Here is a 72,089-nt window from a genome sequence, read left to right on the forward strand (position 1 = left end):
AAGGCAATATATGACAAAATGGGTACGGAATATATTGTGAGACCATGAAGCAACTTCGCAGAGCCATCCAAAACATGTTGGGACGCTGACAGCAGGAGTCTGTCCCCTTCATGACAATGGAACGAGCACCCAGTGACTCATCTGTTTACTCAATTGAAGGAACACCTGGGTAGAAAACACTTTTCCAACAACAATGAGGTGAAAATCGAAATGACGAACTGGCTGAAAAAGGCGGAGGGAAACTTCTTTGACACAGACATCAAAAACTCGTCCCACGGATGACAAAATATATTCAACTGAATGGTATCTGGAAAAATAATGTAATACTTATGCTACAATCCATGTAAGTCAGTTCTTGTGGGTTTTTTCGGGCTATATGGCCATGTTCTAGAGGCATATAGCCCGAAAAAACCCACAAGAACTGAGTGATTCCAGCCATGAAAGCCTTCGACAATACATTAAATCCATGTAAGTTTTATTAAAACAGATTCAGTCTTTGTATTTTTAAAAATTCTTGTAACCTTACTTTCTGGATAACCCTTGTAAGTAGTTCTCTGATCACAATGAAGAACCAAACTGGACTCTGTTCTTAAATGTGTCAATTCTTTTTTAATGTCTTTGAAAAATAAAAAGGTTTGTTTTGAGCAACTGCAGTTAGGAAGGGGATGCCATTTGGGATATTTTTTTTCTTTGCACTCCATGAAGTGTGAGCATATTGACAGGTTAAGACTCATGCATGAAAAAAATTAAAAAAGGAAAAAGAGGGTTAAGGAGGGAACATTCGCCTTTTCGGAACAGGAGTGGGGTTCTTGTTACAAACGCGACAAAAACTGGGGCAGCCCAGTTTAATCCAAGGCACCACCCACCCCACTCCCCCCCTTTCAATCGCAGCCAACATGGAATAATATAACAGCAACATCAATTTCATACGTTTGGTTTGTTTGCTTTTTTTTACAGGATGGTTTCACTGGAGTTTTGTACAAGGTTCTAGGCATCACTTTGGGTTTTGCTGTTTCTCAGAAAGGGATAGTTTCAAGAAAAGAGGGGCAGAAAATGGAAAATGGCCATGCGTTTCTTCCCACTGACTCCAAGATATAAAAGCGTGGATGGATGCCAATATTTTCACAATCCAAGCTCAGGGGTCAATTTCCTAACTTACCCTGTTTCGCGGAAAATAAGACAGTACCTTATATTAATTTTTGCTCCCAAAGATGCGCTAGCTCTTACTTTTCCATGAAGAATTCACATTTATTGTTGAACCAAAAAAATGAACATTTATTATTTACTGTACAGTTGTCAGTATATAATAAATATACTGGCCCTCACACACAGGGCCACCAAAAATAAGGAGTGTAAAGTACCTGGCTCCCAAACACTGTCAGGAGACTATAACAATAGCACATTTGTACAGCAGGGACGGTATTGCAGCTTCCAGCCACCAGGAAGAAGCATGCTTCCAAACAAAAACTTTGCAAGATCTTACTTTCAGGGGAGGCCTTATATTTAGCAATTCAGCAAAACCTCTACTAGGTCTTATTTTCAGGGGATGTCTTATTTTGGGGGGAACAGGGTAACAGATAGCATTTCCTAATGATTCTCTTACTCTTCAGTGACGCCAAAGGGGAGAAACTGCCATCCCTACTTCCAAACTTTAAGTTATTTAACTTTTTTAATTTGCTCAAGCTATAATTGCTGCTTAGGAATGAACCTGGCCCCTTAAAAAGAGGAAAAGCAATTCAACATGACTGCAATCAAACCTGAAATACATAGCTATACAGTAAAGAGGCTAGAAAGAGAAAGAATGTTCTTCAGCTATTTCTGCATCTGCTTCTGAACGATTCGTCGTAAGCATTGAGAAGGGAGAAAGAAAAAATTAAAAAATAATATTCCGCCTTTAGAGGTGATGGCCTTCAGTAAAGACAGACAGATCGAACACAACAACAGCGACACCAAGCCACTGGGTTTGGACGGGTATTTCCCCTCACGACGGGGATAATAAAGCGAGTCACAATAAGGCAACGCTGACTCGAAAGAGGGACAGAGTGGGAGAGAAGCCAGATCACGTTAGGCCCAGCAAAAATGCTCCTAAAACTCAAGAGGCAAGGCAAGACTGGACCGACAACCGGTTTGGAAACACACTTTAAATGAATTCTAGCTCATAACTAAATCACAAAGCTTCATTTTTCTGATCTGCAAAAGTTGGGAGAATTGGGGCCGACACAACGTCCAGGACGTCGTCTCATTTCACGAATAAGATGACTTTTTGCAGTGGTCATTTGGAGAGGACTAGAAAGAATAGGGGGGGGGGGGGTTGGGAACCTTACTCAAATTCAAAGCCCCTTCCCCCAATTTATTCCCCCTTTATTTTGATGATTTTGCAAGGAAGTTCAAACAAAGGATTTCTTTTTGTGGAATTAAAGGTTCTCTCTTTTTTATTATTTATTCATCATCATCATTATTTCTTTTTTCCCACTTAAAGGCCATGGATGAAGCATTTTACAGTTCTCCTAGTGCAAAGGAACAGAAATTAAAAAGAAAATAGAGCAAGAACCCAAAACAAATTAAAAGGATGGGGAGGAAAAAAATTTGCTGCCTTTCTTCTCACAGGCAACAACAAAAATATGAACAGAACTTTAGGTGGGTTTTTTTTTTACTGCAACATATACACATTTAATATAGTATACAGTCCATGCAGCGGCACAGCCATGGCGAAGGGGGCTAGGCCCCCACTTTCTTCAGTGCACTACAGTCCGTGTCCCGCATCCACCGTGTTCCTCATCCACCACTGTCATCCGCCTCCTAGCCTGACTTAAAGAGCAGGATCGCAACCTGGCCCAAATAGAAATAGATGAAGTGCTTCGTCTCGTGCGTTACATAGCTGCCGAAATTCCTGCCCACAATGCAGTGCCAGGTGGGGTTGTATTTCTTGTCAAATTCCTGAAGAACAAGCAAGAAGAAAGTGGGAAAACATTAATGTTGACAGCCGTCATCAATGGAGAGACCCTACAGAATGGGCAGAAGTACAAGGCACTCTTGTTGAGTCTTGGGACTACAACCCCAAACCAGACACAAGATATGCTTGTTGGGACATTTAGCCAGATGTGGTTAAATACCACTCCCAGCCTTTCATTACTCTCAGTGTTTGTTGCTAGGAGTGATATTAAAAATTAACTAGATATTTTTAATTATAAAAATGTGAGTGAAGCACTGAAAGGGTTAAATGGACGCCATGACTAAGCAAAAGCTGCAATTCATATAAGCAGTGGCTTAAACCCTTGTGCTGAAGACCGACAGGTCTCAGGTTCATAGAATCATAGAATCATAGAATCATAGAGTTGGAAGAGACCTCATGGGCCATCCAGTCCAACCCCCTGCCAAGAAGCAGGAACACTGCATTCAAATCACCCCCGACAAATGGCCATCCAGCCTCTGCTTAAAAGCTTCCAAAGAAGGAGCCTCCACCACACTCCGGGGCAGAGAGTTCCACTGCTGAACGGCTCTCACAGTCAGGAAGTTCTTCCTAATGTTCAGATGGAATCTCCTCTCTTGTAGTTTGAAGCCATTGTTCCGTGTCCTAGTCTCCAAGGAAGCAGAAAACAAGCTTGCTCCCTCCTCCCTGTGGCTTCCTCTCACATATTTATACATGGCTATCATATCTCCTCTCAGCCTTCTCTTCTTCAGGCTAAACATGCCCAGTTCCCTAAGCCGCTCCTCATAGGGCTTGTTCTCCAGACCCTTGATCATTTTAGTCGCCCTCCTCTGGACACTTTCCAGCTTGTCAACATCTCTCTTGAATTGTGGTGCCCAGAATTGGACACAATATTCCAGATGTGGTCTAACCAAAGCAGAATAGAGGGGTAGCATTACTTCCTTAGATCTAGACACTATGCTCCTCTTGATGCAGGCCAAAATCCCATTGGCTTTTTTTGCCGCCACATCACATTGTTGGCTCATGTTTAACTTGTTGTCCACGAGGACTCCAAGATCTTTTTCACACGTACTACTCTCGAGCCAGGCGGCCCCCATTCTGTATCTTTGCATTTCATTTTTTCTGCCAAAGTGGAGTATCTTGCATTTGTCACTGTTGAACTTCATTTTGTTAGTTTTGGCCCATCTCTCTAATCTGTCAAGATCGTTTTGAATTCTGCTCCTGTCCTCTGGACTATTGGCTATCCCTCCCAATTTGGTGTCGTCTGCAAACTTGATGATCATGCCTTCTAGCCCTTCATCTAAGTCATTAATAAAGATGTTGAACAGGACCGGGCCCAGGACGGAACCCTGCGGCACTCCGCTCGTCACTTCTTTCCAAGATGAAGAGGAAGCATTAGTGAGCACTCTCTGTGTTCGTCCACTTAACCAATTACAGATCCACCTCACCGTAGTTTTGCCTAGCCCACATTGGACTAGTTTCCTTGCCAGAAGGTCATGGGGCACCTTGTCGAAGGCCTTACTGAAATCCAGGTACGCTACATCCACGGCATTCCCCGCATCTACCCAGCTTGTAGCTCTATCGAAGAAAGAGATCAGATTAGTCTGGCATGACTTGTTTTTGATAAATCCATGTTGACTATTAGCGATGACTGCATTTGTTTCTAAGTGTTTGCAGACCACTTCCTTAACAATCTTTTCCAGAATCTTGCCCGGTATCGACGTGAGGCTGACCGGACGGTAGTTGTTTGGGTCATCCTTTTTTCCCTTCTTGAAGATTGGGACCACATTGGCCCTCCTCCAATCTGCTGGAACTTCTCCCGTTCTCCAAGAACTCTCAAAGATGGTTGCCAATGGTTCCGAAATGACTTCCGCTAGTTCCTTCAGTACTCTTGGGTGTAGTTGATCTGGCCCTGGGGACTTGAACTCATTAAGAGCGGCCAGGTATTCCTGGACGACTTCTTTCCCAATTTGGGGTTGGATGTCCTCCAATCCCTCATCCACTCCATCTTGCTGAGGTTGAAGACTCTCTTTTTGTGAGAAGACCGAGGCAAAGAAGGCATTAAGTAGTTCTGCCTTTTCCCTATCCCCTGTCAGCATTGCCCCATCTTCTCCTCGAAGAGGTCCTATCGCCTCCTTGTTTTTCCTTTTTCTACTGACATAAGAATAGAAGCCCTTTTTATTGTTTTTAATGTCCCTGGCAAGTCTGAGCTCGTTTTTTGCTTTAGCCTTGCGGACCTTTTCCCTACAGGTGTTGGCTATTTGTTTGAATTCTTCTTTGGTGATTTCTCCCTTTTTCCACTTCTTGTGCATGTCTCTTTTGTGTCTTAGCACAGTTAGAAGTTCTTTGGACATCCATTCTGGCTTCTTTGCACTTGTCCTATTTTTTCTCTTTGTTGGCACGGTTTGCAATTGCGCCTTGAGTATTTCACTCTTGAGAAATTCCCATCCATCCGTAGCTCCCTTGTCTTTTAGTATCTGTGTCCACTGAATGCTGCTCAGCGTTTCCTTCATTTTTTGGAAATCAGCTCTCCTAAAGTCCAAAATGCGGGTTTGACTTGTCTTAGTTTCGGCCTTCCTTTGTACCTCAAATTGCAGGAGCACATGGTCACTTGCCCCTAAGGATCCTACCACTTCGACCGCATCGATCAGGTCCTCCGCATTTGTTAGGATGAGATCAAGAGTAGCCAATCCCCTTGTTGCCTCTTCTACCTTCTGGACCATGAAATTGTCTGCAAGGCAAGCGAGGAATTTGTTGGACCTTGTACTCTTGGCCGAGTTTGTTTTCCAGCAAATATCGGGATAGTTGAAATCGCCTATGACTACTACATCTCTTTTCTGTGCCTGTTTGGTCAACTGTTGGCAGAAGACTTCATCAAGATCTTCCTCCTGGCTTGGGGGTTTGTAGTAGACGCCTACAACGACATCTTTTTGAGTCCCAGTTCCCTTGATTCTTATCCAGATGATTTCAAGCTGGTTTCCCAGATTGCTGTCTTGAATTTCTTGTGCAGCATAAGAGTTTTTGACATATAAGGCTACTCCGCCTCCTCTCCCCTTTGTTCGGTTTCTGTGAAAGAGGTTATACCCCTCGATATCTACATTCCAGCGATAGGAGTCATCCCACCAGGTTTCAGTGATGGCTATGATATCATATTTGTGGTGTTGTGCTAGAAGTTGGAGTTCGTCTTGTTTATTTCCCATGCTCTGTGCATTAGTGTAAAGACATGTGAGCCCCTGGGATCTTCCCTTGAGCTGTTTAATTGGTATTATTGTATTCGAATCCAGGGAGAACGTGGATGAGCTCCCTCTAACAGCTCCAGCTCTTCATGCGGGGATATGAGGGAAGCCTCCCACAAGGATGGTAAAAACATCAAAATATCCAGGCGTCCCCTGGGCAACGTCCTTGCAGACAGCCAATTGTCTCACACCAGAAGCGACTAAGCAGGTGTGTCTGTAGCATAGTGCACCTCAATGTTAGTTGCCCTCGGTATGAAGAGGCTTGAGTCTGAGAGAGTATGAAGTAAACCTCAGTGTTAATAGGCCTCAGTGTGTGAGAGGCCTCATGTGAGAAGCTTTGGTGAGAGAAGCCCAAGTTGAAGACCTCGTGTGTGAAGCTCCAGTGTGAAGGCTGTCTTGTGTAAAAAGCTACTGTATGAAGCTCCTGTGTAAAATCAGTGTGAGAAGAGGCTCTGTGAGAGCAAAGCTTTTTATCTGCATGACAAAGAAGCTCAGTGTGGAAGCAAAGAAGGAAGTATAAAGAACTTTATTTGTGTTATGGAAACCTTGTTCTTGTAAATAGTACAACCATTAAAGGTAAGGGTTTTCGGTGTCCGACTCTGGGGTGTGGTGCTCACCTCCATTTCTAAGCCATATTATTTTGCTATTAAGAAAAGCCTCCTATGGAAGAGAGCATTGGTCTCTGTGTGTTTTTTGTTCTTTTTATCACTTTGGGCTACTGGTGCTGGGTCATGCTGCTACTAATAAATTTCTCTGCTGTACATTTATGAGTAAATTCTTTTGTTAATAAGCCTACTTGTCCAGGATCCGAAAGACGTTTTAAGTTCAGGAACAACAGCTTTCTGTGCCAACTCTTGGAGACCGAGCACCAAGAGCGGACATTGCTGGGTTTCTCTTCCCTAAATGTTTGGGGCCCAAAGGGAGAATGCCAAGTGAACAAATGGCAAGCCCATACAGTTAAAATATCGGGACAAGCAGTGTACAGTGTGCCAATCATACAAGGGGCAAAGCTCTATCCCAGTCTGTGTGTATGTGTTGGAAGAGGAAGACTATTTATTTATTTCTCGCATTTCTATCCCATCCTTCTCAACCCCGAAGGGGGACTCAGAACGGCTTACAATGGGCCCCATTCTGAAGCCATTACATAACAAATTACAAAATTAAAACCACAATTAGACATAAAAGCATAATTAACAATACGTAAGCCATTGTTAAAACAGTAAAACAGACTAAGCAATCAAACAGATTTTTCCAACACTCTCCCACAATCACTCCAATACCTTTTTGATATATGCTGCAATGTCCTTCTCTATGTTGTACTTTTCCATCGCCTGCGTGGCACAATCGACAGCATCCTGCTGCATATCTTCAGACATGTCCGCATTTTTGATCACAGCCTTCCTGTCAGACATGGTGGACCTGGAGAAGAAGCAAAAAGAGAAGACAAGGGAGAAAGGTTAAATATGAAGGCTGCTCCAACGCCATTTCCAAAGATGTCTGTTACAACACAGCTTGAAGTGAACCTACACTTCTCGACACCACTCTCTCCATATCTTGCCTCCTGGCTAGGACCAATGCCAGCTATGGGGCAAAACATCTGGAAGACATTACATTAGGGAAGGCCGATATGGACTTTTTAAAGTGGACAAAATGCAGTCCCCCAGATGTGGTGGTACTCCAACTCCCATCAGCCCCCATTCACATAGCTAAAGAAGAGGAACCTGGAAGGGTGGACTTGCTCAACTCCATTTCAAATGCAGGTGATATGAGCCCATTGCCTACCTATCACAAAACTTAGGAAATTATTTATCAGGTGGAATGTACTGGACCAGGACTTTGAGATAAACAGGTTTTGGAATCCAACGGACCATGAAATTCATTCTGTGACCTTGAGGCTGTCACTCTTTTGCAGCTGATCTACGGCACAGGGCTCTTTTGGTGAGGGATAAAACAAAGATGAAGAGCCATTTATGCCACTGGGATCAAAATGGAAATAACAGAGGCAAAGTTGGGTCATGATCATGCTAAAACAACTCAATTCTTGTTTTGCTATAATCTCATGTGTGGGTGTTAGGTTTGAGTGAGCCCAAGACTTTTGTCTCAAACACACAGGCCTCTATTTGTGTCAGCAACTAGCTCATTCAAGTCACCAGCGCACATTATTCCTCGGGCAACATCTCTGCTATTTGTAGCCCTAGCAGACGGACAATCCATCCCTGAAGCTCCATCCCTGACCTACAAACATATTCCATATTTGACTGTCTTAACAAGAGATGCGTTTATTTGAAACTACACAACTTCAGGAAGCCATTGCCCGGGGACTGAGTCTTGTGAGTCAATCACAGCATTTAAAAAAGAAAAATTAGAGAAAGGACTTTATAACTTTAGTACCTTTGAGATATTTTTCACATATGGTCTTTCACGCAGATATAGATAAAGCTCATATTGAAATAAATGTGTCTCTAAAATGCTACTTCATACATGCAGCACAGGAAAGTGGCCAATTTGGTATGCAATACAAGTTGCCCCATGTCTGTGGTCCTCAATATTTTTGGAATCGCACCAGATGTTATGTTTAATCCAAATATAGACCATACACACAAACCCAAAAAATAGCTCCCTTTGCTGCTCTCAGACCATTTCTAGTTCTATGGAATCTTGGGATTTGTAGTTTAGAAACAAATACGAAATCTCCTGCCAGAGAGCACTAGGCCATTCTCCCAAATTACATATCCTAGAATCATAGAGTTGGAAGAGACCTCATGGGCCATCCAGTCCAACCCCCTACCAAGAAGCAGGAAAATTGCATTCAAATCACCCCCAACAGATGGCCATCCAGCCTCTGTTTAAAAGCCTCCATAGAAGGAGCCTCCAACACATTTCAAGACAGAGAGTTCCACTGCTGAACAACTATCACAGTTAGGAAGTTCTTAATGTTCAGATGGAATCTCCTTTCCTGTAGTTTGAAGCCACTGCTCTCCAGGGCAGCAGAAAACAAGTTTGCTCCCCCCTCTGTATGACTTCCCCTCGCCTCTTGATCCATGGCCCTCATCATGTCTCCTCTTCTCAGCCTTATCTTCTGCAGGCTAAACATGCCTTGCTTTTGCAGCCACTCCTCATAAGGCTTGTTCTCCAGACCCTTGATCATTTTAGTTGTCCTCCTTTGGACACATTCCAGCTTGTCAATATCTCCCATCAATTGTAGTGCTCAGAATTGGACACAATACTCCAGGTGTGGTTTAACCAAGGCAAAATAGAAGGAGCTCATCCCATCCACGGAATCAAACGCCGACCTTCCGGTCAGCAAGTTCTGTAATTTCATGGTTTAACCCGCTGTGCCACCATTTATAATATTAAATATATACTGTATATTTATAATATTATTTATTTCTAACATTAAACACATATTACGTTTGCTTTCCTACATGCACAGAAGAAAAAGTGGAACCTATTGATCTACTCACATTTACATGTTTTCAAACTCCTAGGTTGGCAATAGCTGGGGCTAATAATGGGAACTAACCCCACCTGTGGATTCGAACCACCGACCTTCTGGTCAGCAAGCTCTACAGCTTAGTGGTTTAACCCGCTTCGCCACTGCAGCCCCTTTGTATTATGCTTAACACAATTTCTTTCTCCTGCAGCAGAAACCTCGCTTCTTGCGTTCTGGGGCGTCCTTTGATCCATAATAAATGCATTGAACTGGACTCAAAAGCCAACTCCCACGCGTAAGGATTTAACGCCAGCATTTGGGTGCAGGCTTTCACCGACAGCTGCCAAATCTACCCACTGAAATAACTCAATCGCACCTACCTTTGTTCATAAATGGCAGCGTATGAGCATGAATAGCCCCTCTGCCCACCCACGTTTGGGAACACAGGCCTCCTTCTCCCCAGCTGCCTGAATGACAAAACACCAAAGGGCTACAAAAGCATTTAACTCAGTGTTGGAGCTACTGCACAGAAGCTGGGAGAGAAGCCCTGGCTGCAAATATAAAACTCTTCTCAAACCACTTCAGTTGCATGGCAGGCAGTGATGTGAATTTTTAAAATAAAATTGGTAATTTTTCTAAAACCTTTTTCTGATTCAACATACCATATATGCTCAAGTTTTTCGGCTCTTTTTTTGAGCTGAAAAAGCCTCCCCAACTTATAATGGGGTAAAGGCTGGGCAGCAGAGCCTGGAGGCCATTGCTTGCAATACAGGATATATTTCTCTCTCCTCTTATGTCCATTAACAATGTGCTTTCTTTTTCAGTCAAAAGGGAGGGAAGGAGGTACTGGAAATATCTTTCATGTCCTCCTTGTTTGTATGGCTCTCTTTCAAACACATCCAATTTCCTGGCTTTTTGTGTATCTAAATGTAAGTCAAGTTTATTGGATGCTTAGTCTATTACATATAGTCTTTACATATAAGGCAAACAAATGAATACATGAAAAACAATTTCTGTATGTATACATTATTTTTATATATAAAATTTCCCCTTCCATGTTTGCAAGTCTCTGCAAATCCAATTATATATATATATATATATATATATATATCTGTGTATATGTATAAATAATTTTATATATGAATTTTCCCCTCACATGTTTGCAAGTCTTTGCAAATCCTGTATAGATATTATTATCCATATACAGGGAGATGTCTAGATATATATGAATACAGATAAATAGGGCTTGCAAATATGGTAGGGGAAATGTGCACACGCGTACACACACAGCGAGATGTCTAGATAGATCTAAACTTAGATATATAGGGCCAGCAAATACTGCAGGAGGGAAATGCACAAATATGCATTTGTGAAATTAGTATATATAATGATAGATTTATATCTAGTTCTGCATTGTTCATATAGGCATTGAATGTTTGCTTGTTACTATATTGGAAGCCAGCCTGAGTCCCCATGGGGAGATAAGGCGGAATACAAATGAAGTTTTATTATTATTATTATTATTATTATTATTAAGTTATTGTTGATACCATGTTGTTTTGGTATACCCTACTTTTCAACTTGCAAAGCTAGTTTACTGTTTTTCTTCAAAATATGGTAAATATTCAAACACATTTAGCCTAAAATGATCTTCCCACAGCTTGGGGCTTTATAGGGGGATCGCAGGGCACCTGAGACACGTTTCCAGAAGTTTTTAGCATTATTGTCCAATGAGGCATTGATCAGTAGTGCCCAAATGTTTTGGTTGTGTTGCCGTTTCTTCTGCCTTACAGGGAAGGGGGTGGGTATCTCCAGTCAGAGTTTCTGTAGCCAATATAGGTATCTCTTAAGGCTTTTTTTTTTTTTTTCATCATCTGGCATTCTTTGTCAAACCAGATGGGCCTGGTTGGCCTGGTGTCAATCTGTTGAAGGTGGCCAGGCTTGGGGACAAAATTTAGGTCTTCTTGTAGTAAATGATCAGCTCGTCGTAGGCTCTCAGAGTAGATTCCATTGGTCGATCCGAGAGAATTACTGACCTTAGCCTTGATGCTGGTTTTGATTTAAGTCTGGCCGTAAGTCAAGCCTGGGCGTCATCTGACCATTTCACACTAAGCTTAGATGGGCTCCCTGTGGTGGTTGTCCTTGGTACAGGGATTTGGATCAGGCGAACTTTATGACCAGAGACAATTATGTCCAGAATCAAGGGCTGATGGTCGCTATTAGTTCTGGTACTAATCCTAAAGTTCTGGACTCTATAAAAGGCATTTCTCAAGACTAGGACATAATCCACTGTACTGGAGCAGAGTGGGTTTGAGAAAGTGAGTTCGCCACAGCTATCCTCTGAAGCTGACCCGTTTAGGATCAGTAGATCCAAGTTGAACTGGAGTTGTGCCAGGCAATAACTGGCAAAGTTTGATTTTGAGACTTTTGATTTTCTAAAGGGGAAGTACCTGTTGTCCCTTAATCCTCTTAATTCTAGGTATTTGTCTTCTAACTCATTGTTATTAGGGCCGATCTTTGCGTTTAGGTCACCCAATATATATAGATATGAACTAGGAAATTTAGTTAGTATTGAGAGGAGGTACTTCTCTAGTTTACTCCAGGTTTCTTTGATCTGATTTTTGGATTTGAGCGGAGGAATGTAAATGCTCACAAATAAAAAGCTGGTGATGTTATAGCTTAAATGGATTCCACAAGCTAGTTGTTCACAAATGTCCAAGGTTGGCCAACAATGAGGTAGACACTAGAATAGCAATGCCTCCCATAGCTCGGCCTTTTGAACTGAGCCCGTTTTCCATAGCCCATGTTTCCTGCAGAAGGATCAGACCAAAGGTAGAGATATCATTACTAAAGTGGCTATCAACCCATTTATTTGCCCAGCCCGCAATATTCCAGGAGATAACCCTTAATAGAGAGTACTCCTGGGGCCACTCGCATCAATTATCATAGCTGATTTGGTCAAAGAGACCCTCTAGGTCAGTGGTTGTCAACCTTCCTAATGCCGCGACCCCTTGATACAGTTCCTCATGTTGTGGTGACCCCCAGCCATTGAATTATTTTCGTTACTACTTTCATAACTGTAATTTTGCTACTGTTATGAATTCTAATGTAAATATCTGATATTTTCATTCACTGGACAATATTTGGTACAAATACCCGTTGTGCTCAAATTTGAATACTGGTGGGGACTGATTTTGTCATTTGGGAATTGTAGTTGCTGGGATTTATAGTTACCCTACAATCAAAGAGCATTTTGAACTCCACCAATGATGGAACTGAATGAATCTTGGCACACAGAACTCCCATAACCAACCAAAATAATGGAAGGGTTTGGTGAGCATTGACTTTCATGTTTGGGAGTTGTAGTTCACCTACATCCAGAGAACACTAGTGGAGTTTAGCAAAAATAGACCTTGACCTTTGGGAGTGGTAGTTGCTGGGATCAAAGAGCATTCTGAATGCCACCAACGATGGAATTGAACCAAACTTGGCACGAATACCCGATACGCCCAAATTTGAATACTGGTGGGGTTGGGAGGGGATTGATTTTGTCATTCAGGAGTTGTAGTTGCTGGAATTTATAGTCCACCTACAAAGTGCATTCCGAACTTTACCAATGATGGAATTTAACCAAACTTAGCACACGGGATTCCCATGAGCAACAGAAAATACTGGAAAGGTCTGGTGGGCATTGACTTTCATGTTTGGGAGTTGTAGTTCACCTACATCCAGAGAGCACTGTGGATGAATCTGGACCAAATTGGGCACAAATATTCAATCTGCCCAAATGTGAAGAGTGGTGGAGTTTGGGGAAAACAGACCTTGACATTTGGGAGTTATGGTTGCTGGGATTTATAGTTCGCCTACAAGCAAAGAGCATTCTGAACCCCACCAACGATAGGTATATTGGCACTGGCAGGATGGGGTTTAGGAGGGGATACTATTTGCACTGTTGTGAGGATTCTGGAAGATGGTTTGGGGTCAGCACAGGGTTCTGAGGCCACTGCTTCCTGATGCTGAACTTCAGAAGGACGCAAATTTTGTGGAACAGTTGTTTCCTGCTGAGAGGAGCTCCCATGAGTTTGTAAGAATTGTTCCCGAGTTGTGCAGAATCTTCTCCTTTTCTTCCTATTTTGTTCTTAATTCTCATTGCCTGTATACCTTGAGGCTGAAACACGCTGGCACTTCTTAAAGCTTTTTATCCTTGTTTTTTAACCAACATGTATTTTAAGCAGCTTTTACTATTTCCAATTTTATCCACTGGATGTTCTTAATCTCATTACCTGTATAACTTGTATGCTACAGTGTAATAAGGGTCTCTGGACCAAAATAAAATTTATCTATCTATCTATCTATCTATCTAACAACAACAATCCTATCTCATCAGCCAAAAGAAGGCCCACACTTCAAATTTAACCTACTGATGCCTCAATTAATGTACTTTTATTGGTATTTATTTTTATTTCAAAATTTACCAGTAACTGCTGCATTTCCCACCCTCAGCTTATACTCAAGTCAATACATTTTTTGCGACTTATATTTGGATTGAATTACTGTATATTTGGATTGGATTACTGTATATACTTATACTCAAGTATATACAGTAATTGGGTTTTAAGCATCGCAATGACAGGTCACTGTAGTTGTGTCCTTATCTGGCAGTTACAAAATAAATACAATCTTAGCAGATTGTTCACTTGCTTCTCGTTTTCTGAGCACAACCATTGGTCAACATTGGTCTCCTTAGAACAGTATTTCTCAACCTGGGGGTCGGGACCCCGGGGGGGGGGGGGGGTCACCAAAGACCATCAGAAAACACAGTATTTTCTGTTGGTCATGGGGGTTCTGTGTGGGAAGTTTGGCCCAATTCTATCATTGGTGGGGTTCAGAACGCTCCTTGATTGTAGGTGAACTATAAATCCCACAAGTGCAACTCCCAAATGTCAAAGTCTATTTTCCCCAAACCTCATCAGGGTTCACATTTGGGCATATTGAGTATCCGTGCCAAGTTTGGTCCAGATCCATCATTGTTTGAGCCCCGGTGATCTCTGGATGTAGGCGAACTACAACTCCCAAACTCAAGGTAAATGCCCACCAAAACCTTCCAGTATTTTTTGTTGGTCATGGGAGTTCTGTGTGCCAATTTTGGTTCAATTTCATTTTGGTGGGGTTCAGAATGCTCTTTGTTTGCAGGTTAACTGTAAATCCCAGCAACTACATCTCCCAAATGACAAAATCAATCCCCCTGCCAACCCCACCAGTATTCAAATTTGGGCATTTGTGCCAAATTTGCTCCAGTGAATGAAAATACATCTTGCAGATCATTATTTACATGGCAATTCATAATGTTAGGGTTATGGTTGGGGGTCACCACAACATGAGGAACTGTATTAAGGGGTCGCGGCATTAGGAAGGTTGAGAACCACTGCCTTAGAACAACAACTAGAACTTCATATTCTATATTTAGACCATGTAACATAATTGGCTGCAGTACAACTATGGATAACTTTACACATCTCTCTCTCTCACACACACACACACATACATATGTGGAGTGTGAAAATTTTCCACAAAGAAATATAATCTCTCTGATAACAGCTCCCACCCAAAGCAGCCTTACAAAATCCCACGTTTCGTCAGAGGATTAACGGATGCCCAGCAGTGAACTCAGCATGTATTTGCCAAGCTACACTTCCCTGGGTTTTAGGAAATGGAATGCATGACTTGTAGAATCAGGTTACTAATCCACAAAATTGACACGGATTGTGCCAGAGCCAATTAATGCAACCTATTTGTGGTACGGCCACACATGGATCGCATGGAAGGATTTAGCAAAGAGAAGAGAGTTCTCAAGATGGAATGTAATAGATAACAGTTTGGCATTGGCAAGTTCCATATCACACACTGAACATGCAAAGAAGAATAAAAAAGCCTTAACGTTTAGGTAAAGGTTTCCCCTGACATTAAGTCTAGTTGTGTATGACTCTGGGGAGTGATGCTCTTCTCCATTTCTAAGCCAAAGAGCTGGCATTGTCTACAGTAGATGTATCCACACAGCTAGAAGGCGGTGTTATACACAATATTATTTAATAATGCTGTGTGTGAAAGAAAGTCAGTGAACACTCAACCCTCGGAAAACAAAGGCGGCACTATCTCAAAGGCGGCACTATCTCAACCATCCTATCTTTGGATTCTGGTTTCGAGTTCCAAAGACTGGATGATGGACCTGTAATTAATTATGTTATACCTGGGGGTTCTGTGTGGGAAGTTTGGTCCAATTCTATTGTTGGGGGGGGGGGGTTCAGAATGCTTTTTGATTGTAGGTGAACTATAAATCCCAGCAACTACCACTCCCAAATTTCAAGGTCTATTTCCCCACAAACTCCACCAGCATTCACATTTGGGCACATTGAGTATTTGTGCCAAGCTTGGTCCGGGTCCATCATGGTTTGAGTCCATGCCCTTTCCAGTATTTTCTGTTGGTCATAGGAGTTCTCTGTGCCAACTCCATCATTGGTGGAGTTCAGAGCACTCTTTGAGTGTAGGTGAATTATAAATCCCAGCATCTATAACTCCCAAATGACAAAATCAATCCCCCACAACCAGGGCCGTAGCCAGAAATTTTTTTTGGGGAGGGTTGAAAATTTGGGGGGGGGGGGGGGTTAGGGTCACGTTGAAGCAAAGAGCACAGCAGGGGGCAGAGCAGACTTCAATCGCCTGCAGCTCCACCCCTGTCAACCACCTCCACCAAGTCTGGCCTCCTTAATGAGAACATTCAACACCCCCCCCCCCAAACTTGGTTGCTTCGCTATATCATCTATTGCTGCAAGTAATGACAGTGTGAAAAAAATTATCAATATCTGTAGGGACTCTTTAATTTTTTGCGTCTCATAGACTTAGCATGGGGATTTGGTTAACCAGTTAAAATTCATGAGTAAACCGGGTTTTTTTTTTAACCTGAAAAATTTGGGGGGGGGGGGTTGAACCCCTAACCCCCCCCCCCTCCCCTGGCTACAGGCCTGCCCACAACCACACCAGTATTGAAATTTAGGTGTAATGGGTATCTGTCAAATTTCGTCCAGTGAATGAAAATACATCCTGCCTATCAGAAATTTATATTACAATTCATAACAGTAGCAAAATTACAGTTATGAAGTAGCAACGAAAATAATGTTTTGGTTGGAGGTCACCACAACATGAGAAATTGTATTAAGGGGTTGCGTCATTAAGGAAGGTTGAGAAACTCAGGTCTACATTCTGGCTATAATGGTAAGAAGAGGCTTGAAATGATGGCTGAACCTCATTGGTCTTTGCAAAAGCAACTTCCGAAGCTCAAAGAAACACATCAGCAGCAGCTGTGTTTGGAAAAGGAGGTCAGGCGGGAGATAGGAATTCAGAAACATAGAATCATAGAATAATGGAAGGGAACTCGTAGAATCATAGAATCATAGAGTTGGAAGAGACCTCATGGGCCATCCAGTCCAACCCCCTGCCAAGAAGCAGGAATATTGCATTCAAAGCACCCCTGACAGATGGGCATCTAGCCTCTGTTTAAAAGCCTCCAAAGGAGCCTCCACCACACTCTGGGGCAGAGAGTTCCACTGCTGAATAGCTCTCACAGTCAGGAAATTCTTCCTCATGTTCAGGTGGAATCTCCTTTACTTTGGTCTGAAGCCATTGTTTTACATTAGAGATATGAAACCTAGTTCTATAACTGAAAAGGTGCTGAATACAATTATGAGAATATCATAATTGATACTAACCGGTGCTTCTTACAGGGAGCGGTCAACCCTTCTATTTAGGGAGCTCCACTGGCTGCCATTTATTTTCCGGTCCCAATTCAAGGCGCAGGTTCTGACCTACACCTTGGGACCCGCCTACCTGCGTGACCACATTTCTGTGTACAAACCCACACGATCTCTTTGATCATCTGGAGAGGCCCTGCTCACGCTCCCACCTCCTTCGCAGGCGCGATTGGTGGGGATGAGGGTAAGGGCCTTCTCGGTGGTGGCCCCTCGACTCTGAAACTCACTTCCCAGGGACATCAGACATGCCCCAATGTTGGCAGTCTTTAGGAGGAGGATGTTCCAGTGTGCCTTCCCAGAATAAGAACTCTCAGCAATATGAGCTCATAATGCACTTTAATATTAAATTAGGATAGACTGCGTTCCCTCATTTCTTTCTCAAAAATCCTATCCCAGTTATATGTTACCTTGTTCATGTCAGCATATTTTCAATTTTAATCTATTACATTCGGTCAGGCCATTTTAAAATTGTTTATATGTCACTATTGATTGTTTTTGTTTTTGTGATTTATATGATTTGTTTTTATTGATTGTTTATTGAAGTTGTGTTTTATTGATGTCCTTTGGGCTTGGCCTCATGTAAGCCACACTGAGTCCCTAATATTATATTATTATCATGACGCACATCCCCTCCCAAATGAAGGGAGGGATTATTGTAATTTTGAGAATCCTCTACCCATTGTCCAATGAGACAGTGAAAGGCTAGGTTAAATTTGGAGCAGGAGAGTTGGGTTGATTGGCATGATAACCTTTGTGACTTGGCAATTCCAGAGCTATCAGAAGGATCTCTTTCCATCCGATGCCGATCCAACTCTTTCTGTATCTTCATGAATCAAGCCGTGATTGAGATCGAGCGACCCAGCTTGACCTCAAAGTCCGCAAGGTGGAGCGAGAGAGTAGCTAGCTGTGTACACACATTCCCCTTTCTTGGCCTGGTTCCAGAATGGAACCGAAGCCCCGTTACAGCAATTAAAGACGGCTATTCTAGAGGAAAAGAAGGAGTTACATAATAGGCCCGTCCAAGGTTACAATCCTCCAAAGCCTTCGCTTTCCATCTGCAATTCAAGACTTGACCCTGGAAGAATTAAATACTAATAACCACACCAAACAACCAAAAGGTTCAATTAACTACCGATGGCACATGGAAAAGTCAGAAGCGCGACAATTTGGAAAAGTGAAGCAGGGAATCCTTCTTATTCGGGGATAATGTTTTTTTAAAGATAGGCCACAAGGGCCTACACACAGTAACAGTTCCCAAACTAAACATCCCCAGCTCCCTAAGTCATACCTCACGGGACTTTGTTTCCACATCTTTTATCCTTTTGGTCTCCCTTCTCTGAACATGTTCCAGTTCTGTCCATTTCCTTCTTGATATGTAGAACTGGACACAGGATAAATTCCAGGTGTGGTCTGACCAATAACAACAATACTTCATTTGTATCTTACCCTCTCCCCCAACGTGGACTCAGGCCGGCTTCCAACATAGTAACAGGCAAACATTCAATGCCTATTTAAACAATGCAGAGCTAGATATAGATGTATAATTATATATACTAAGTAGGTTGTTGTATGTTTTTCGGGCTATATGGCCATGTTCTAGAAGTACTCTCTTCTGACATTTCGCCCACATCTATGGCAGGCATCCTCAGATGTTGTGAGGTCTGTTGGAAACTAGGCAAGGGTTGTGAGTCTGTTGGAAACTAGGTAACTGAATGGCCTTGCAGCTTCAAAGGCTGGCTAGTCGCTGCCTGGGGTTGTCCTTTGTTTGGAGGTGTTAGCTGCCCCTGATTGTTTCTTGTTTGGAATTCCTCCATTTTTAAAGTGTTGCTCTTTATTTGCTATTCTGACTTTAGGTTTTTAAATACTGCTAGCCAGATTTTGTTCCTTTTCATGGTTTCCTCCTTTCTGTTGAAATTGTCCACATGCTTGTGGATTTCAATGGCTTCTCTGTGTAGTCTGATATGGTGGTTCTGAGAGCGGCCCAGCATTTCTGTGTTTCTCAAATAATATGCTGTGTCCAGGTTGGTTCATCAGGTGCTCTGCTATAATAAATAATAATAATAATAATAAAGCTTTATTTATACCCCGCTCCATCTCCCCCAGGGGGTCTCGGTGCGGCTTACATGAGGCCATGCCCATCAATACAATACAAGCTATAACACAAACACAATAAAACAAGCAAAATACATAAATGCAAAATTGAAATAATATACAACACAACAATATAAAATCAAGCATTAAAAACATAGGAAATTTCACTAGGCAGGGCCAGATGCATGGATAAAATTATAGAAAATATTAAAAACACTGGGAAATAGGGCACAGTAACTTATAAGGAGGAGGCGCCAGGAATGAGGAAAGATTTCATTGCACAACCCATAAAGTAAAGTGCTATGGCTGACTTCTCAGGTTGGATTAGTCTGCAGTGCCTTCCATGTTCCTTGATTCATGTTTGGGCAATGCTGCGTTTGGTGGTAGACTTGTCCACAGCTCCACAACTGGAATTCCCCTGTTTTTTTTAGAAACCATCAGGGCCAGCTAGCTAACATATCCCAATAAAGGATTCCCCCAGGCAGGAAACAACCAGGCTTTGAAGCTGCAAGGCCAATTGCAACATTCATGCTTGCCTCAAGCAGACAAGCGTTCTTTCTCCTACCCTGGATATTCTACAGATATATAAACCTCACTTGCCTAGTTTCCAACAGACCTCACAACCTCTCAGGATGCCTGCCACCGATGTGGGCAAAATATCACGAGATAATTTTTCTGAAACATGGCCAGACAGCTCGGAAAACTCACAGCAATCCAGCCATGAAAGCCTTTGACAACACATTGTGGTTTTATTTTGCACACCTCTTCGGAAGCCCTGGTGAGATTGAGTAAAGGAATCAAGAGGAAAGATTATTTATTTATTTATTTTAGAAGGCTGTGGAACCTAAATGGTCTTGCTAGATCTTGGAAACTAAGCAGGGTCAGCTCTGGTTAGGACTTGCATGGGAAATTCCCAACAAAACCCATTGATGTAGGGTGCATTTCAGGAGACGGGCCTGCAAAACCAACTCTGAGGATTTTCCTTGCCTAAGAAAATACCATGAAATGTATGGGACTGCCATAAATTAACTGTGTGTAACACACAACCTGTATATACTCAAACATATGTCAAGTTTTTCAGAATTTTTTTTGGCTGAAAAGCCCCCCTCCCCCCCCCCCCCTCAGCTTATACTCAAGTCAAAATTGTTTATTCTTTTACTCAATTTATTATTACATTTACATTATTTCACTGTTTTTACATTTATTCTTTTTCTCAATTTATTATTTATTTTACTTTATTACTTTTATTATTACATTTATTCTTTTATGCTATTACTACATTTATTCTTTTACTCTATTATTGTTATTATATGTATTATTTAGCTCTATTATTACTGTTATTATTACTTTTCCATTACTTTATTAGTAATATTACATTTAATTATTTTACTCTATTATTATTGGAAGGATACGTTAAGCACATTGAAGGAGGTTAGAATAATGGTTTCATCGGAGATGGACAGTCTTATCTTAAATTACAGTAAGGGGAATATAAAGAAAGTGAGGAAATAATAAAACGCATAACAGAGGCAATCAAAGCCTCAATGGCCCTGGACTGGAAGGACCACAAGAAATGGGATATAAAAACTTGGTATAAATATCAAGTTGATTACCTTCTCCAAGATTATATTAACGAAAGGAAAAGTTACTCTACGACGGGTCAAAGCAGAAGGACGTGGGAAGCAAAATGGGTCTCATAAACAGAATAAAGGGGAAAGATAAATATACGATGTTAAATAAGACTGTTAATTTCAAAGATGGTATGTTTCTATGTATTATACAATAAAAAAGGTTTAAAAAAATCTTAAACTACAGTTTTATGTAAATACTAGCCGTCCCCTGCCACGTGTTGCTGTGGCCCACATGGGGGTTCTGTGTAGGAGGTTTGGCTCAATTCTATCGTTGGTGAGGTTCAGAATGCTCTGTGATTGTAGGTGAACTATAAATCCCAGCAACTACAAGTCCCGAATGTCAAGATTCTATTTTCCCTAAACTCTACCAGTGTTCACATTGGGCATATTCAGTATTCGTGTAGAGTTTGGTCCAGATCCATCATTGTCCACAATGATCTCTGGATGTAGGTGAACTACAACTCCAAAACCAAAGGACACTCCCCATCAAATCCTTCCAGTATTTTCTGTTGGTCAGGGGAGTCCTGTGTGCCAAGTTTGGTGGGGTTCAGAATGCTCTTTGATTGTAGGTGAACTATAAATCCCAGCAACTACAACTCCCAAATGACAAAATCAATTTTTTTGAGTGAAGGACATACATTGGGTTGTTAAGTGTCTTGTGTCCAATTTTGATGTCAATTCATCCAGTGGTTTTTGAGTTGTGTTAATCCCACAAACAAACATTACATTTTTATTTATATAGAAGATTCAAAAACATTTAACCTACTGACGCCTCCATTAATGTAATTTTATTGGCATCTATTCTCCTTTTGAAATTTACCCATAGCTGTTGCATTTCCCACTCTCTGCTTATACATGAGTCAATACGTTTTCCCAGTTTTTTGTAGTAAAATTAGTGCCTTGTCTTCTATTCGGGTCAGCTTATACACAAGTATATATGGTGTATGTATGCTTATGTGTGCGTGTTCCCAACTGGTTCTGACAGCTAATGTGAACAAGACTATACCTTTCTGCACGACATTAAAAATTGTGATACTATTGCTTAGGTATAAAGCATAAGGGTTCCTAAGTAGTTTCCTTACTTGTGGGGTTGCGTCATTAAACATAGAAGTGTTGACTATTTAAAATTTCTTACAGGGAGCAGATGAGTTAGAGGGATGTGGACTAGTCTTACTTTAGCATCTAAGTTAAGTATTGTATATACTCGAGTATAAGCCTGGTTTTTCAGTCCTTTTTTTAGGCTGAAAAGGTCTCCTCTGGTTTATACTCGAGTCAATATTATTTATTATTTTACTTTGTTATTATTATTATTACATTTATTATTGTATTGTTGTTGTTATTACATTTATTATTTTACTGTATTATTGTTACGTTTATTATTTTACTCTATTGATTATTATTGGAAGACATATAAGCATATTTACATTGAAGAAGGTTAGAATAATGGTTTAATCAGAGTTGGACAGTCTTATCTTGAATTACAGTTTTACGTAAATATTCAAAAACATTTAACCTATTGATGTAATATAAATTTTTGGTACTTATTTTTATTTTGAAATTTACCAGTAGCTGCTGCATTTCCCACCCTCGGCTCAATACATTTTCCCAGTTTTTTGTGGTAAAATTAGGTGCCTCGGCTTATATTCGGGTCGGCTTATACTCGGGTATATGCGGTATGTATATTGCTATCACACCTGGGTTGACGGTCCCACAAGAGACATTCTGGCAAAGGTCAGAAAAGGGGTCCCCTGGAAGGAGTTTAGGGGAAGCACCTTCTAGGAATCTCTTCTGGGAAAGGTGGCATTTGTGATAATTTGTGGGGAAGTTAAGCAAACTGAACCGTCAATGTGAAGGAGATCATGGAGCCTTAGTAGACCACCAGCTGAACGTGAGTCAACACTGTAATGCAGCAGCCAAAAAGGCCAACGTGATTCTAGGCTCCATCACCAGGAGTGTAGTGTCTAGATCTGGGAAAGGAAGAGTCCCATTCTGTTCTGCTTTGGTCAGACCTCACCTGGAATACAGAGTTCAGTCCTAGGCCAAACAATTCAGAAACAAGATATGGAAAAGCAGGAAAATGTCCAGGGAAGGGTAATCAAAATGGGGAAAAGGTCCCAATGAAGAGAGTTGGATTTAATTACTTTGTCTTTTTATCACTACATGTAGCCCGCCCATTGTTACTGTGCCTGTGCATATTGTGATTTGTATATTGTTATGTATTCATTTGTTTTATGTTATTGTTTATTGTTTGCGTTTTCAGTTTGTGTTTTTGGTTTTTCTTTATTGTAATTGTTGTTTAGGCTTGGCCTTGTGTAAGCCGCTCCAAGTCCCCATTGGGGAGATGGTGGCGGGGTAATAAATAATAATAATTATAATTTGTGTAAGAGATGTACAACAATGGGATATGCTGCCTCAAAGTGGTTTTTAAGATGAGACTGGCTGGCCATCTGTCAGGAGGGCGTGGATCGTGTCTTCCTTCCTGGTTTGGATGGCCTTTGGGGTCCCTTCCAACTCTAGGATGTCTATAACAGCAACGTTTGATAACAACAGTAATGATGGAGTCTCCTTCTTGGGAGAATTTTAAGCAGAGGCTAGATGGCCCTCTGCTGGGAGAGCTATGATTGTGTCTTCCTCCCTGGCAGAAGGAGATTGGTTTGGATGGCCCTTGGGGTCCCTTCCCACTCTAGTCTATATATATATATATGCTCTGTGCGTAATGAGTACCTTAAAAACAAAAGAACCAATGAACAAAATCACACCAAATTTGGCAACAAAATGTCTCACAACACAAGAAGTGACCATCACTCAAAAAATTATGATTTTGTCATTTGGGAGTTGTAATTGCTGGGATGTATAGTTCACCTATAATCAAAGAGCATTCTGAACTCCACCAAACTTGGCACACAGGACTCCCCTGACCAACAGAAAACACTAGAAGGGTTTGGTGGGCATTGACCTTGAGTTTTGGAGTTGTAGTTCACCTATATCTAGAGAGCGCTGTGGACTCAAACAACGATGGATTTGGACCAAACTTGGCACAAATACTCAATATGCCCAAATATAAACACAGATGGAGTTTGGGGGAAAGAGACCTTGACATTTAGGAGTTGTAGTTACTGGGACTTATTGTTCACCAACAATCAAGGAGCATTCCGAACCCCACCATGATGGAATTGGGCCAAACATCCCACACAGAACCCCCTTGAGCAACAGAAAATACTGTGTTTTCTGGTGGCCTTTGGTGACCCTTCTGACACCCCCCTGGTGACCCCCCCCCCCAGGGTCTTGAATTCCCAGGTTGAGAAATGCTGCCTTAAGGCCATCCAGTACAACTCCCTTCACCAGGGCAAGAAAACATAATCAAAGCCCTCCTGGCAAAGGGCCGTCCAGCCATTCACACACACACACACACACACACACACACGTACGTATATGACAGATGCAGTATCATAGATTTGAAAGGGACCCCTAAAGAAGGACAATGATATGTTTCATGTTCCAGAGTAGGCAAACCAGACAATCTCCACATCAACCCTGACAAAGAAACAGCAAGAAATACTGTTTACCCACAAGCAGAAAGACATTACATATATTAGAAACCAACACTTTCTCATTACTTTATTTTCCAGATCACCAGACTGGGCCACAGCAACGCCTGGCAGGTGACGGCTAGTACAATATAATAATAACCTTTGATAACAACAGTGATGGTGGAGTCCCCTTCTTTGGAGAATTTTAAGCAGTGGTTGGATGATCATATATCAGGAGAGCTTGGCTTATGTCTTCCTCTCTGGTTTGGATGGCCTCGTGGGGTCCCTTCCCACTCTAGGATTTTATCGTAATTATTATTACAACTACATTTCATCAGTCTAGTGTTGTGTGACATGTCCTTTAAGAGTGTCAGGTTTTATCATTCTGTATTTAACCCTGTTGTACCCCACCTCAAACCTCAAAGAGAAGCAGGTAATAATTTTAACTTATTATATTAATTATTAATTAATAATAATAACATTTGACAGTAATTATGATGATGGAGTTTCCTTCTCGGGAGGCTTTTAAGCAGAAGGTAGATGGCCATCTATCAGGAGGGCTCAGACTGTATTCCAAGTGTAATAATTAAGCAGGTAATAATTTCTAACATTATTATTATATTAATAACAATAAAAATTGACACTAATTATGATGACAGTGTTTCCTTCTCGGGAGGCTTATAAGCAGAAGGTAGATGGCAACCTATGAGGGGGGCTTAGATTATGTTCCAACCATAATAATTAAGCAGGCAATGATTGTTAAATTATTATTATATTAATAATAACATTTGACAGTAATTATGATGACAAGAGTTTTGTTCTCGGGAGGCTTGTAAGTAGAGGCTGGATGGCCATCTGTCAGGAGGGCTTAGATTGTGTTCCAACCATAATAATTAAGCAGGTAATGATTTTTAAATTATTATATTATATTAATAATAATAACATTTTACAGTATTTATGATGATGAGGTGTCCTTCTCAGGAGGCTTTTAATCAGAGGCCGGATGGCCATTTGTCAGGAGGGCTTAGATTGTGTTCCAACTGCAATAACTAAGCAGGTAATGATTTTTAAATTATCATTATTTTATCTTATTATTAATAACAGCAACATTCAACATTATTCGTGATGATGGAGTGTCCTTCTCAGGAGGTTTTTAAGCAGAGGCTGGATGGCCATCTGTCAGGAGGGCTTAAATTGTGTTCCAACCATAATAATTAAGCAGGTAATGATTTTCAAATTATATTATTATTATTAATAATAATATTCAGCAGTATTTATGATGATGGAGTGTCCTTCTCAGGAGGCTTTTAATTAGAGGCTGGATGGCCATCTGTCAGGAGGGCTTAGATTGTGTCCCAACTATAACAATTAAACAGATAATGATTTTAAAATTATTATTTTATATTATTATTATTATTAATAATAACAACATTTGACAGTATTTATGATGATGGAGTGTACTTCTCAGGAGGCTGGATGGCCATTTGTCAGGAGGGCTTAGATTGTGTTCCAACTCCAATAATTAAGCAGGAACTGATTTTTAAATTATAATTATTTTATAATAATAACAACATTCGACAGTATTTATGATGGAGTTCTCAGAAGGTTTACAGGCAGAGGCTGGATGGCCCTCAGTCAGGAGGGCTTAGACTGTGTTCCTGGGTGGCCAAATAGGGTTGGACTAGATGGCCTCTTGGGGCTCCTTCCCACTTTAGGGTTCTCTGCTTCCAGAGTTAAAGGGCCAGCACAGCCAAAGCCTTGAAGGCTCCACCCTGGAGACTTCAGGCTTGACCTTGCGGGGGGGGGGGGGGGGAGAAAAGAGCCAAATCATGCCCATGTTTCAAGGAGGAGATGGAGAGGCAGCTCAGAAAAGCCTCCTTGCCCCCCCCCCCCCCCCCCGCCTTTGCTGCAGAGGTGGACCCAAGAGACCCAGGAAGGAGGGCAGGAAGCAAAACGGGGGCTCCTGGGCAAAATATACAGCTTTTTCTCCCTCCCCCCCCCCCCCCTTTTAAATGTTTTCTCTCCCCCTCAATGCAATGCAGAGGAGGGAGGGGCGTGGACAGAAGGCAAGGAGGATGCCTCTTCATCTTCTTCCCTCGAGGACCACGCCAGGCTCTCATACTGGCAATGCAATGCCCTCTTCTTCCGGCCTGCAATGCCCCCCAAAGCCATGTTTACCTTCACAGTGTCAGGGCCAAGCCTTCAGTCCTTTGCAGAATGAGCTGGGGGTCTCTCTCTCTCTCTGCCTTCCCAAGCAAGGCGCAGCCCCTCCAAGGCCGGGCTCCTCTCGGGCTCCTCTTCGCCTTCCTCCCCGCTAAGGCCGAGGCAGAGACACCGAGCCGCCCTCCTCCTCCTCCGCTGCTTGGCCGCTCTCTGGCGGGATGCCCGGCCGGCCCCCCCACTTCAAATAGCCGCCCCGCCCCTTGCAGCAGCAGCCGCCGACGCCGCCGCGCCCTCCCATTGGCCGCCGCAGCGCCGGGCCCCGCCCCGCCGCAGCCTTCTCCCGCCGCTCGCCTCCGCCTGCATCTTGTTTCCTCCCAGAATGCCCCGGGAAATTGCAGAGCCCTTTTCTCTTTTTTCTTTTCCAAGGGGGGGGGGGAGGGAGGGGGATGAGGAGGATTGGCTTGCTTGCTATATATATATATATATATATATATATATATATATATATATATATATACTGGCTTGCTATAAATATATATATACTGGCTTGCTATATATATATATATATATATATATATATATATATATATATATATATACACACACACACACACACACACACACACTGGCTTGCTATATATATATATATATATATATATATATATACTGGCTTGTTATATATATATACTGGCTTGCTATATATATATATATATATATATATATATATATTGGCTTGCTCTATATATATATATATATATATACTGGCTTGCTATATATATATATACTGGCTTGCTATAAATATATATATACTGGCTTGCTATATATATATATACTGGCTTGCTGTATATATATACTGGCTTGCTATATATATATATATATATATATATATATACTGGCTTGCTATATATATATATACTGGCTTGCTGTATATATATACTGGCTTGCTATATATATATATATATATATATATATATATATACTGGCTTGCTATATATATATACTGGCTTGCTATATATATATATACTGGCTTGCTATATATATATATATATACTGGCTTGCTATATATATATATATATACTGGCTTGCTATATATATAAATAGCATGCCTATATATATATATAGCAAGCCAGTATATATATATATATATATATATATATATATATGTAGCAAGCCAGTATATATATATATATATATATATAGCAAGCAAGCCAATCCTCCTCATCCCCCTCCCTCTCCCCCCCCCCCGGCCAATATATCTAAATATATATCTATAACTGGCCAATATATATAAATATTATAGAGAGAGAGCGCAAGGCAATATGTATATGAATCTATATAAAGCAAGCCAATCCTCCTCCTGCATATAGCAAGCCACATAAAGCAAGCCAATCCTCCTCCTCCTCTCTATATATAGCAAGCCCTGAGTCCCCCCATCCCCTGGGGGTGAGAAGGATGGGGTACAAATATAGGAAATAAAATTTTATATATAGCCAATCCTCCTCCTCCATATGTATAGTAAGGTAAAGGTTGTCTCCTGACATTAAGTCCAGTAGTGTCTGACTCTGGGGGTTGGTGCTCATCTCCATTTCTAAACCGAAGAGCGCCGTTATGGAGCGCCGTTATCTTCCCACTGGAGCGGTACCTATTGATCTACTCACATTTGCATGTTTTTGAACTGCTAGGTTGGCAGAAGCTGGGGCTGACAGCAGAAGCTCACACTGCTCCCTGGATTCGAACCTGCAACCTTTCAGTCAACAAATTTAGCAGCTCAGTGGTTTAACCCACTGCGCCACCGGGACTCCATATGTTGTTGTTCATTCGTTCAGTCATTTCCGACTCTTCGTGACCTCATGGACCAGCCCACGCCAGAGCTCCCTGTCGGCCGTCACCACCCCTAGCTCCTTCAAGGTCAGTCCAGTCACTTCAAGGATGCCATCCATCCATCTTGCCCTTGTTTGGCCCCTCTTCCTTTTGCCTTCCACTTTCCCCAGCATCATTGTCTTCTCTAGGCTTTGCTGTCTCCTCATGATGTGGCCAAAGGACTTCAACTTTGTCTCTAGTCTCCTTCCCTCCAGTGAGCAGTCGGGCTTTATTTCCTGGAGGATGGACTGGTTGGATCTTCTCGCAGTCCAAGGCACTCTTAGCACTTTCCTCCAACACCACAGCTCAAAAGCATCGATCTTCCTTCGCTCAGCCTTCCCTAAGGTCCAGCTCTCACATCCGTAGGTTACTACAGGGAATACCATGGCTTTGACTAGGCGGATCTTTGTTGCCAGTGTGATGTCTCTACTCTTTACTATTTTATCGAGACTGGACATTGCTCTCCTCCCAAGAAGGAAGCGTCTTCTGATTTCCTGTCCACAGTCTGCATTTGCAGTAATCTTTGCACCTAGAAATACAAAGTCTGTCACGGCCTCCACGTTTTCTCCCTCTATTTCCCAGTTGTCAATCATTCTTGTTGCCATAATCTTGGTTTTTTTGACGTTTAGCTGCAACCCAGCTTTTGCGCTTTCTTCTTTCACCTTGATTAGAAGGCTCCTCAGCTCCTCCTCGCATTTGGCCATCAGAGTGATGTCATCTGCATATCTGAGGTTGTTAATGTTTCTTCCAGCAATTTTCACCCCAGCTTTGCATTCATCCAGCCCCGCACATCGCATGATGTGTTCTGCATACAAGTTAAAAAGGTTGGGTGAGAGGATGCAGCCTTGCCGTACGCCTTTCCCAATCTTGAACCAGTCTGTTGTTCCGTGGTCAGTTCTGACTGTTGCTACTTGGTCCTTGTACAGATTCCTCAGGAGAGAGACAAGGGGGCTTGGGATGCCCATCCCACCAAGAACTTGCCACAATTTATTATGTTCCACACAGTCAAAGGCTTTAGAATAGTCAATACATATACATACATATAGCATGCCAATCTATCTATCTATCTATCTATCTATAAAAATGCTCATGTCGTAATGAGTGGCTTAAAAACAAAAGAACTGCTGGGCCAATATCCACCAAATTTGGCAACAAAACTCCTCACCATACAAGGTGTGACCATCAATAATAAAAAAATAAAATAAAACTGAAAACAACTTAGAAAACTTTAATAATAAAGGAGAAGCCATTACAGCGCATGCGTGCAGCTGTGGGGGGAGTGCACGTGCATGTAAGAGAGCTCCTCCATGGTCTCGTGGCGGAACTTGTGGCGGCAGCGGCTGCTGGGCCTCCCGGAGCCAGCCACAGCTCCACCAAAACTTAAAATCTGAAACACCAGCCTGACCGAGGGAGAGCGAGGGAGCAGAAGCAGGAGGCGCCTTCTCCACTCCGTCGCCCTGCTGCTGGTGCTGAGCCTGGCATAGCAACTGCGCCTGGGAGAGGCCTCCCCGCCTTTCCCAGGAGGAGTTGCAGGCAGAGAGGACTCCTGCTGCTGACCCCTCAGTCGCCAGAGATTTGGCCCTCACCACACAGCCGTTTCGGGGCCGGGCGTCCTCCCTCCTTCCGTTCCCCCCGAGAGGTCTCCCAGAGGCCCTGCACCAAGCCCTTCCAGGCCGCACGCCTCTCTTCCCGAGCCCTGGCGCCTTCCTGGCCAGACGCGGCTCTTTCACACACACACCCGCTTCCCCGTAGCTCATGGGGCAGCCACAGTGCTCTGATCCTTCCTTCCCTTATCTTATGTTTTTCCTCCCTTCCCTCCCCTCCCCTCCCCTTCTCTTTCCTTCCTTCCTTCCTTCCTTCCTTCCTTCCTCCTTCCTTCCTTCCTTCCTTCCTTCCTTCCCTTCTTCCCCTTATCCTCTGTCTTTCCTTCACTATGTTCTTGTAGGTTTTTTCGGGCTATAGGGCCATGTTCTAGAGGCATTTCTCCTGACGTTTCGCCTGCATCTATGGCAAGCATCCTCAGAGGTAGTGAGGTCTGTTGGAAATAGGAAAATGGGTTTATATATCTGTGGAATGGCTGGGGTGGGGCAGAGAGCTCTCTACTGAAGCTAGGTGTGAATGCTTCAGCTCACCACCTTCATTAGCATTTGAAGACCTGCCTGAGCCTGGGAAAATGTTCTGTTGAGAGGTGTTATTATTTTATTTATTTATTTTATTTGCTATACTTGTATACCGCTGTTTCTCAGCCTAGCCGGTGACTCAACGCGGTTTACAACAAAATACAACCATCAAAAGTATACAATTTAAAACCATAAAAGCATGATACACAATATTCACACATCAATAACAATCCAATGCATCTCCTGTTAAGATGTGCCTGGTTGTTTCCTCACTGTTTTGCTGTTGCAATTTTAGAGTTTTTTTTAATACTGGTAGCCAGATTTTGTTCATTTTCATGGTCTCCTCCTTTCTGTTGAAATTGTCCACATGCTTGTGGATTTCAGTGGCTTCTCTGTGTAGTCTGACATGGTGGTTGTTGGTGTGGTCCAGCATTTCTGTGTTCTCAAATAATATGCTGTGTCCAGGCTGGTTCATCAGGTGCTCTGCTATGGCTGACTTCTCTGGTTGAAGTAGTCTGCACTGCCTTTCATGTTCCTTGATTCGTGTTTAGGCAACACTGCGTTTGGTGGTCCCTCTGTAGACTTGTCCACAGCTTCATGGTATACGGTAGACTCCTGCAGAGGTGAGAGGATCCCTCTTGTCCTTTGCTGAACGTAGCATTTGTTGGATTTGAAATCCATTGAAATCCACAAGCATGTGGACAATTTCAACAGAAAGGAGGAGACCATGAAAATGAACAAAATCTGGCTACCAGTATTAAAAAACTCTTAAATTGCAACAGCAAAACAGCAGAGAGGAAACAACCAGGCACATCTTAACACCTCTCAACAGAACATTTTCCCAGGCTCAGGCAGGCCTTCAAATGCTAATGAAGGTGGTCAGCTGAAACACTCACACCTAGCTTCAGCAGAGAGCTCTTTGCCCCACCCCAGTCATTCCACAGATATATAAACCCATTTTCCTAATTCCAACAGACCTCACTACCTCTGAGGATGCTTGCCATAGATGCAGGCGAAACATCAAGAGAAATGCCTCTAGAACATGGCCATATAGCCCGAAAAAACCTACAAGAACCTAGTGATTCCAGCCATGAAAGCCTTCAACAATACATTGTCTTTCCTTCCTTCCTTCCTTTACTTAATCTTCTGTTCTTTGTTTCCTTCCTCCCTCCCTTCCCTTTCCTTCCCTTCTTTCCCCTTCTGTCCTACCTTTCCTTTCCATTCTTCCCTTCTTCACCTTATCTTCTGTCCTTCCTTTCCTTCTTTGTTATCTTCTGCCCGTTCTTTCCTTCCTTCCCTTCTTCCCCTTCTGTTTCTCCTCCCTCATACCCTTCCCCTTCCTTCCTTCCTTCCTTCCTTCCTTCCTTCCGTTTCCTTCTTCCCCTTATCTTCTGTCTTTCCCTCCTTTCTTTCCCCTTCTGTCATACGTGGGGTGAAAGAGTGAAGGGCCGTCGTGCCCCCCCCCCCCAAGCAACTCCCAAATGTCAAGGTCTTCCCCAAACTCCACCGTTTTTTGTATTTATACCCTTAAGACTGGAAAGAGATAAAACATTTATTTTCCACTGGGGTCTGTGTCCTCCTCCTCCTCCTTATTATTATTATTATTATTATTATTATTATTATTATTATTTGGTCAATTCACAGCTGCACCTTCAGGCCGACCTGCAGGTTTGCCTCTCTGCCTTGGATGAAGAAAAGAGCCAGGGAGTAAGGAAACCCAAAGGGAGCCCCTTCCGTTACCTGATCCCTGGCTTTAGGTAACAGCCAGCTGCCATCCGATCCTTGATTTACCTGGGAGTAAATCCAGCCCGTTTGGCGGCCCTTCCTTCTGAACAGACATGTACTGGGTTCCCCTGACATCTCCCAGTCAATGAGATTATTTTCCAGCACGTAATCTCATCTGCGAGTTTATCGCCGTATGGTTTTGTTCCATTTTTAGTCATCAGAGAAACTTGATTTCCTGAGAATGGTATCTGGATCGGAAATATGAACACAAATGTATTTATGTAGGTAGCCGTGTATCTTATACTGTGGAATGAATGCAGTTTGACACCACTTTGCCCACCATGGCTCAGTGCAATGGGATTCTGAGGGCTGTAGTTGCACAAGTTGCTTAGCCTCCTCTGCCGCCAAAGAATGCTCCAAATTTGTTGGTTCAACTCCATGGATCCCCAAAACTGAACATCCTAGAAAAGACCTTTCTTAGTTGTAGCATCTGCAAGATTGGGATCTGCAGTTTTACTTAGCCAACAAAATAGGCATTTTCTGGGTTCTCTAACCTGACTCCATGGCATTTCCATACTGAGGCTTCTATGGTCCCTTTTTTCTCCTGTTGTATAAAATTACTAGAATCATAGAATCAAAGAGTTGGAAGAGACCTCATGGGCCATCCAGTCCAACCCCATTCTGCCAAGAAGCAGGAATATTGCATTCAAATCCCCCCTGACAAATGGCCATCCAGCCTCTGCTTAAAAGCTTCCAAAGAAGGAGCCTCCACCACACTCCGGGGCAGAGAGTTCCACTGCTGAACGGCTCTCACAGTCAGGAAGTTCTTCCTAATGTTCAGATGGAATCTCCTCTCTTGTAGTTTGAAGCCATTGTTCCGCGTCCTAGTCTCCAGGGAAGCAGAAAACAAGCTTGCTCCCTCCTCCCTGTGGTTTCCTCTCACATATTTATACATGGCTATCATATCCCCTATCATGATTTTATTGCTGTGTTTTGTTTATACTGATTTATTGTATTGCTGGGCTTGGCCTCATGTAAGTCGCCCCAAGTCCCCTTACTATTATTATTATTATTATTATTATTATTATTATGGTGATTATTTATTTATTTATTTACTCAGCCCATAGGCGACTCAACGCGGTTCACAACAAGAGCAAAAATTCGATCATACAACATACAATATATAAAACCATTAACAGCATAATAAACAAAATAATGACACATCAATAACAACCCATTAACGTCTCGTAACTAAAATCGTGATCCAATTCGTCATTCATAATTCCGTTTCCTATATTCATCGTTCATTGCACTATTTATCCGAACGCTTGTTCAAACAGCCAGGTTTTTAGTTTTCTTCGAAACACCATTAACGAAGGGGCTGATCTAATGTCTAATTATAATATAATAATAATAATAATAATAATAATAATAATTTTTCTTAACAGCCTATTCTTCGAGGCTGGAAGGATCTTTTGGCACTACGCGACTGCCCTTGTAGACATATTAACAACTTCCATAGAAAACTCTTCATCGTATTTCCATTTCATTCTGATCTTGCTGACTCCAGGTGCATCTACACTGTAGAATTAATGCAGTTTGACTACCCTTTTTAAAAAAAAAAATGAGTTTTTCCCTGCTTTTGCTGTGTAGGCCACCCCTATATGTGTGTGTGTGAGATAGAGAGAGAGATACAGTATGTGTGTCTGTGCATAGTTCTTAATTGCATTCAGCCTGTTGGCATCTTACAAGTTCTGCTCTCACTGCAATTTCTTGCTGGCAGCCAAAGAATCTGCAGCCTCCAATATAACATTCTCTAATTACCAAGGTAATCCTAGCCTTCTCGTCGCCCTCCGAATGCTTCTGGTTTGATGCCTCATTAAGATGTTGTAAATATTACAAAACATTACAATGCTTGTTTTTTTCTCTCCCCTGAGTTTAGCCTCCTTCTCTTGAGTTTCTCCTCTCTGGAGTGTTGTGTGTTTGTGTAGAGGTACCCTCTCTCTGCTTTGCCCACATGGGTATGCCAGGAGCATACCCTCCAATATTTCCCAGATGAAAATGGATAGAATCATAGAATTGGAAGAGACCACAAGGGCCAACCAGTCTGATCCTAGGAATACCTCATCAAAGCACTCCCAGCAGATGGCCATCCAGCCTCTTTTCAAGGTGGACAAAGTTCTGGACTCCAGTTGCCGCAACTGAAGTAAGTTGAGGACAAAGTTGGAAAATGGGAGAGAGAAACCGGCGCATTTAAAAGCAGTGGGAAAAGTGGGGCAACAGAGGATTATATGGTGCCCTGGTTCTATATGCTGGAAGTCGTGTCATGTCACTTCCATGCAGTGGAGGGGGGAGTATTTAGTCAGATACCAGTTGTACAAGTTCTCCCACTTAAAAAGATGAGAGACACCTGTAATTGACATCATAGGTAGACCTCAACTATGAGAGACAACATGAGAAAACACATCCAGAAAATCACATTGTCTGATTTTTAACAAATTTATTTGCAAATTATGGTGGAAAATAAGTATTTGGTCACCTACAAACAAGCAAGATTTCTAGGTCTCGCAGACCTGCAACTTCTTTTTTAAGAGGCTCCTCTGTCCTCCTTTTATATTGCTGTTTTTTGCTGGGGTTTTTAAATGGTTTTAGATTTTAGTCTGTTCTTGTAAGCGGCTCCGAGCCCTAGGGGAGTGGCAGCATATAAGTTTGAATAATAAATAAATAAATAAATAAAAAAGTCTTGAGATGAACTTTTGTTATGGACCAAATACTTATTCAACTCCCAGAAATCCTAACAGCTGGTAAACTGGCTGGGATTTCTGGGAAATGTATGCCAAAAACATCTGGGGACCCCAGGTTGAGAACCACTGGTCTAGGGAGTCTGTTTCAGATCAAAAACAGGTACAGCACCTTGGAGAGCTCCTTTTCAGCCTCTCCTAAACCAAGAGTGGATTTCCCATCCCGTCTGACCTGGGAGCAGCTCCCCGCCACCGACAGAATCCTATCTTCTGCTTGTAGCTCCCAAATAATTAAACCACAGTGCCCATTAATGATTATTAAACTGCCCAGGAGAAAGGATGTCTGTGGACAGTGCTGCAACGAAAAGGCTGTCTGCCGTCCTCTGAAAGTACAGCAAGCAGGGCCAGTGGCGGAAAAGGATGCTGTTGGACTCTGAACATGCTTTGCTTTGTTCCCTGGTGAAGATTTCTTTCCTCAAACATTTAAGGTTTAGGCCTTCATCACAAAGGGAACTCACTGCAGAAAAGTCTCTTACTTGGCCTCTATGTCTGAAATGCCACGACAGATTAAGGGAACAGCAGGGAATTCCATTTCAATCGGGTTTCTCAGCTTTGGCGCCGGCAAAGTTCCTGTGTCCAGACACTAAAAAAGTATTTGGTCCAGAAGCACTTGGGACAAAAAAGGGTATTTCCATGCTTTCTCTCCATACCATTTGCCACTAGTACTATCTTCTGTCTAATGCCTTCTTTGGGACTGGAGAGCCTAACTCACTGGTTTTCAAAATGGTTTTCAAAACCAAACAGTGATCCAGGATTGTGCCTAGTTTTGCAAATTGTGGAGAGTTTTCAAACTGTTCTTATGAACCCTGAAACTTTATGTACTGTTGGAGTTTCTTGGGGTCAACTTGGTATGATGTGAGTTGTAGTTCATTTACAACCTTATGCATTTTGTACAATTAAAAAATAGATTTTTTTTCAAATAACGCAGGCAATGCTGGGTACCCAAGGTAGTAGTAGTAACAACAACAGTATTAATAATAATAATAATAATAATAAAGATGGTCCCAGTGATGATCAGCACATGGGGTGAGGTACCTAAAGACCTTAGCCTGCACTTACAAACAATCAGCGCTGACACAATTACCATCTGTCAGCTGCAAAAGGCCACCCTACTCGGATCTGCATGCATTATTCACCGATACATCACACAGTCCTAGACACTTGGAAAGTGTCTGAATTGTGATCAAATACAAAAGCCAGCATGGTGATCTTGTTTGCTGTGTGCTAATCTTGTTATGTATCTAATTATTATTATTATTATTATTATTATTATTATTATTATTATTTTAAGTGTCAGGAGTGACTGGAGAAACTGCAAGTGAGTGATCTTATTTGCTATGTGCTAATCTTGTTATGTATCACATAATAATAATAATAATAATAATAATAATAATAATAAGAAGAAGAAGAAGAAGAAGAAGAAGAGGAATTTTAAGTGTCAGGAGTGACTGGAGAAACTGCAAGTCGCTTCTGAGAGAATTGGCCATCTGCAAGGACGTTGCCCAGGGGACACCTGGATGTTTCATGTTTTACCATCCTTGTGGGAGGCTTCTCTCATGTCCCTGCATGGGGAGTTGGAGCTGACAGAGGAAGCTCAACCCGCTCTCCCCAGATTTGAACCTCTGACCTATCAGCAGTCCTGTCGGCACAAGGGGAGCTCCAATAATAACAATAATAATAATAATAATAATAATAATAATAATAATAATAATAATAATAGCAGCATTCAGAAATGCATGCCTAGACTACGGTGAGTACATAAGCAACTATATGTTAAATGTGAACTCTAGTTTACTTGTAAGACAAGACCTACATAAGAGCAAGGATCTGAGCAACTACACCACAGAGCAGCAAAGACCAGGTTTTCATAGGATGCACTCATGACAATGAAATGTTTTCACAGTTCTGCAAAAAAAAAAGCCATATCTACTACACTTTTCCTTTTTTCCTTTCCTTCTTCCATGACTTTAAAGGAGAGAAAAAAAACCTTCTCAAATCTCTCAAGGATAATCTTAAAACTACTTAAAGCAGATTTGGGGGAAGGAGGGAGCAAGGGGTTTCTTTCCCCTCCCAAAGTCCTTAGCTCTTTACATGGCAAAACTCAGATAATCCATTTTGGAGTGACTGCCAGCTAACCAGGGTTGGAAGGAAGGCTTTTGCAAATTAAATCAACGTTATGACGAAGGCATCTCTCAAGACGGGCGATGCTGCATCTATGGGAGTGCTGGAAGGCCACAGGCTCCTTTTGTCTTACTTCCATCCCTTCTAAGATGAAATGCACATTTCCACTTTGGGTCTTTGGGCTTCATAATAAAATCGGACCAGAAGCTCTAAGAACGGATCCGAATGTAAAATTCAACATTTATTTTTCCAAGACGGATGGAAGCATCTGAGGAAAAACAGGCGTTCTCGAAGCAGGAGGAATCTGGGGCAACACGAGTTCTGTTTACAGTTGCTTTGGCATCGGGGAATTCAGTGCCGCAACCTTCCGAATATGATCAAGACATGAAATTCTCACACTGGATTGCAGGTGTTTCCATAATGCCAAAATTATTGCCCACAGATTGTTGCTCCCCCATCTCCCTAAAATCTATCTATGCACATAATAAAAGTGAAAATATGTATATGTGTATGTGACTGGAGTGTCCACTTACACAGACAAGCCCCTGCCTCCACAAACAGCTATAGCTCCTGAAGTCGAACATGCCCCCCCCCCCATAAGAGATAGTAACTTATAGTTTTGCTAAGGGCAAGGACACCAGGCTGGATAATAAGGGTTAAGCCTTGGCCAATTTGGTGTGTATCATTTAATTAAGACTTTTCATATATTTATAGCAGAAGGTAACCAATTTATTACTGAAAATCATGCCACAAAAGTATTTGACTTTTTCCATCTGAGACACACCTGGGCTCCTAATGGTCCCCCATCTCGCAAACAAGGGACTCTCTTTCCCCGTCATGGATATATTTCCCTTCCTATGAATAATATGAACTATGGACACTGGGGGAGGGTAGTTGGGTTTACTCTCTGTATTACGATTTCTATATTTTCATATTTTCTCCTGTGTATTTAACCATCTCCTGACCCTTATGCCCCCTTCCCATCTCCTTGAGGAAAAATGTTTAAGGAAGTTGCCCTGCCTCTGAAGAGACAATTAGCGATTGTGGAAACCTTTATCTTAGAACATTTATTGCATGGAAAAATAACAAAGAAATATCTCCTTGACTTCGGAGGCCGACCATCATGAAGATAATCATTTGGCAGACATTTTAATCACATTGCAATGGAAGGTAAAATGACCTTCGGAAAGTCCTCTTCCTCCCAACCCATTTTCTTTCAAGACTTTTCATTAAAGACATTCACCAAAGTCCCCCCTTTGTGCCCCTACCCAACCGGAAGAGGAAAACCCGGATTAAGTGATCAATGCTTATCTCAGACCCATCACGACACAATAGACTGGCTTTTCTTGAAGGCCGGTTCGAATTCGTTAGGCCCCCTGGACATTTCCTGTGACTCCATAATCCATTCAAGAATGCATTGTATTCCCTTGTCCCACCTCCCTCCCTCCTGATTCGTTGACGCGCCAAGGCGGCAGAAGGCTTGTGATTGGCCCAGGCGCTCGAGGGGCAAACAAGCCTCCTCCCAGCTGTTGAGGCACCATAGAGATTCATAATAGATTCATAGAGTTGGGAGAGAGGCCATCCATTCTAATCCCTTTCTGACATGCAGAAGCACATCATCATCATCATCATCATTTAATAACTTATTAATCGCCCTCCATCCGAGAATGCTCCAGGTGATTTACAGCTAAATTACAAAAGATAAAATACATACATACAAAAATTAAAAATCAACAGAGATCGAATGCTCTAGTAAAAAGCCAGGTCTTAAGTGCGAGAGTAAAAGGCCCTCAGTCACGCATGGCTCTCATGTAGGGCGGCAAGGAATTCCACAAGGCAGGGGCAGAAATAGAGAAAGCCCATCTGCGCCTGGTCCTTTCCAAGTGCACTTCTCTAGGACCCGGTATATGGAGTAAGTCATGTTGGGCTGGTCATTGCGACCTCCGATGATGGGAGAAGGAAAGGCGGTCCCTAAGGTACGATGGACCCTGGCCGTAAAGAGTTTGAAAGGTCAGAACTAGCATCTTATACAGGCCATGGTACTCAGTTGGGAGCCAATGTAAATGTTGCAGCCCTGGTGTTATATGGTATTTCATGGGCGTTCTTGTGAGTAACCTGGCTGCCGCATTCTGAACAATACGAAGCTTTCGGGTCGTAGACATCGGAAGGCCCACGTACAGAGCGTTGCAATAGTCCAGCCTAGATGTGACCGTGGCATGGATGACAATTGCCAGAACCTCGTCAGATAGGTAGGGTGCCAGTTGCCTCGCTTGTCGTAGATGGAAAAAGGCCTGTTTGCTGGCAGCAATCAAAGCCCTCCCAACAGATGGCCATCCAGAGATACTGCGAGGCAGCATCTTCTCCTGACAATCATTTCCTACTGTCAGAGCATTTTTCCTAATGTTTAAGTGGAATCACTGTTCCTGCAAATTTACTCTATTTCAACCCCAGTAAATGTCATTGTTCTGTCACGAGCTGGGCCTGTGAAAGAGTCTGTAGACAGGACATGTTTTTTGAATGCCCAACGGGACACCGGGGGTGCCTCAGCTGAGAGGCCTTTCAGATTTCCCCACACAAAGTTCTTTTAAAGACTTAGAAAGTTCAACAAAGTTTTTATTGTTGCTTAAATCTTAATAAATCAAACAAATACTTCAAGGCTTTGAATCAACTGGTGGCTTGCTTAAATCTTGTTCACAAGGGACAGGCAACATTCTTCATAAACTGTTTCTTCCTTTTACAAGGGAAATCCTTGACCCCTCCCTGGGCAATTTGACTTAAGCTCTGCTGCCGTGGGCCCCTACACTCGGTCCAAATTGCATTATGGCTGCCGCGAGTGGTCCTTACTAAACAGAGTCCTTCAGTAGATTTCCAAGAGGAAAGAAGGCTTTCAATTCCCAGCAAAGGCTGGCTGTAGAATTGTGGAACTAAATTCCTCAAAAAAGGCTACGCTGTAGTTCTCTGTAGAGCTGTGGGACTGGATCCCCCCAGCAAAGCTGTAAAAGACGAAGCTTTCTACAGGTGGAACTGATTCACGTCCTCTATGAAAGGCTTCTCTGTGTGAACTGAATTAGAGGTCCCCTTTCCCCCTCCTTAACCCAGAAAAAGGGGCAGGACTAAGGAACATAATGATAATTGATGGGTCCTTGGCCCTATGATTGCAAACCAAGGGAAGCCACCTTATTGCAAAATGCATGGAACTTTGGAATACATGCAAACACTCAATAGAAAGTAAAAGAAGTTGGAGCTCCTGGTACACCCGTAACAGCACAGTCATACTCTCCAACTGTTCCAATTTGGGTTACCCATTCACAATATAAAACAAGCACTCAACTTTCACAGCATCTGTATGCTTCCATTTTCCACTTCCCTGTTTCAGTGCCATTTCAGAATCATGGCCCACACTGCATCCTCTCCAGTAAACAAGAAATCAATTTTCCTTTTCACTCCCAGGTCATTTTTCTCATCAATTAAAAGCAACAACAAGCCTGCAGCAGGTTCAAATGGTGTTTCAATTTGCCCAGAAGCTTTTACTCTGCGCGTCGAAGCCATCTCTCTTAATAAAAGAGCATTATGTCTCACACGTTGTGCTCCTGGGCCTCGAATAGTTGAGCCTTCGAATAGAACGGGCAATAGCTTTGCCGACTCTTCTGAGAGAGCATTGCAAGCAAAATTGGCACACACAGAAAAGGAGAAAGAGAAAAAGACAAACTGGAGGGGGAAAACATTTCGACTTTGCAGCAGGAACATAAAAGCTGACCTTTTTTTCCCCAGGACTGTCTGCCACTCTGGCGATTAGCTCTGCAGACAGGCTTTGAGGTGGTTGATAGATCTCACAAGGCCACAGAATCTGCAAAAGCCAAAGAACGGGGCAGTGCTTCATGATGAAGGCATGTTGCGGACCAAAGAACCATGGCAGGTTTCATAGCTCCCATAGCAGTGAGAAGAGCCTGCCTAATAGAGCAGTTTCAGTATTGGAGTGTAGATCCCAGAGGCCTGTCTTTGAATTCCCACTTAGCCATGGAAATCCACTGGATCATTGGGGCAAACCACACTTTTCTGAGAGCTATAATTTTAATAGTGAATGCAATGTTTTAAAGGGAAGAAGGAGGTCAACCGAAGGAAGGCCTGGTCATGGCTGAGCCCGAGCAGAGGAGGCCTTCGCCCGGGGAGGAAGAAGAGGGGAACCCGGACAGAAGCGAGGCCAAGTCAGCCCACCAGGACCCTAAGATCTTCTGGAGAGGCCCTGCTCTCTATCCCGCCTGCTTCACAGGTGCGGCTGGCGGGGACGAGAGACAGGGCCTTTTCTGTGGTGGCCCCTCGGCTTTGGAACGCCCTCCCCATAGAGGTAAGATCAGCCCCCTCGCTGATGGTGTTTCGAAAAAGATTGAAGACATGGATGTTCAAACAAGCATTCGGTTAATCCGGTGCAATGAATTTGATGATCAAAGGACTGGTAATCACAGACGATGAAATTGGATTGCGATTTTAGTTAAGAGATGCATTGGATTGTTATTGGTGGCCCAATACTGTGTACTGTGTATGTGTTTTTTATGCTTTTTAAATTGAATATTGTTGATTGTTGTAGTGTTGTAAACCGCATTGAGTCGCCAATTTAGGCTGAGAAACAGCGGTATACAAGCGCAGTAATAAATAAATAAATAAATGTTTTAATGTGAATTTAAATTTAATTTTAATTTTTAACTTAAGTGTATTCTAACTGGGTTGCTGTAAGTTTTTCGGGCTGTATGGCCATGTTCCATGCTGTATGGCCATGTTTCAGGCTGTACGGCCATGTATTCTAAATATTTGTTGTCCAAAGGCATTGAATAGTTGCCATATGTAAGCCGCCTTGAGTCCCCTTCAGAGTTTCTCAACCTTCCTAATGCCGTGACCCCTCGATAAAGTTCCTGATGTTATGGTGGCCCTCAACCATAACATTATTTTCGTTGCTACTTCACAACTGTAATTTTGCTGCTGTTATGAATCGTAATGTAAATATCCGATATGAAGAATGTATTTTCATTCACTGGACCAAATTTGGCACAAATACCTGATATGCCCAAATTTGAATACTGGTGGGATTGAGGGGGTTAATTTTGTCATTTGGGAGTTGTAGTTACTGGAATTTATAGTTAACCTACAATCAAAGAGCATTCTGAACTCCTCCAATGATGGAATTGACTCAAACTTGGCACACAGAACTCCCATGACCATCGGAAAATACTGGAAGGGTTTGATGGGCATTGACCTTGAGTTTTGGAGTTGTAGTTCACCTACATCCAGAGAGCACTGTGGACTCAGACAATGATGGATCTGAACCAAACTTGGCACGGATACTCAATATGCCCAAATGTGAACACTGGTGGAGCTTGAGGCAAATAGACCTTGGCATTTGTGAGTTGTAGTTACTGGGATTTATAGTTCACCCCACCAGCAATAGAAATGGGCCAAACTTCCCACACAGAACCCCCATGTCAAACAGAAAATACTGGCGGGATCTGAATGCATTGACAGTGATTTAGGAGGGATGTCGTTCACCTACATCCGGAGAGCACTGTGAAGTGAAACAATTATAGATCTGGACCAAATTCGGCACAAATACCTGATACACCAAAATTTGACCAACATTCAATACTCGTGGAGTTGGGGGCAGGGCTGTTTTTAATTCTGGGAGTTATGGTTCACCAATACTCAGAGAGCACTCTGTACCAAACTGGTTATGTAACTAGTAAACGGATATTTCTGCCAAATTTGGTCCAGTGAATGAAAATACATCCTGCATATCCAATGTTTACATTACGATTCATGCCAGTCACAAAATTACAGTTATGAAGTAGCAACAAAAATAATGTTATGGTTGGGGGTCACCACAACATGAGGAACTATATTAAGGGGTCGCGGCATTAAGGAAGGTTAAGAAACATAGGTCTACATTCTTGCTATAATGGTGACAAGAGGCTTAAAATGGTGGTTGAACCTCATTAGTCTTTGTAAAAGCAACTTCCGAAGCTCAAAGAAACACATCAGCAGCAGCTGCGTTTGGAAAAGGAGGTCAGGCGGGAGGTAGGCGGCAGCTGCAGATTTTCCTCCATGGTGTCGCCATCCTTTTCAGTGTTTCGTCTTAAGGGCACCTTATATGAATGGCACCTTTGCAGATGCCCATCTTTGCAATATGCTCCTGCCTTTGGTTCTGCCTCTATTAGCCCGCCAGGCCTCTGCTATCAGTCCCGGGCAAGCCTTTGCTTTAGCCTTGTGTTAAAATGCCCTCCGGGAAACCAGCAAAAAACCCTCTGTGCTGTACATCTCCTTTTCAACAAGCCCTTCACTCCAGTAAGCAATTTAAAAATAAAAGATCTCATTTGTCTTGTAAAAAAAAAAAAAAGGTGGGGGGAGCAAGAAAGAAAATAGTTGGGTCATGAGCAAAATGAATGGCACTCAGCTTGGAAAAGTTGCTCCTCTCAGACTGAATGTGCCTTGTAGGGTCATTACAAAGTTTAAAATGCAATAAAGGTCTACGAGTGAAGGGTGGCATTAATAGGATGCCTCAAACCCATTTACGATACCCTTTAACTGTCCCAGTTTGTCAAGGAATCACCCTGAACTAATTATCTGCCCTTCCACTATCACACACCAGGTCAGGAACAGCTTTTCACCCAGCTTCAAACAGAGTCCAGTAGCTCCTAACTACAGAAGTTTATTTACAAAAGGCAAATACAAAAGGGGGAAAGGGTATTTCCCAAAAGGCAGTAGAAAAGATGCTATAAAATACCAACAGTCCAAAATATAAACATCAATAGTCCAATATGGTAACATCCATGAAATCCAAGATCCCAAGATACAGGAAATCCAAGAACAAAGTACATGAAAACCAAAATAACAAGGTCTATGGACAACGCTGGCTCTTCGGCTTAGAAATGGAGATCATTTCTACCCCCAGAGCCAGACACGATGCCAGGGGAAAACCATTACCTTTACCTATAAACCTCCCTTTGCCCATTTGTCATTTACTCTTTTCGGTAATCGTCACAAGCTACATCTGTTTTGTGCTAGTGGTACGGCATCATCTGCATACATCAAATTGTAGCTGTTCCTCCCTCCAGTTTTTACTTTACCATCCTCTGCATCGACTCTTGCTTTGTTTATGATACATGCCTCATCCAAGTTAAACGGTGATAAAAATGCATCTTAGAAAGCGTTATTTCCGTATTTGGGTGGCTAAAAATAATGGGCAGTGTCAGATCTGTCTTCTCTGCTCCTTTGCATCAAGCCGCTCTGTGTATTTATTTGTGAAAGACTGAGTTGTCGTTGCAAATGGTTGTCCCGGTTCTGCAGGAGGATTCCGGCAGAGTTAATAAAGCTTCCTCTAATTGCTGTGCTGGAATCACTCCATCCCATAATTCATTCTTCCATCATGTCTGTCCCTTCCTTCTCCCACTGCAGTGGTGCTTGATGTAAACCATCAGCTTTACAGGGCCTGGCAGAGCAGGCCCACTAAGTATGAATTTTAAACTCGGGTCTTATGTTTAATCTCTCTTTCGTGTATTTTAATATGTATTTCATAGAAATACATTTTAATATGTGTATTTATAGAATTTTTACAATATTTCATAGAATCATAGAACCATAGAATCAAAGAGTTGGAAGAGACCTCATGGGCCATCCAGTCCAACCCCCTGCCAAGAAGCAGGAATATTGCATTCAAAGCACCCCTGACAGATGGCCATCCAGCCTCTGTTTAAAAGCTTCCAAAGAAGGAGCCTCCACCACACTCCGGGGCAGAGAGTTCCACTGTTGAACGGCTCTCACAGGAAATTCTTCCTAATGTTCAGATGGAATCTCCTCTCTTGTAGTTTGAAGCCATTGTTCCGCGTCCTAGTCTCCAAGGAAGCAGAAAACAAGCTTGCTCCCTCCTCCCTGTGGCTTCCTCTCACATATTTATACATGGCTATCATATCTCCTCTCAGCCTTCTCTTCTTCAGGCTAAACATGCCCAGTTCCCTAAGCCGCTCCTCATAGGGCTTGTTCTCCAGACCCTTGATCATTTTAGTCGCCCTCCTCTGGACACATTCCAGCTTGTCAATATCTCTCTTGAATTGTGGTGCCCAGATTTGTACACAATATTCCAGGTGTGGTCTAACCAAAGCAGAATAGAGGGGTAGCATGACTTCCTTAGATCTAGACACTATGCTCCTATTGATGCAGGCCAAAATCCCATTGGCTTTTTTTGCCGCCACATCACATTTATGTGTTTTCATTATGCTGTCACCCACTATGAGGAGAGGCGGGTAAGAAATAATAATAATAATAATAATAATAATAATAATAATACACTTAAACTTACTGGGATCTGCATGCATTATTCGCCGATACATCACACAGTCCTAGACATCTGTCCAATGTGTGATTGAATACAAGAGCCAGCAGAGTGATCTTGTCTGCTGTGGATTCATCTTAGAATCATAGAATCATAGAATCCTAGAGTTGGAAGAGACCTCATTGGCCATCAGTCCAATCCCCTGCCAAGAAGCAGCAATATAGCATTCAAATCAGGCACACATACCTCATATGCTGAAATTTGATAACTGACGGGGTTTGGGAGCAACTGACCTTCCTTTCTGGGAGTTCTAGTTCACCCACGAGAGATACAGTGACCTCCACTAATGATGGACCTGGACCACACTTGGCACACAGAACCCCCGTGACTAACTCAAACTACTGGAGATGTCTGAGGGGACTAACTCACCATAGTGGGAATTGGTTTACCCTGCAGCCGGAGTGCACATTGAACTCCACTGATGATGCATCTGAAGTCGATAGGAACTTTAGAAGGGTCTGCCCCAGGAGGAGAGACCCTGCGGCCCCACCAAAGAGGGATCGCTACCTTGGTGAGCAAAGAGAAGCCTGATTTTAAGCAATTTTTATTTCCCTAGGTTCCCAGAATCTCACCAAAGTTGAAGAAGCGCCACCAAGGTGTTTATTAGCGATTCAGCTGAAAAGGATGCAAAACCGCGATCATTTGTCAAGCAGAGCATGTGGTTACAGAAAGAAATGCCATTTTATAGAAAATACAGAGTTGTGAGTTTCAAAATTCCCGCTCCCCACCCCTCGCCCGGTTCGATGGTGATTGGGTGGGGGTGTGCAGGAGACGTGTTGCAACTGGGTGTTACTGGATTTAAGGAGCTAACTTTGAGACTTATCTTTGGGACTTATCTGTTGCATTTTGGTGGTGGATGTTGCTGGTTTTCCCCCCAGGTCTGTTGGATTTTTTGGTGTCCTAACCTGTCTCCTGTAATCTTGGAATCCTGGAACCTTGAACCTTTGGACTGGCTTTTGACTACGGCATAGATTTTGAACTTTGTTTATTGAACTCTCGGCATTTGACCATTGGACTGGACCCTTTTGACTACGAAGTTATTTTTGCTATTTTTGCTATCTTTGTGTTTTATATTTTGGACTACACAAACAACCAGCAAGTAAGTGCTGTTTTAATTAAACTGTTTGTTAAAACTGGGAGTTTGATTCATCTGTACCTAAACAAGGTAGAGCCCTAGCAACGTGACATCTATATCCAGAGAGCATTGTGAACCCAAACACCGATGGATCTGGACCAATCTTGACACACATACCTGATGTGTCGAAATTTGATTGCTGGAGGGGTTTGGGGAGAACTGACCTTCCTTTCTGGGAGTTGTAGTTCACCCACAATCAGAGAAACCGTGACCTCCAAGATTCTATACTAATGACATTTGATAATTATGATGATGATGATAACAAAGAGGAGAATCGAATTCCCTCTGTAGTTTTTGAAACAGACTAGATGACCATCTGTCAGGAGGGCTTTGATTGTATGTTCCTGCATACCAGAAGGGGGTTGGGCTGAATGACCTTTGGGGTCTCTTCCAAATCTGAGTGTATAAAATAAGAATGAGTTCCTTTTCCCCACACCCCAAACCTGCTGCTTGAGATGCACCTCACTTTCCCCAAGAGCAGGGCTGGCCTTGCGTTCCATAAACAGAACAGGAAATAATTTGAAGGGTGTGATTGCTCTGCTTTGCTTTGCTGTCTCTGGTTTTCTCCCAAACCCTCTGATGGGGATGCAGTTCTCCCACCTGCCTTTGGCTGCTGATGTTGCAATGAGCCAGTGTCTCTTTTTCCTGCTGCCAGATCTGAGCTTATCCACTCACAGCCTCCGACGATGCTTTTTATTTATGGCTCTTGCATAAGGGGAGCGCGCAGCATCAGTCTCTTATCCATGTTTTTTTTCAAAAACTCCAGGAAAACACCAACCATATGACCTGGATACATATTAATATGGCCCAAGAGTACTTTAATATTGGAGGGTTATTTATTTATTCATCCTTTTTGGTATGCAGAAGGGGGGGAGTTGCAGGGGAACTACATAAAAACTAGGAAGGCAGCGTTGTCAAACAGTTCCTGCTGCAGGAGGAAGCCAAGCTGAGCTGGTGGTATGCAGCTTACTTCCATGTGTTTTGAGTTAGAAGGAACTATGGAATCATGTGTGTCTCTGTTTGGAAATCGATTGCAGCCATCCCTTCGCATTCACTGCATTTAGGGGCAGGACCCCCATGAAAATGGGGAAAGCACAACTCAAAAAACACTATGGTTTTGAGCGGGTTTTTTAATTGAGACAGCACCTCTCTATCGATTTCTAGCTCTGTCAGCTTTCATCAGAAGTTAACCACAGATTTCTGCTGGAGGACTCAGGGGTAGCCATAATAAGTAAGTAAAGGGTATCATGGGGAGTCTGTGTGCCAAGTTTGGTCCAGGTCCATAATTCCTGGGGGTTGCAGTGGCCTGTGGGAGCCAAACCAGGTGAAGGTACTGCAAATCCCATCATCCTTGGTCCATCCTCCCTCACACCACAACAGGACGTAAAGTGGGTCACAGGGGATTTAGGTTTTGGTCTGTCATTCATAGGGGTCGTAGCGGTCTTGAGGCCGAACACGGAACTCCCTGCCTTCAAGCTGATCTGACCTGCAGCAGGGAGTTCCTCAGTTCTCCATTGTCCCGCTTGGGCCAACAGCATGAACATGGCCACAGCAGCAACTGCAACTCAGAAGCCTTCTCATTTCTTGCCTTCTTCCCCTCCCTAATATTGTAACTAATCCCCCCAATAAAAAGTGTAAATTAATTGTAACCTTTCTCCTCTCCATAGTATTACTTTGTGTCCCTTTACTGCCTCAAACTTCTCTTTCAATAAACCTTTCTTCTCCCGGTCTACAGATGGCTGCCGGCCCTTCTGGTATGCAATTTTCGCATCCCGGGGAGGCCAAAACTGCGTTCCCTTAAACTGCAGATACCCCTCGGGCCCCCGTATCCGCGAGTCAATGAATCGCTTCAAAAATGGTATCATTCTTCTCCTGGGAGAATTCTAAGATTAATGGCTATCTCGGTTTCCCTCCGCTGCCCCTTCCGCCCCCGAAACCCCCACCTGGAGTCCAGCTGTTGTTCCAAAGATGTTGCTTCGCTGCCAACATTTTGTGGATGTCCAAGGGGCCTGCTGATCCTGGGAAACTGTCGTGATCAACCCATGGGATCCTCCAATACTGGCAGAAGCCGCTTCTCCTCTTGGCCATGGGCAAAGGGCAATAGAATCTGGGAAACAACATTTCAACCCCATTAGCAACCCTCAAACATGTCACAAAGGAAAACTGAAAGATATGGGGTCATGATGGCAAAAGTTACAAACGAGGAAGAAGACCCAAGCGAAGAGAGACTGCAATGGTGTGCTTTTGCCTGAGTCTACAGGGAAAAGCAAGATTTCCCAATATCTTCTCCCCACTGATTTAACAGCGTGCAAATGACTTCTGCACTTTGAACTACATTCACAGCTACTAAAGTAAGCTGAGGACAAAGGGGAAAAGTAGGAGAGGTGAGAAATTGGCATCTTCTAAAATCAGTAGGATGGGAGAGGATGATGTTTGATGCCAAGTTGGATGGGGATAGTGAGGAAAACAGCACTTGCTTTCCTTTTATGACTGTGGTTCCCAACCTTTTTTTGACCAGGGACTACCTTGACCATTCTCCAACATTAGTGCCAAAAGGGTTACGAATCAGTTTTTGGTCAGCTTTAGATTTGATTTGGTTATTTGGGGTGCTGATTCAGAAAGTTGAATTGGATAGACCACATCAGTTCTAGTTTCTGACACAGAACAGATCCCATCCAGTAGTCTGCTCGCCCACAGAAAACCATATTCAATAAGCCTTGGCACTGTAAGATGGTTACGTGAGACCAGTTGCTCTCATTGCAACGGTGTAGTAAGGGTGAGGCCGCGGACCATATTTTAAATCTTGGAGACCGCTGGTGGTCCACAGACCATAGGTTTATGAGTATCACTTTCCCTTCGTTCTCTGAAAACCAAAGAGCTCCATTCTTTAGCAGAATCTAGCAATATCTCTGCTTCGTTTCAAGAAGATGTGTTTAGGACTCATCTTGTTGAAGCAAGTCTAGGCTTCTCTTGGCGCCAAAGCTGGTCAAACAGGAATGGCAGTCCCACCGAGCTGGAGGCACAGCTCATCTTCAGCAACAACGGTCCCAAAGTCGGGGGTTTCTGGTGCCATGCCGTGCCAGGCGGGCCGCTCCCTGGGAACGCTGCGGGGAAAGCGCTGCATTAGAATCAATACGTGGTCTCATGAATAGATAAAGAGAGTGTTCTTTTGTCCCTAAAGCAAACATTTCTAGGGAAAGAGGGGCAAGGAGACAACAGGGAATTTGTGGCACTTGGTAGACCGAGTAGATAGCATCCTGAGTCCAGAAGATAGCCCTTGATTGCCCTTACAAGCAGCAGGCAATGCAGGAAATGGGCTTGTGGCATATATATACAACTACTAATGCAATCTGTAAGTAATTATTGTAGTGTAAACTGTGCCAGGCAGACAGATCCTCTGCTAAAATAATTTAATGATGTATTTGCTTTATATTTATCCCCTGATAGTGCAGTGGGTTAAAGCATTGAGCTGTTGAACTTGTTGACCGAAAGGTCACAGATTCAAATCAGGGGAGGAGGGTGAGCTCCTGCTGTTAGCCCCAGTTTCTGCCAAACTATCAGTTTAAAAACATGCAAAAGTGAGTAGACCAATAGGTACTGCTCCAGTGGGAAGGTAACAGTGCTCCATGTAGTCATGCCGGCCACGTGACCTTGGAGGTGTCTAGGGACAACGCTGGCAATGAGCACCAACCCCCAGCTTAATTTCAAGGAAAAACTTTTACCTAACTTTTTCCCCTCCAAGAAAGCTTTGGCATTTTCTGGCACTAACTCACTGGGCTGTTTCATTAGAGATTTTTATAAAGGATCCCCACCCCCACCCCATTACTTCTACAACTGCCGATCAATTCTCTTTTAATTTTGTGGCTCTATTTTGACTTTGAAGTCCATCTTAGCTAGGCAGGACTGGAATCCACTAAATAGATTGGCTGCATAGGGAAGCTGAGAGAGAAACACAACCTACAAACCATCTACAGACCCGCTAAGAAAATCCGACATATACTACCTTCAGCTAAGGACGAGAGGGATCCTCTCACCTCTGCAGGAGTCTCCCGTATACCATGCAGCTGCGAACAAGTCTCCGTAGGGACCTCCAAATGCAGCAGCATTGCCCAAACACGAATCAAGGAACATGAAAGGCACTGCAGAATACTTCAACCAAAGAAGTTAGCCATAGCAGAGCACCTGATGAACCCGCCTGGACACAGCATATTATTTGAGGACACAGAAATGCTGGACCACTCTCACAACCACCATGTCAGACTACACAGAAATCTACAAGAAGCATGAGGACAGTTTCACCAGAAAGGAGGAAACCATGAAAATGAACACAATCTGGCTACCGGTATTAAAAAAACTCTAAAATCTGGACATTAAATAAAGAAACACATTTAGAGAACAGGGAAATTCCAGACATGAAATCATCAGGGCCAGCTAACACCTCCCAACAAAACATCCCCAGGAAGCAACCAGCCAGGCACTGAAGCTGCAAGGCCATTAAATGCTAATCAAGGAGATCAATTGCAGCATTAACACCTGCCTTCAACACCTTGGACCTTCCACAGATATATAAACCTCCCTTGCTTAGTTTCCAATATACCTCACAACCTTTGAGGATGCCTGCCATAGATGGGGGTTGGACTGGATGGGGTCTCTTCCAACTCTTTGATTCTATGTGGGCAAAACGTCAGGAGAGAATGCTTCTGGAACATGGCCATACACTCACAGCAACCTGATATCCTAGGTGTCGCTGGAGTACATAGGGTTGGAAAAAGGAGCAAATTTGTCAACAGGGGCTCAAAAGGCTTTATTAGGAACATCAACGTTCAGTTGGAGGTGACAGTGACTTGAAGCTTACAGACGAAAATGAATGACATTTCGGGTATGAGCAAAAAAGGAACATCGCTGTTGTCTGGTTTACCCTGGAGCTGAGACTAATATTAGATGATAATAATAATAATAATAATAATAGTAATAATAATCTTTATTTGTACCCCGCTACCATCTCCCCAAGGAGATGCGGCTTACATGAGGCCAAGCCCAAAGTACATCAAGCAAAACATCAATAAAACAACATCAATCAATAAAATACAAATTATATCAATCACATAAACAAAAAACAATCAATAGTGACACAAACAATTTTAAAAATGGCCGGGCCAAATGTAATTGATTAAAATTGAAAAAATGCTGATGTGAACAGGGTAAAATATAACTAGGATAGGATAATTCAGAGAGAAATGAGGGAGCACAGTCCATCCTAAGTCAGTATTAAAGTGCATTGTGAGGACATATTGCTGAGAGTTCTCCTTATTCTGGGAAGGCACACTGGAACAAACGTGTTTTCAAGCTCCTTCTAAAAACTGCCAAGGTTGGGGCATGTCTAATGTCCCTGGGAAGTGAGTTCCAGAGTTGGGGGGCCACCACCGAGAAGGCCCTCTCCCTCGTCCCCACCAATCGCATCTGCGAAGGGGGTGGGAGCGCGAGCAGGGCCTCTCCAGATGATCTAAGCGATCATGTGGGTTCATACACAGAAATGCGGTCACGCGGGTAGGCAGTTCCCAAACCGTTCAGGGCTTTGTAGGTAAGAACCTGCACCTTGAATTGGGACCAGAAAATGAATGGCAGCCAGTGGAGCTCCTTAAACATTAGATTATTTGGATTAGATTGTTTGGATTGGAAACATGTATTTCCTGATAGCTTGCAAACAAAACAAAAAAGGATCTAACTTCCTGGGAGAGCAGAGCACAGGCTTTGAATGCAAAAGGTCCTAGGTTCAGATGGCCAGCATCACCAATTAAAACAGCGGCGAGCCACCTTTCCAGCCTTGGTGGGCCCATCTGGCGTCGGCCAAAGGATGAGCACACAAATATTCCCGCAAATACACGCTTCTTTCTCTCCCAAATGAAAGAATGCCATGTAACCGTGCTTTCGCTGGAAGAGATTCTTGACAGCCCTGACTAATACGGTGCTAATGTGCTGCAAGTGGCAGTTTATTTATTTCAGCTAAGTGGCTCAGAAATCAAAGCTCATGCTTCCCATGTCGAAGATCCTAGGCTCAATGCATGGCTCATGCAAGGAGATTGCACTATAAGGAAGCAGTGGGCCCTTCTGCACGATATAATTATAGCGCCACAATTCCACATTCGCGGCCACGCTTGCATCTGGTGGCACCTTAGGATTTAAAACTGGGTGGAAACGAACAAAAATAGTGAGTAATTCAAACCATGAACCATCCTTTGCCTGCCCCAGTTTAGGGAGTATTCGGCACACAGCTCTTTCTTGCACAACGACAATCTTGCTTCCTGAGAAACCAAAGAAGGTTGGGCTGGGGTTTGTCTCTCTCTGTGTGAAAAGATATGATTTACAAGGCACTGTTTGAATGACTTTGATGATTAAAATGTGAGTGGGCGGGGGAGCGAAAAGGAAAATGGAAGCATAATGGCTGAGCCTCCGAGTCTGTATTTGTTCTGTTTTCGTCTTTCAAAAGTGCATGTGGCACTCTTCAGAACCAAGGAGTGGCACACACAATCCTGCCTTCTCTCCCCTTCAGCTGAATTTGTGTGTTTCTTTTCCGCCACACGATCCCTGGGCAAGAAGCAGAGGGAAAAACTCTCCCCAGTGTCAGGACAGAAGGGCAGCAATTTGATCTGCCATTCGATACTTAATTGTTTATACGAGTGGTCCTCAAACTAAGGCCCGGGGGCCGGATACGGCCCTCCAAGGTCATTTACCCGGCCCTCGCTCAGGGTCAACCTAAATTTGAAATGACTTGAAAGCACACAACAACAACAATCCTATCTCATCAGCCAAAAGCAGGTCCACACTTCCCACTGAAATACCAATAAGTTTATATTGGTTAAAATAATTCATTATAATTATTATATTGTTTTTAAGTGTTTTTGCACTACAAATAAGAGATGTGCAGTGTGCATAGGAATTCATTCATGTTTTTTTCAAATTATAATCTGGCCCTCCAACAGTTTGAGGAACTGTGACCTGGCCCTCTGTTTAAAAAGTTTGAGGACCCCTGGTTTATACCTTATACTTCCTGGGTTTCAGAAAGGGCCACTGCCTGCCTGCTTTCTCCCTGCTCCAGCTCTGAGAAGGCTCACCAAATAATGTCTCCATGGTACAACCAACACATACATACCTCACTACCTCTGAGGATGCTTGCCATAGATGCAGGCGAAATGTCAGGAGAAAAATTGCCTCCAGAACATGGCCATATAGCCCGGAAAAACCTACAACAACCCAACACATACATACTTAGACTCTTATGTATAGAGATGTGCATGTGTGTGTCTTTGAAGTCGAGGAGGAATTTAAAAGGGTCTCATCCTGAAGGAGAGACCCTGTGGACCCACCAAAGAGGGCTCGCTACTTTGGTGAGCAAAAGAAAAAGAAGCTGCAATTTAAAAGATTTTCCTAAGTTCCCAAAAGAATCTCACTGAAGCTGAAGGAAGCGCCACCGAGTTGATTTTATTTCAATCCAGCTGGAAAGGACACAAAGCCACAATAATTCGTCATGCAAAGCATACACTGAATACAAAATAAAGCCTTTTAATACATAGCTGTCTGATTGGTTGGCGCTCTACAGCTGGGAGGAGGCTTGGGCGCCTCCTGAGCGCCTTAACCAATGGGTGAGCTCATGCCACTTTGGCCTCCTGGCCAATCAGGAGAGAAGGAGGTGGAAAGAGAGGGAAACAATGAGAACTGGAGTGGATTATGGAAATATGTGGTGTCCATGTGGTCGGCGAGTCCTCAGGGGGCCTTCTAGCTGACCAGCCTATTGTCTTGAGGAGTGGCAATCAACATTGATGTCTGGCGAGATGGTCAGAATCTGTTTTTTTCTTGAACTGAGATATGGAGACAATGGGGTAATCCTGGCTGTAGTTTTGGTGGATAGAAGATAACTGAGAGAACAGATCAGGACAAATCGTGGCTTTCCGAAGGCCCTTTGTCCTGTTGAGATATGATCAAGCATGCCAAATGGGCACCTTCCGCTGCGGGGTCAAAGTCCGAGCCCCAGGGTCAAAGCCCATTGAATGGTCCATGCAAATACGTCTTTTGACAAAGTTCTTTTCAAACAGGAGATTTCCTCCTTCCAGTGTCACTGAGAATGGCTTCTTATATTTTTTATACTTTTTTTATAAAAGGGAATAGGACAGAAGGGTCAAGCAAAGGTCATTCATAGGGGACTTGAAAAGGTAAAATTTCCAAAAAGTTTCTAAGAGTCCTTCAGAAGGGAAAAAAGTCCCATAGAAGTTCAAGAGAGTACATAAGTGTAAAGGGAGGTGGTTTCTCATTAATAAATCTGTTACCTTCTGCTGTAAATATATGAAAATAGGGCATAGAAACCTTGATTAAATGATACACACTATCTAACATGGGAAGGGTCCTTGTTGTTGTTAGTGTCTTGGCAAATTGACCAGGGCTTAACCCTTATTATCTAGTCTGGTGTCCTTGTCCTTAACAAAACTATAAGTTACTATCTTTTATTGGGGGGGGGGGGGTGTCATGTTCGACTTCATCTTCTTAATTGCCTCCAGGGCAGTGGTTTCCAACCTTTTTTTTTTTTTTAACCAGGCACCACTTGACCAGACACCACTCTCCAACATTCATACCAATAGTGTTATGAATCAGTTTTTGGTCAACTTTAAATGTGGATGAGGTACTACAAATGATTAGTGAACGTGGTACTATGACTTAAGACTAAAGCAGTGTTTCTCAGCCTGGGGGTCGGGACCCCTGAGGGGGTCGCAAGGGGGTATCAGAGGGGTCGCCAAAGACTATCAGAAAAGAGTATTTTCTGTTGGTCATGGGGGTTCTGTGTGGGAAGTTTGGTCCAATTCTATTGTTGGTGGGCTTCAGAATGCTCTCTGGTTGTAGGTGAACTATAAATCCCAGGAACTACAACTCCCAAATGTCAAGGTCTGTTTTCCCCAAACTCTACCAGTGTTCACATTTGGGTAGATTGAGGATTCGTGCCAAGTTTGGTCCAGATCCATCATTGTTTGAGTCCACAGTGCTCTCCTGATATAGGTGAACTACAACTCCAAAACTCAAAGTCAATGCCCACCAAACCCTTCCAGTATTTTCTGTTGGTCATGGGAGTTCTGTGTGCCAGGTTTAGTTCAATTCAATCGTTGGTGGAGTTCAGAATGCTCTTTGACTGTAGGTGAACTATAAATCCCAGCAACTACAACTCCCAAATGAGAAAATCAATTCCCCCCCCCCAACCCCACCAGTATTAAAATTGACTAGTAAACGGATATTTCTGCCAAATTTGGTCCAGTGAATGAAAATACATCCTGCATATTAGATATTTACATTAGGATTAATAACAGTAGCAAAATTGCAGTTATGAAGTAGCAATGGAAATAACTTTATGGTTGGGGGTCACCACACCATGAGGAACTGTGTTAAGGGGTCACGGCATTCGGAAGGTTGGGAAACACTGGACTAAAGGCTGCCTGAGTGTTCTTCATCACTAGGTGACAAATACTGAGGCAATTAATAATCCCAAACACATTGACTTCCCCTGTACTATTTGTGTTGCCAATAGCAACCAGTCACTGCTCAGCTGTCATTTCTTATACTATTGAGGTAAAATTAAAGCTTCTCTGTGATTGGTTGGTATTTCTTATACTGCTGAGGTAAAAGGAAAGCAGTGCTGTGTTTTGTTGTTATTTCTTTTACTGCTGAGGTAAAATGAAAGCTGCTCTGTGATTGGTTGGTATTTCTTATGGTGCTGAGGTAAAAGGAAAGCTGTGCCACGATTGGTTCCTAGAGCTCAGTTTTCATTTCTAATACTGCTGAGGTAAAATAAAACTAGGCTGTGTTTGGTTACTATGAGCAACAGATTCTCTTTTGGTCACCTTTCATAAGTTAGTGCTGGGATCATTTTTGTGGCAACTTTGTTTTACTCTAAAACATGCGTGTATTCAAATGCAACACTGTGGCAAAATTTCATTTTACTACAAAGACACATGCATTTTGGAACGCAATGCAGTATCAAAATTTTAAGTCACTCGGCCAACTACTTTTCAAGTTTTGCGAGCACAAACAATACAGAGGCTGCATTTTTATACATAAAGATGTCCCCATTTAAGAGTTGGAAAGACCTCTCTTTTTATAGAGCTCAAACAAGACGCCAAACTTGTCCTGTATTCTGAGATGTTATGGGCCCTTCGTAAAAGCAGAAACATGTGTGCCTCATATAGGCTATTGTTTTCAATGGGGGTCCTTTCATTCATTCATTCATTCATTCATTCATTCATTTATTTACTATGCTTCTATACCGCCATTCTCAGCCCGAGGGCGACTCATGGCGGTTTACAAAACGGCACAATTTGATGCCCACAACAGTACAAAGATAATTTAAACATTAAAAACATTTAACAAGGATAAAAAAAACACTTCATTACAATTAACACCAATAAACATAATAAAAACCATAAGTCCCCTGCATTTCATTACCAGTCATTGTCCAGTCACGTTGTCCAACCGTTCCGAGATCAGTGTTTAATAGCTACACTGCGTTTGGGAAAGCCTGCTCATATAGCCAGGTTTTAACTTATTTGCAAAACTTTAAGAGGGTGGGGACTGATTTAATGTCCCTGGGGAGGGCATTCCACAATTGAGGGGCCACTGCTGAGAAGGCCCTATCCCTCATCCCCACCAATCGAGCCTGTGAAGATGGCAGGGCCGAGAGCAGGGCTTCCCCAGAAGATCTTAAATTCCTAGAGGGTTCATAAGGAGAGATACATTTGGACAGGTAAGCAGGGCCAAAACCGTTTAGGGCAGGGGTCCTCAAACTATGGCCCAGGGGCCAGATATGGCCCTTCAAGGTCATTTACCTGGCCCTCACTCAGGGTCAACCTTAGTCTGAAATGACTTGAAAGCACATAACAACAACAACAATCCTATCTCATCAGCCAAAAGCAGGTCCACATTTCCCACTGAAATACTGCGCCCGTACCTTGGGAAGTCTGACTTGGCCACGGTAGTCCACACTCTGGTTACATCCCGTTTAGACTACTGCAACACTCTCTACGTGGGGTTGCCCTTGAAGACGGCCCGGAAGCTTCAACTGATCCAACGTGCGGCAGCCATGATACTAACAGGAGCGGGACGCAGGGAGCATACAACGCCCTTGTTGTACCAGCTCCACTGGCTGCCGATTTGCTACCGGGCTCAATTCAAGGTGCTGGCGTTGGCCTATAAAGTCCTAAACGGTTCCGGCCCAAGATACCTATCCAACCGCATCTTGACCTACGAGCCCACCAGGACTTTGAGATCATCCGGGGAGGCCCTGCTCTTGATCCCGCCTGCCTCACAGGCACGCCTGGCGGGGACGAGAGATAGGGCCTTCTCGGTGGTGGCTCCTCGGCTGTGGAACACCCTTCCCGTGGACATCAGACTGGCTCCTTCCCTGATGATATTCCGCAGGAAACTAAAGACTTGGCTGTTCAAGAAGGCGTTCGAACAAGAAATGCAATAATTGGTAATGATGACAGGAATGGAACAACGGAAAATGATACTGGATTGTGGTTTAGACGATGAGACGATGTGGAATGGCTTTTGTAGTATTGATGATGTTTTTTTGATGACGATGTTTTTGGTTAATGCTGGACTGATTATTTTAGATTGTGTCTTGAATTTTGAACCTTGTTCTTTCTATGTTGTACACCGCTGTGAGTCGCCCCCGGGCTGAGAACAGCGGTATATAAGCAAAGTAAATAAATAAATAAATAAATAATAAGTTTATATTTGTTAAAATTGTTCTTCATTATTGTATTTTGAGGTGGTTTTTTGCACTGCAAATAAAATATGTGCAGTGCACATAGGAATTCATTCATGTTTTTTAAAATTGTAATCCGGCCCTCCAACAGTTTGAGGGACTATGACCTGGCCCTCTGTTTAAAAAGTTTGAGGACCCCTGGTTTAGGGCTCTGAATGTGGGCAATGTGTTAATTCGACAGAGAGACGCAGGGCTGAGTTAGAAGCTGCTGTAAGAATTCAGATATAGGATGGGATGATACACATTTCAATTAGTAATAAATACGGTGAACGAGTTAACTAAAATCCAACACTATTCATTTGGTATTTCGGTGGAAGGCAAGCTATAGCAACTTCCATATCATGAGTGTTGACTATCTCTTATTGCTGCTTTGAGCATTTGGTGTCACTTTTTGCATCAGGCAGCAAATTGCCTTAGACCAGTGTTTCTCAACCTTCCGAACCCCGCAATCCCTTAATATAGTTCCTCAAGTTGTGGAGATTCCCAAACATAACATTATTTTCATTGCTGCTTCATAACTCTCATTTTGCTACTGTTATGAATCATAATGTAAATATCTGATATGCAAGATGTATTTTTCCTGGACCAGATTGGCACAAACATCTGATACGCTCAAAGTTGATTACTGATGGGGTTGAGGGGGATTGATTTAGTCATTTAGGAGTTGTAGTTGCTGGGATTTATAGTTCACCTACAATCAAAGAGCATTCTGAACTCCACCAACAATTGAATTGAACTAGTCTTGGCACACAGAGCTCCCATGACGAACAGAAAATACTGGAGGGGTTTGGTGGGCATTGACCTTGAGTTTAGGAGTTGTAGTTCACCTACATCCAGAGAGCACTGTGGACTGAAACAATGATGGATCTGGACCAAACTTGGCAAGAATACTCAATTTGCACAAATGTGAACACTGGTGGAGTTTGGGGAAAATAGACCTTGACATTTGGGAGTTGCAGTTGCTGGGATTTATAGTTCACTTACAATCAAAGAGCATTCTGAACCCTACCAGCGATAGAACTGGGCCAACCTTCCCACACAGAACACCCATGACCAACAGAAAATGCTGTGTTTTGTGATGGTCTTTGGTGACCCCCTTGGACTCCCCCCCCCCCCCGGAGTCCCGACCCCCAGGTTGAGAAAAGCTGCCTTAGGCAAATACTGCTTCAGGCTCTTAGGGAAGGAAGGGATGGAGACAGAGAGAGCTCTTCTATCAACTTCAGAAATGAAGGCAAGCTTGTTGATGAACGCTGGCTATGAGAGATGCACAAAGACATGGATGCGATCGCCTCTCATGTACCCGAAGAGATGACAACCCCAAAGCTTCACTAAATTATACATGTTATTTGGGGGCTGCTGTCCTCAAGCTACCCTTCGTCTGCAAAGGGATTGCATTACTTTGCCTTCTGGTGTAGGCTTTCACAACGGCATCCACAAGAGAAAGTGCTGTTGGTTTATTATCCCCACTACAAATACCAACTTAATTCAAATGAGTAAAGCAAATGAACGACATGCTATCAGGTCATAAAAACCAGACTCTGTGTCCAATTCTGGGCCCCACAATTTAGAAGAGAGATTGACTCTAAGCTGGAAAGTGTCCAGAGGAGGGAGACTAAAAGGATCAAAGGTCTGGAGACCATGAACAATCCCTAATACATTTATTTATTTACCAGCTTGGGTGCATAAGGTTGTGGGTGAACTACAACTCACATAATGGCAGTTTAACACTGAAAAACTCCATCGGTACCTCAAGTTTGTCATGTTGGGCTAGTTTGCTCTAGATGCATCATCGGTGGGGTTCAGTGTACTTTCTGGCTGTAGGGTAAACTACAACTCCCACTATGAGGAGTCAGTCTCCTCAAACCCCTCCAGTAAGTTGAGTTAGTCATGGGGGTTCTGTGTGCCAAGTGTGGTCCAAGTCCATTATTGGTGGAGGTCACCGTTTCTCTGGTTGTGGGTGAACTACAACTCCCAGAAAGGACGGTCAGTTCTTCCCAACCCCCCCCCCCCCCCGGGAGCCTAAATCAGGTCTGTGTCCCAAGTTTAGTCCAGATCTATTGGCGTTTGGGTTCACAGTGCTCTCTGGATGTAGGTAAACCACAACTCCCCCAAATCAAGGAGAATTTTCCCCAAAGACCTCCAGTATTTTTTGCTGTTTGTTGGGGCTCTATGTGCCAAGTTTAGTCCAATTCCATCATTGGTGGAGTTCAGAGTGCCCTTAAATTGCTGGTGAACAATATATCCCAGGACCTACAATTCCTATAAATCAAGGTGAATTATCCCCAGATCTCTCTAGTATGTTCAGTTGCTGATCAATTCCTCTGTTTGCTGTGTGCCATAGAAAAGAATAGGAAAGGGTTAAGGGAGAGGCAGTGGGTGGAGTCATGCAAATTCCACACCCATGGAGAGAGTCAGAAACACTGGTATGCCTGTGGTGGAGGAAAAACAGAAAGTCTAGGATGAAATTGTCACCCATAACCTTATGCATTTTGTACAATTAAAAAATAGAATTTTTCAAATAATGCCGCGTACCCAAATTAGTGTGTGTGTGTGTGTGTATATATATAATTGTCACCCCAAACCTTATGCATTTTGTACAATTAAAAAATAGTATTTTTCAAATAACGACAGGTACCCAAGCTAGTGTGTGTGTGTGTGTGTGTGTATGTATGCAAACATGTCAGGAACCGGTTTCCAGGTCTTCAGTTTTGGCGCTGAAAACCAGGGTCCTGACGTAGAGCACTGATAAGGACATTGCAGCTGGTGACCTCGGGGGAAGGCAGTTGGCGTTTGGCGGGAGAGTTGCGCGGGATTTACCATTTGGCGGGAAGAGTGTTTTCAAATGTGGGGGTGGGTATAAAGGGGATGACCAGCGGCTGCTGGTCAATCTCAGCTTTTGTTATGTCTGAGCATCCTGCAGTAAAGTTTCTAATTGATTACGGATCGGAGTCCTGTGTCATTATTGGGGACGGCTGCTGTGAGCTGACACAAACATATGTCTACCTAAAGATTTGCTCACTTAGCAGCCCCCGGCTACTTTTCATGTTAAAACAAGTGAGAGGGGAACGATGCCACATGAAAAAAAAGGTCTCACGTTGCACAAGGGTTTTGTATAACTATTGTTCTTTCGGCATCTGCCCAAATCTGCCACTCTCATGGGGCTTGAGGCTGTTGCAAACAACATATCCTTCCATCTGGAAGCAGCTCCAATTTGGCAAAATGCAGGACTGTCTCATACGCCAAATGGGAATACAGGATCTGCTGGTGCTTTTTAACACTCAGTTCTTGTGGGTTTTTTCGGGCTATATGGCCATGTTCTAGAGGCATTTCTCCTGACGTTTCGCCTGCATCTATGGCAGGCATCCTGCTGCAGTTAGGTGTGTCCTAGTGTGTCTAGATGTCCTAGTCATCCGCAAACCAGATCAACAATTGGGTCACACCGTCTACAGAAAACCCACACACACAGATAGATATCTACATAAAAACTCCAACCATCACCCAAGTCAAAAAAGAAGCACCATCAAAGCCTTGGCAGACCGTGCAAAAAGAATCTGCGAACCCCACCTCCTCCAAGATGAACTGAACCACCTCAACTGGGCTCTCCAGGCCAATGGATACTCCACCTCAGACATCAGAAGAGCTGCAAGACCAAGAACAAGCCACAAGAGTCAAGATGAAGATCCACCCAGAGGAAAAGTGTTCCTGCCATACATCAAGGGAACCACTGACCGCATAGGGAAGCTGATGAGGAAACACAACATACAAACAATCTACAAACCCACCAAGAAAATCCAACAAATGCTACGTTCAGCAAAGGACAAGAGGGATCCTCTCACCTCTGCAGGAGTCTACCGTATACCATGCAGCTGTGGACAAGTCTACATAGGGACCACCAAACGCAGCGCCCAGACACGCATCAAGGAACATGAAAGGCACTGCAGACTACTTCAACCAGAGAAGTCAGCCATAGCAGAGCACCTGATGAACCAGCCTGGACACAGCATATTATTTGAGAACACAGAAATGCTGGACCACACCAACAACCACCATGTCAGACTACACAGAGAAGCCATTGAAATCCACAAGCATGTGGACAACTTCAACAGAAAGGAAGAGACCATGAAAATGAACAAAATCTGGCTACCAGTATTAAAGAACTCTAAAATTATAACAGCTAAACAACAGAGAGGAAGAAACCAGGCACAGATTAACACCTCCCAGCAACAGATTTTCCCAGGTTCAGGCAGGCCTTCAAATGCTAATGAAGGTGATTAGCTAAACTTCACACCTAACTGCAGCAGGGAAGAGCTCCTTGCCCCACCCCAGCCATTCCACAGATATATAAACCCATTGTCCTAATTCCAACAGACCTCTACCTCTGAGGATGCCTGCCATAGATGCAGGCGAAACGTCAGGAGAAATGCCTCTAGAACATGGCCATATAGCCCGAAAAAACCCACAAGAACTGAGTGATTCCGGCCATGAAAGCCTTTTTAACACTGTCTGGAAGAAGCAGCAGGACAATGTTTCTGTGGTCAACCAAGGACATGGGAATCATTCCAAGATGGGAAAAGGTGGCAGAACGATGGAGGAGCTTCTTTGATACTGAATGGCAGGTGTCCCAAAATAACGATGGTAGCATCAGATGTGCCCCCGCTAAGCCGGATAATGAGCCGAAAAGACCTTCGGTGCTGCGCATGGAGTGAATCTGAACATGAACATGGAAGAGATTGAACAAAAGAAGTCAAAGGTGGAGAAGAGTGCCAGGTGGAAGAAGCAACGACGTCTCAAGATTCTCCTTTTCTGGCTGCTCGGCTGACCTGGAAAAGAAAGTCCTTCTGAACACAATGCATAATCAGACCACATGATGGGCTCATGTGCTTTTATGGGGAATTCCCTTCTATGAGAAGTCATCCTCTGTTTGAAATGCTTGGTTTAAAGATATATGGGAGGCAAGAGGATCAGTAAGTAGATTAAGGAAGTATTTCTGCCAGGACAGCAAGCTTAGTTAACTCACTGTTCAGAGCTCAGGAGACAAACATGCAGAGTCCAATCTTTTAAAAATCACAAAACGTTTATCTTCTATATATATAAAAATATTCTGTGCATAATGAGTGCCTTAAAAACAAAAGAACCAATGAACGAAATCACACCAAATTTGGCAACAAAACATCTCACAACACAAAAAGTGACCATCACTCAAAAATTATGATTTTTTTTTTCATTTGGGATTCACCTATAATCAAAGGGCATTCTGAATTCCACCAACGATGGAATTGAACCAAACTTGGCACACAGGACTCCCCTGACCAACAGAAAACACTAGAAGGGTTTGGTGGGCATTGACCTTAAGTGTGGGAGTTGCAGTTCACCTACATCTAGAGAGCACTGTGGACTCAAACAATGATGGATCTGGACCAAACTTGGCACAATATGCCCAAATATAAACACAGATGGAGTTGGGGGAAAATAGACCTTTACATTTGGGAGTTGAAATTACTGGGATTTATAGTTCACCTACAATCTAGGAGCATTCTGAACCCCACCAATGATAGAATTGGGGCAAACTTCCCACACAGAACCCTCATGACCAACAGAAAATACTGTGTTTTCTGGTGGTCTTTGGCAACCCTTCTGACACCCCCTTGCAACCCCGCCCCAGGGGTCCCAAACCCCAGATTCAGAAATGCTGTCTTAAGGCCATCCAGACCAACTCCTTCACCAGGGCAAGAAAACATAAAGCGCTCCTGACAAAGAGCCATTTAGCCATAGATATAGATAAATATTAGGCTTGGGCGGTTTCGTTCGTTAATTTCGTAATTCGTTATTAATTCGTATTTAAATTAGCTTACGATCCAATATTGAGCCATGCAGGAATAGTGTGAGGAGTAAATTAGATTCGAAACAATTTTTTCAATTTATTTCGTAATTATTTCGTAATTATTTTCGCATATCTGGTGCAAGTTTTATAGTTGTTGTTTGTTTTATCACACCAACAGTCAACAAGAGAGGGAGAGGGAAGCTTCAGAAGTTCCCCCTGTCCCATTTGGAGGTTTTTTTTAGCATATTGCGCAATCGCGTCCGCCATTAACGAATCGATTCGTAATTATACGAAATTTCATAAATTTCGAAATTTTTAAAAGGAAAATTTCTGAATTCTTTAAAAAAAACGAAACGCGATGGACCCCTAAAAACGAAACGAGTTTAGAAACAATTATTTCCGTTGTTATCCAAGCCTAATAAATATATATGATTCACACACACACACATGAAGTCGAGGAGGAATTTAAAAGGGTCTTGCCCTGAAGGAGAGACCCTGCGGACCCACCAAAGAGGACTCGCTACAATGGTGAGCAAAGAGAAGCCACAATTTAAAAGATTTTCCTAAGTTCCCAAAAGAAATCTCACCAAAGTTGAAGGAAGCGCCACCGAGATGATTTTATTGCGATTCAGCTGAAAAGGATGCCAAGCAGCAATATTTCGACAAGCTGAGCATAACATGTACACAAATAAAAGCCTTTTTTATACAGAAACAGAGCTGTCAGATTTGAATCAAACAAACAAACAAGGAGCTCCTCTAGCATTCCCCCTCCCACTGACTACTATTTTAATGTGCAATTTTATTATCTGTTCATTGCCTTTGTTTCCTATCTCAGTGGCTTCAGTGTGAGAGTTTTGAAAATTCCCGTCATATTAGATCATAAAATGGGTGCGGACGGATCTGTTCACAACCCGTCACACATGTGCCATTTGTTGCAAACGAGTCCTGGCAACAAAAAAGCCGACAAGCCCCAGAGCCGTTTTAGCAAAGCGAGCTTCTCCTCCAAGTGTTGGCTTGATCTTGTCTTCCTGCAGACATCACAATATGGTTGTTGCTGCTTTTTTTCCCCCTTTTCCTGCCAGCACCTCATCCACTCATCTCAGCAAAACTGATTTATTTATGAAAAAGTTGGCTGGAGTTCTGCTTCTTCCCACGGAAACACAGGAACGCTATTCAGATGATGCTCACACTGAAAGCTACATGCCGCCACTATTGTCCGGGTGGTAGTGACTCTTGGCATTACCCAGAAGGCTGCAGAAGCCAGGCTTTGACACCAAGCTAACCAGGGGCCTCATTTCCTTAAGGTGGGCAGCCTCGAGCCCTGTTGAATATACCCCTTCTTCATCATTACTGGTTTCTTGACTTTTGCATAATGTTGATATTTCTCTCCTAATGCTTATTTACTGCAGCAAGAATTTGAATTGAAAACATATTTAGATGACACTCTCGGACCCACTCTCTCACCTACACACCATGGCAATGCAATAAAATCATATGAAGTTAGTTACTAAAAGGCAAAAGCTGCACATCACAAGTGCTGAACCTGACTCAGCACATAGAAGATGGGTTTTGAAAGGCAGCAGATTACAGGAGCTGTCTTCATAGACCTGGCATATGATACTGTAAATCATCGCCTTCTTCTGAGAAAAATTTATAACATCACAAAGGACTACCACCTGGCCGACTTCATAGTGTTGCAACTCAGGGTAGTTTTCACCTTGTTCCTAAACACCACCACACCAAAGCTGTAGATTTTGTAGTTTATTGAGAAAAAGGCAAAGTCAAAACATGGTAAAGCAAATGCAATAGTTCCATAGACAAAACACAGGCTTAAATGCAAAGACAGAGTTCCCAAGATCCAAAAGCAAAAACATGAAGCATAATCCTTTAAGCAATGGTCAAACAAGAGTCCATGGTAAAACAGTTGAACACAAGACCCAAAATCCCAGAATCAGGAAGCCAGAAGCTTGCTGCTGAAAGCCAAGGTTAATCCATAGAAGTTTGCATGGAAAGAGCCACGTTGAACTGACAACGCCTGTGTGTCAGTGAGAAAGCTAAATACCCTTTGCAATCATGAACGCATTGCGATGACCCTTAGCCGACTTGGCCTCTCGCTTACTAGGTAAGCAAGAACTTCTCCGGACCCTTAATTGCAGTCGATCTTGCCTGCTCATTAATCCATTATATTCAAGGCTCTCTAATCCCTTATCTTGGTTTACCAGCTGGGCTGGATCACTGTGGGAAGGAAAAGGAGGCGAAGACATCTCCACCTGGCCGTGTGAGAATTCACTCCCGTTATCAGTCTCACTGACATTCTTTTTCCCTGAGAACTGACTTGCTGCTTCCCCTTCTGCAGCCTCACCTTCAACTCTGTCTGAGACATGAACAGAAATCTGTAACCCATCATCCTCCTCATCAGGGAACTCTGGCTCACAAGACCCACAGGGCTCAGCTTCAGACTCAGAGTCAAACTGAGTCACAACACATAGGAAATCTTGCTACCAAACAGGAGTTTTTTTGTTGAGTTCCAGGGCCAGAGAAGCAGATTGCGAAAACAGAACAGCCTGCCTCGGGGAAGCATGCTTGCTCCATCCATGTTTAATATTTACACAAACGACCAGCCACAGCAAGAAGGAACTGAGAGTTTAGTTATTTATTTACCATATTTATATACCGCCCCTCTCAGCCCAGAGGCAACTTGGAGCGGTTCACCATTGGCAACAATTTGATGCCTCAACAATTAAAACAAATAAAACTGTCATAAAATACTGTTAAAAACATTAGCATGCAATATAAGAATATAAAAACCGTACAAAGCCTTAAAACATTATCATGAGCATTATTCAATTTTAGAGTTTTACCTATGCTGATTATCATGCCATCGTCGCTCAAGCAGAGAGCTTTGAAATGTTGAACAAAAGCTCTGACAAGCACCTTAAGCTCTGCCTCAAGGGAGTGTGCTCGCTTCATCCATGTTTAACATTTACAGAAATTATCAGCCACTGTCAGAAGGGACAGAGAGTTTCATCTATGTTGACGATTGTGCCACCACTACTCAAGCAGGGCGCTTTGAAAAAAAATTTTTTTGTCGTGTCAGGAGTGACTTGAGAAACTGCAAGTTGCTTCTGGTGTGAGAGAATTGGCCGTCTGCAAGGACGTTGCCCAGGGGACGCCTGTATGTTTTTTGATATGTTACCATCCTTGTGGGAGGCTTCTCTCATGTCCCCGCATGGGGAGCTGGAGCTGATAGAGGGAGCTCATCCGCGCTCTCCCCGGATTCAAACTTGCGACTTCAGTCCTGCTGGCACAGGGATTTAACCCACTGCGCCACCGGGGGCTCCAGCTTTGAAATGATTGAACAGAAGCTCTCCAAAGCTTTAGGTGCTCTTTCTGCCCATTACAGGGGAAACCAGATAAATCCCAATTCATCTGAAACACAGACATGTGCTTTTCATCTTAAGAACAGACAAGCATCTCGAGCTCAGAGTGAAATCATGGAGGAATTTTAAAGGGTCTGGTCCTGAAGGAGAGACCCTGCAGACCCACCAAAGAGAGCTCGCTACAATAGTGAGCAAAGAGAAGCCCAATTTAAAAGGTTTTTCCTAAGTTCCCCAAAGAAATCTCACTAAAGTTGAAGGAAGCGCCACCGAGATTTTATTGCGATTCAGCTGAAAAGGATGCAAAGCAGCAAGATTTCGCCAAGCTAAGCATACATGAGTACAAATAAAAGCCATTTTTATAGCCATTTTTATAGAGACTTGTCCAGTTTGAATCTCCCGCTCCCCGCCCTCCGCCCGGCTTGAAGGTGATTGGCCAGCACTTCAACAGCTGGGAGGAGGCTCAGTCACCTCTCGAGCGCCTGGGCCAATCACAAGGTTTCTGCTGTGCACCTGGGCCAATCAGAGGGCTTCCGCCGCCTTGGCGCTTCAATGAATCAGGAGGGAGGGAGACAGGACAAGGGAATACAATGCATTTTTGAGTGGATTATGAAAATTCAGGAAATGTCCAAGGGGCTGGCGAGTCTTAAAGGCCTACAAGCTAGCCAGACTATTGTTCTGAATGGCTGCAATAAACATTGATATATGGCAATACCGCCATAATCCGGATTTTCTTCTATGTCAAGACAGAGGAACAATAGTGGAAACTTAGGTGGATGTTTTAGTGAGAGAGATTGAATAGGTGGCAGATCAGGAAGAGATGCAGCTTTCCGAAGGCTCCCCTCTGTCCCATTGTGATATAATCAATACTTGCCAAGTGGCCGTTTCCTCTGGTGGCCAAAACCTCCGAGGCCAGAGGTCACGAGCCTTTGTTATTGTCCATGCAAAGGGTTCTTTCAGCTGGTAATTCCTTTCCTTTCCAGGGGCAGAGCGGCTTCCCTACATTTTAATACATTTTTTTCCAAAAGGGGAATGGGGCAAAAGGGTCAGGAAAAGGTCAGACACACAGGGAGAAAATATGAAAATATAGAAATTATGTTATAGTAAATATACCCACTTAAAAGTTAAAGTTTGTATGCGGCGGAAGTGTGGCGGTGCGACAGGGTATGTGCCAGCGTTCTGATTGGCTGCCACTGTGGTGCTATTTGCATATGGTTTTTTGATTGGCCAGATTCAAGAGGAGCCCCTGGTGGAGAAAAGGGTTCATGACAGAAACGGAGACATGAGAGAAGGAAATTTGCATATTGTCTCTGATTGGCCAGCCTCAATTCCAAGATTCCGAGATGACAAAGAGAGGAAAGGAAAAGGCCAGGGGCTGGGTCAGAAAATTACCAATACAGACCAAACTTGGCACACAAAGCCCCCATGACCCACTCTACATCCTACTGCAGTTTGGAGGAGGATGAACCATGGATGATGGGACTTGCAGTACCATCACTCACATTCTGAGACCGCTGTTAACCTCATCCAATGACTGATCAGGACCAAACTTGGCACATAGACCTCTCATGACCCATTTTACGTCCTGGTGTGGTTTGGCCGGGGATAGACCATGGATTATTGGACTTGCAGTACCTTTGCTCAATTTTTGAGACCACTGCAACCCTCATCCAATTACCGATAAAGACCAGACTTGGCACACTGAGTCTCCATGATGCACTCTACGTCCTGGTGCAGTTTGGAGAAGAATGCACCATGGATGATGGGACTTGCAATACCTGCACTCCCTTCCTAAGACCATTACAACTGCCTACAATGATGGATCGGGACCACAATTCACACAGAGAGCCCGCATGACCCACTCTACATCCTGGTGTGGTTTGGAAGAATTTGGCAATGGATGATGGGACTTGCAGTCACTTCACTCACTTTCTGAGACCACTGAGACCCTCGCCAATGGCTGATCAAGACCAAACTTGGCACACAGAGTCCCCATGACCCACTCTACATACTGGTGCACTTTTGAGGAGGACAGACCATGGATGATGATGGGATTTCAAGTACCTCCACTCCCCAAGACTGCTGCAAAACTCATCTAATGACCAATCAAGACCAAACTTAGCACACAGAGCCCCCATGACCCACTCTACATCCTGCTGCAGTTTGAAGGAGGATGGTTTTTGGATGATGGGACTTGCAGTACCTTCACTCACTTACTGAAACCACAGCCACCCTCATCCAATGACTGATCAAGATCAAACTTGGCACACAGAGTCCCCATGACCCACTCTACATCCTGGTGCACTTTCGAGGACAGACCATGGATGATGGGACTTCAATTACCTCCACTCCCTTCCCAAGACTGCTGCAACCGTCATCTAATGTCTGATCAAGACCGAACTTGGCACACAGAGCTGCCATGACCCACTCCACTGTTTGGAGGAGGATGGACGATGGATGATGGGACTTCCAGTACCTTCACTCACTTCCTGAAACCACAGCAACACTTATCCAAATACCAAGAAAGAACTTGGCAAACTTTGGCCAACTGAACATTCTGATGAGGTTTGGGGGAGAACAGACTTTGGAGGAGGATGTGACTTGCAGTACCTAAACTCATTAACCATTTCTTAAGATTGGCTCTGCATCTCGTGGTGCCAGAGCGCAGTCTGTTCAGCGCCTTCCAAGTCGCCCAGTCTTCTGTGTGCCCAGGGGGGAGTCTCTCACCTGGTATCCCCCACAGAATGAGGTGCTGGGTTTGAGCCTGCCACTTTTGAACTCTTGCTTGCTGAGGTGTACCAGCGAGTATCTCTGTAGATCTAAGAAAACTATTTTTTGATTTGAGTCGTTGACGTGCTGGCTGATACCCAAACAAGGGATGAGCTGGAGATGTCTCTGCCTTGGTCCTTTCACAATCCAATGATTGATCAAGAACAAAACTTGGCACACAGAGCCCCCACGACCCACTCTCCATTCTGGTGCAATTTGGAGGAGGATGGACCACAGATGATGGGATTCGCAGTACCTTCACTAACTTCCTAAGATCACTGCGAGCCATATAAATAACTGATAAAGACCAACCTTGAGACACAATTCCTTTCTCAAATAACACCAAGCTAGTTTTTAATAAATCCGTGTTGACTATTAGCAATGACTGCATTTGTTTCTAAGTGTTTGCAGACCTATTCCTTAACATTTTTTTCCAGAATCTTGCCTGGTATCGACGTGATCTTCCTTTTCCCTCCTTCTTCCCTTTCTGTTTTCCCCTTTCCTCCATCCCCAAAGGGATCCAGGCAAAGAACGCCTTTGGGGGAAAAGAGAATAGAAAGCGGTGCAGTTTTCGGCCATGGCCACACGATGGCAGCAAAGGGCCGTGGCGGGTGAATGAAGAGGGGGCTGCACTTCCCGATGTGTCCACTGGGCGGCCAAGGCAAAGGGATCACCCTGGAGCCCCAAAGGAAACCCAGAGGCGCTCGCTCACAGGCCTGTAGCGAGGGGGGGGGGGGGGGTTGGGGGTTCAACCCCCCCCTGAAATGTTTCAGATTTTTTTTAAAAAAACCTGGTTTACTCATGAATTTTAACTGGTTAACCAAATCCCCCTGCTAAGTCTATGAGATGCAAAAAATTCAGAGTCCCTCCAGAACTGCAAGCACTATCTCAGGTAAATATTGACAATTTATTCACACTGTCATTACTTGCAGCAATAGCCGATGTAGCGAAGCATCCAAGTTGGGGGGGGGGGAGGTTGTTGAATGCTCTCATTAAGGAGGCCAGACTTGGTGGAGGTGGTTGACAGGGGCGGAGCTGCAGGCTATGGAAGACTGCTCTGCCCCCTGCTGTGCTCTTTGCGGGGATTGTGGCGCAGCTGGCTGAGTGTCAGCTGCATTAAGATCACTCTGACCAAAAGGTCATGAGTTCGAAGCCAGCCCGGGTTGGAGTGGGTTTCCAACCAATTGTGTGTAGCCTGTTGTCGACCTTTGCAACCCGAAAGACAGTTGCATCTGTCAAGTAGGAAAATTAGGTACCACCTTAAAGTGTGGGGAGGCTAAATAAAGAAGACTCTGGCAAAGCATTCCAGCGGGGAAGATAAAGGTAAAGGTAGTCCCCTGACATTAAGCCCAGTCATGTCTGACT

At 43.3% G+C, this 72,089-nt stretch overlaps 1 protein-coding gene across 1 annotated transcript; it reads right to left on the reverse strand.

Annotated features, from left to right (window-relative positions):
* Window positions 1–586: 586 nt before the first annotated feature.
* Window positions 587–27,048, reverse strand: DYNLL2 (dynein light chain LC8-type 2). The gene is made up of 3 exons (XM_060757094.2): window positions 26,834–27,048; window positions 7,446–7,584; window positions 587–2,937 (listed from the first exon to the last, which is right to left on the reverse strand). Exons 2-3 carry the CDS (start codon window positions 7,575–7,577, stop codon window positions 2,800–2,802), a joined length of 270 nt encoding a protein of 89 aa, XP_060613077.1. The 5' UTR covers window positions 7,578–7,584; window positions 26,834–27,048; the 3' UTR covers window positions 587–2,799.
* Window positions 27,049–72,089: the final 45,041 nt, after the last annotated feature.

The sequence above is a fragment of the Anolis sagrei genome, chromosome 11 (assembly GCF_037176765.1).
Source record: "Anolis sagrei isolate rAnoSag1 chromosome 11, rAnoSag1.mat, whole genome shotgun sequence".
NCBI lineage: Eukaryota > Metazoa > Chordata > Lepidosauria > Squamata > Dactyloidae > Anolis > Anolis sagrei.

What these genes read in the sequence shown, in the direction of transcription:
- DYNLL2 (XM_060757094.2), bottom strand. Translation starts at nt 7,577, where the DNA reads ATGTCTGACAGGAAGGCTGTGATCAAAAATGCGGACATGTCTGAAGAT. An exon ending in TTGCAGCATATATCAAAAAG is followed by an intron (nt 2,938 to 7,445) that starts GTATTGGAGTGA and finishes CTTGTTCTTCAG; the next exon opens with GAATTTGACAAGAAATACAA.